The following is a 72,089-nucleotide window of genomic DNA, read 5'->3' as shown; positions in this document are numbered from 1 at the left end:
CTTCGGCACAGCCGAAGGCAGTCTCGTCCTTACTTGTTTTTGAATCACTTCACAACATAGTATAAAACAAAGTCGCTTTTTCTGTCCCTATGTCCCTTTGAATTCTTAGACCTTTAAAACTACGCAACGGATTTTGCTGCGGTTTTTTTTAATAGATAGAGCGATTGAAGAGGAAGGTTCATATGTATAATAAAATGTATAAGTGTAAAATGTATAATAAATACTCTAATTTTTGAAGTTTCTAATGTGATGTATATATGTATATAAAAGAAAGTGGTGTTAGTTACACTATTTATAACTGAAGAACTACTTTTTATCCCGTTCCGGCTGGGGTCTTGGGATTAAAACGTGGACCTGAGTAATCCTGGGATGTGCTTGCACAATATGGGTTTCAAATTGAAGATGCTTATGAATACTTTTATACGGGGTATTTTTGGTACTCCTGGGTGACTAGGGTCTAGAGATATGGGTGAAAACGTGTTTACAGAATATGGATAAAAAAAAGAAGTCTGTTGATGAGTGCTTTAGTACAGGGTAATTTTCATACCTATTTGTGATTAGGGTTTCGAGATATAGGCCAAAACGTGGATCCAGATACCCCTAGAAATGTGTGTGTAATATGGATATCAAATGAAAGCTACTGCTGAGACCTTTGAAGTTATTTCCATTGTGATATTCGATTTAGTCGCATCAACCTGGCAAAACTGATAAATATGAATGTGAAGCCGAAATAAAGACATGAATTAATAATACCTACATACCTATTTACATTCGTCCTATTCGTTTTGCCTGAAATTTGGTATATAAATTTGCCTATATTAGTATTTACGATCCTTACGACTGGGACTGGGATTAGGACTAGGACTGGGACTGAGACTAGGAGTGGGACTGGGACTCGGTATGGGACCGGAACAAAATACATACCACCCTCTGGGACTGGAAATAAGAGGGAAGGAGGCTGAGAAAGAGATAGAGTGAGACGAAGATAGATATAGGTGAAGCGAAAGAGACGCAGGGAGGTGAGAATAGAAGGATTAAGAAGAATTGAAGAGGGGGGAGGGCGGAGTTAGACAGAAAGAGCTTATTAGAATGTGTGGAGATAGACAAAATTTGGGGCAGAACAATGTTTGGCGGGTCTGCTAGTAACTGAATAAAAATTGAAATTTTATTGTTATTCCATATTTTTTAAATAATGAATAATAACTCAACTTTTTATTTAAAATTTACAAAAATAAGAATAGCTGTTTATTATCAATCAGAATGCTTTGAATAACGATAAAATGTTATTCATTATTCAAGAAATGCTTGAATAACAAATAACTTGTTATTCATCAATCAGAAAATTTAAAATGATGAATAATCTTTTCTTTTGATTTGGTTTATTTCAAAATTAATCAACCCTGCTCAATACTAATAAATTATCATCTAAAACTAAACGTGCTCGTCGACCCAGAGGAAATCCTTGAATTCATTTGGCACTCACCGGGCTATTGAAACGGAATTTTCCCAGTTAAAGCTTATTTTGACACGAAACCCTTACTCCCCGCTATAAAACATAAGTAGGGAGTGACAGCTGTGATCACTACTCCGAGTCCGATCAAAAAGTTAGGTTGGAACTATACTAACATACTATTAAAGGTTTGTTAGTTTATGGTGTTTTCTTTTCTACACGAATGTGTCGCCTTCACGCCAACCCTTCAAAAAGTTGTGTTCTGTTGTAAAATCGGCTTAGCCTCAATATAGGGCATCATTATCTTTTCTCACAACCTACCACCTACCCCTAAAAATGGCCAAACATGCCACATTACTTGCCCTCGCTGCCATTGACGATGCATAAAACAGCCCTGTTCAATTAGCTGATGAATCAAACGAAGCTGAAGCGAATGCTATATATGTATATACGTATGTGTCGCATCATGCCTCACTCAAAAGCTATATGCGATCACAGTTGACAACGAACAACCACACAACTGCATTTTTTTATAAAAATTGTTACATTGTTTGTTCTTTTCAAGTCATGCAGGGAGGCACTGAACATTTTAAGTGGCTACAATTTCAGAGGGCGAAGTGAGAATCTTAAAAATGTTTGCCGCTGAAAGTGGCGACATTTTCGTGTAGAAAAGAAATCACCATTAGTTTTGCGCAGCTCCATGCTAGAATATACACATTTTTGTTGTTGTTCTTACTTGAAACTGTTTTAAGTTAGTGAATGTTTTATAAGTAGTTCACCTGTCAATAACTATTACATATTTTGAAAAAACCATTGCTTTAAATTTATTAGCGTGAAAAATACAGCCAATTATATATTTGCATTGAACACTGTAAGTCCTATACATGGTGCAAATTTTTTTGGTTGGTACATTGGGAGTTAAAATTCACACACGAATACATACATGTATGCATATTTTTATGCCAATTGGGGGCGTGTTAGTTGATGCTGAAGCAGACAAGAACAACGCACAAGAAGTTCTTAATTTTAAAGCTTCTACTTTCATATGTAATGGAAAGGAAGTGAGTGTGCAGAGATGTAGATTGACGTGTTGTTGGTGAGCTTTCGAAACCGCATAAGGCTCGTTTGGAAAATCGCGTAGTTTATATTTTTGTGTTTTTCCGTCGTGCGTTAGGACAGTCATATATGAACTCAATCATTTTAAAACACTAACTCAACTTCTGTGCCAATGATTAATCTCACTTACGCGGTATTGCAAAAGTTGGATAGGGGGTTTTATACTTTCACCAACGATATGTAATATATGTATAATAGTATGTACAAGCATAAATGTATAATATGGTAAAACGAATGTAGCTTTCCGGTATACATATGTACATGACTATCGTTGGATTATGCATTTGTATACATATATACCTACACACATAGTTACGTGGAATGCTTTTTTTGAAAAACTTATGCTAGGAGTACTTAGTTCGTGCAGATGATAATGAAGCATTGAAATTCGAAACAAAATTAAATTAATTTCGTGCCTCACAATGTTTTCGCTATTCAGACGTGTATCTAAATAAAATAAATAATATACTGTATTGCATCTTGTTTAGACGATGAAGTAAAGTTATTCCAGCACAACCTTCGCATAACTCCCTTCAACTGTCTCCGTGTCTTTGTTTTACTGTAGAACTAGGTATTATTAATATCCAAGTCTTACCGCTTTTGTTGAAATTTGATTCATTGTCAAATTAGTGCAATGAATTTTATGAGGCACATCCTTCGCATATTCCTTTCGCTTTACTGGCTGAAAAGAAAAAAGTTAATAAAAGACGAAGGATGGCGGACGGTTCATAAAGCAAGAACAAACAATACAGTTTCTTTTATTTGTCAGTTCTCTCATTAGCCTTAACAACTCGGTTTGCTATAAACATGCATCATTAATGTGAAACTTTAGTTTCTTTATAACAATTTTTTTCTTTGTAGTTTAAATGTAAGAGTAAATACATTTAAATGTATATATGTACGTAAATAAATAAAAGTGTATGTTAACAGGAACTTAAAAAAGCAATAAATTCGATTGTTTTATTTAGTGAGCATGTCGTAATTGGATAGCGAATTCTGAACTCTTTTCATACAAATTGCCATATTTATTTTAGAAAAATTTTTCGAGTGGTCTACTTTAAATTGCTTTGAATATAATTTGGCTTGAAATTCATATTACACCGGTTTTCGTGAAAATGACAGCGCAGAACTTATTCCCAACTGTATTTCGCCCAGGAAAGGGTGCTCGAATATTTCCCATTGTATGACTTTCCATAATGTTAGTTCCAATAACTTGGCTGCGATCTTTGAGGATTTTTTCGGATCCATTTTTATACTCAGCGAGATTTGCACACAGAGTATATTAACTTTGATTGGATAATGGTTTGTTATACAGGTATAAACGAATCGAGATATATATAGACTTCCATATATCAAAATCATGTGTATCGAAAAAAAATTTGATTGAGCAATGTCCGTCCGTTCGTCCGTCCATCCGTTAACACGATAACTTGAGTAAATATTGAGATATCTTCCCCAAATTTGGTACAAGAGCTTATCTGGACCCAGAATAGATTGGTATTGAAAATGAGCGAAATCGGATGATAACCACGCCCACTCTTTATATATATAACATTTTGAAAAACACAAAAAAACTGATAATTCAGTAAATAGTATACCTAAAATGTTGAAATTTGACATGTGGACTGATATTGAGACTTGATAAAAATTTGAAATTTTTTTTTTTAAATGGGGCGTCGCACCGTCCACTTGTTACAAATATTATTAATCATAAATCAAAAATCGTTAAACCTATGGAAACAAAATTCGGCAGACAGGTTACCTTTACCATAAAGAAAGCTCCGAAGAAAAATTAACGAAATCGGTTAAGGACCACGCCCACTTTTATATAAAAGATTTTTAAAAGGGTCGCGGACGAATAAAATAAGCTATATCTTTGCAAAAAAGAGCTTTGTGTCAAGGGTATTTCATTTCCCAAGTGGACTTATAACAGCAAAGAAGAAAAACTTCAAATTTAAAAAAATGGGCGTGGCACCGCCCCTTTTATGACTAGGCAATTTTCTATGTTTCGGGAGCCATAACTCGAAGAAAAATTAACGGATCGCAATAAAATTGGGTACACAAATTTTCCCTAAAGCAGGAAATATTTCTAGAAAAAATGGACGAGATCGGTTAAAGACCACGCCTACTTTTACATAAAAGATTTTTAAAAGGGTCGTAGACGAAAATAATAAGTTATATCTTAGCGAAAAGAGCTTTGTATCAATAGAATATTACTTTCTAAATAGATTTCTAGAATAAGAAGCTATAACTTAGCAAAAAAAGTTTTGAATCAATTATATTTCACTTATCAAGTTTTATTGTAAGAGGAAATGGGCAGACATTTTTTTTAAACGGGCGTTGCCACGTGTTATGTAGAAAAGTAATTTATCTGAAATGAAATGTACAATTGAAGCTCACCCTGAGTATATAATGTTCGGTTACACCCGAACTTAGACACCTTTACTTGTTGTTATTGATACTGCGAATATGGATAGTTCTTATAATGATACTAATACACTCTTTGAAGCTTTTTCAAGGCCCTTCTGCCTTGAAATTGACACATTGAACTAACCTTGATGTTTTTTCCCCTTCCTACGTTAAGATATGTAGTTTATTTCTGGCTACGCTTTCAACCCACATAATCAACGTTTCCTCAGGGATCTTCATTGACATCGGGAAGATAGGTCCAATTACGCCTATTCACATATATGGTAACAAAAATGACGTCATATATTACCTCAACTTACTACCTTTTAAATACATTCGAGAAAATTGCGAACGACAGGGCACTGTTTTCAGTTACTGAATTAAACCAAACCAAAATGGCTTTGTTCGGGCCGTGAAAATCTCTAGTTCAGAACTGGTGCGCGTCTAGTGCGTTAAAAACCACTACTAAATCGCCCGCTATCACATTTACTTAAAATTCATTACCTGCTTCTACCTGGTGAATTAAACATGGCGATGTCCTAGGCGGTGGAAATTGTCTCCGTTGTATGCCTTTTCTAAGGTTCCCAACTATATATATATATTTCCACTTTAGAATTGCCACTATTTCTTTAGTACCGAATTAGTGTAAATATTTACAATTTAGATCTAGTTCTTTTGTTGGTACTATATCGATTGTCCCGAACCGGACAGAATTCCTTACCAGTGGGAATATCAATGGGTGAGGCTTTAAAGTGTAGGTAAATAAAGCATATTCATAGTCGAAGCTTTTTAAAGCTAGTGCAGTGATACCATATTGCGGGAAAATCCCCTTTTTGGGGAATATTTCACTGTTTTTCAATAAGTCTGACCCTAGTCCACTTCCCGCGAGGAAAATTTTCCCAAATAACAAGCTAGCCAAGTAGCAAATTTCAAACAAATCGCATCATAAATACAATTTATTACAATAGTTCCGAACCCCTGCCAACTTTCAAGCAAACCGGACCATAAATTGGATTTTTTGGAAAAGGTCTATCCGTGGTTTCAAGGATAAACATGGTAAATTAGATATCACTGTGCCAAATTTTAAGCAAATGGCACCACAAGTTATTGTTTCAGAATATGACAGCCCCTGGTCTACTGGAGAATATTGCGATCCACTTTCTGCAAAGAAAAGTATTCAAAATATTAACCTGGCCGAAGACCTATTCATGTATCTACAAATTTCTCGCAAATCGCACCTTAAACTAATTTTTTATGATAGATCGATCCCTGTGCACTTTTCGGAAGGAAATCTCTCAAATATTAACTTGGTCAAAGGGTACCCCTAATCCAAATTTGAAGCAAACCGAACCACACATTTTTAATTTTAATAGCTCATAGCGCTTTCTTTTCTGAAACAAATTGTTGCCTATATAAATGGTAAAAAGAACATGAATGGCTGCACATATGATCAACTGGTCCTCACAAGCGCGATGTCAATAATAATAAAAGTTCATTAGGAACTACCTATTGTCTTCATTTCAATTTTCTGCGCTAAAAATATGTGAGGTTATAAAAATTAATTGCTCCGAGCCCCTGGCTTGGCAGGATTACACTGCCAAATCGTCATTTTATGCAGGGTAAAAGTGCAACGCTTTTGCGTTGCGAGCAGGTAACAATTTTCACAAAAGGCTCTGCCTGGTTTTTAGAATAGAACAAACGATATTTGCAACCCTTGCACAGCTCACAAAATGCGTAACACTTTTGCCAGAAAAGAAAACGCTATCAGTTCCTGGTCCACTTACCGGAATTAGTTTCGAAGTTCACGAGTTACTCCGAAAAAATGTGATACGTAGGATTTTGATTTCATGGAAAGTCAAAGCCCTATAATTTTAAAATAATTGTATCATGCCTATTAAAATAAATAAATAAAAGACCTTTTGATTCTATCCCGACTGCCGCTTAATATACATTAGTTGATCAACTTTAAGTAGGGGTGGAAAAGGTTGAAAAAAAAGTGGGACACCTAGTAATGAGAGAGTAAGTGGGGATTGATAGCGAGAGGTGAGAGGCGTCATATCGGTAGATTAGCTTTCGAGTAAAACGTAGCTGATCTTTCTAGCACTTTTTTTTTTTTTATTAAGGATTCCGTATTTCATTAAAGTTTACTTAATATCCACATATGTTAAATTTTCCAAAGTAGACAACTACAATCCATACAAATACGTCCCGCCCTTTCATCACACTTTACTGTTTGTTTGCTTCAAGAGGCAAAGATACCGATGGCGGCGCGTGTTGACGACGAATGGTGTTCATTTGGCCCGACATAAAGTTTTTTTGGTTCATCCGCAATGCATCGGTGTATAGTTTGGTCTGTGGAATAGATGTTCAGGGACACCATAGCAAGTGCATTCGACTAGGACAAATGCAGTTGCTGCTCGTTTATTTTTTCGCTATGTGCTTCGCTTTGTCGCGGTGTGTCAGTCTGTGAACATGTTGTGTAATTTTTTTCAAAAGGTACCATTGGTTACCTCTAAAAGTATAAAAGCGGAAGGAAGAGGGGTTCAACTGAAAATGCGAATGACTGAACAGACGTAGCAAATACGTGCGTTCGACTTGTGTTTGGGCTCTTCGCTTGCCGTACGCAAATACAGCCATGATTTATGATCTGAAACAATATTGAGCGTACGAAAATTTATGGAGTGCGCCTCGTTTTGCAAATAAAAGGAAAAATTTTGTCAGCTGTGAGAGATTTTTTTTATACCTTTTCTGCATTTGGAATATTTTTGCATAACTTTCACACAATTTAGTTTATGCAATCCATGCACATGTTTGTATGCAAATGAGTCTGGATCGATCATCATACGGGTTAAATTGTTTTAAAAGACCCCCCTAATTCTGAAGCTTTTTCTTACAGTTTGCTCAAGGCTGCAAACCTACTAAAAATCGAAGTGGCTCCAACCATTTAAGCGAGACCTTTACCGGCTCTGAACTGGTTAGTCTGTATCCGAGTTTTGTTGCTATTAAAAAATTGGCCGAAAATATTGCCGTAAGTTTAATACATAAGTAGATACATAAATATCTCTTTGTTGTTGTTGTTGTTTTTGTTGTAGCGATAAGTTTGCTTCCCGAAGGCTTTGGGAGTCTTATCGATGTGATGGTCCTTTGCCGGATACAGATCCGGTACGCTCCGGTACCACAGCACCATTAAGATGCTAGCCCGATCATCTCGGGAACGATTTATGTGGCCACATTAAACCTTCAGGCCATCCCCTCCCTCCCCAACCATTCCATGAGAAGCTTAGGGTCGCCGAGCCTCGTCTGTTAGTGAAAGAGGATTCGCCGCGGATAGGTGAGGTTGACAAGGGTTGCGCTACACAGCCCATTGAATGTGGTATTTTAGTCGACTCTTACGACAGGCATACCTACCGCGGGTATATTCTGACTCCGTCACCCGGTGGGGCAAAGTAGTAGTTTTTTATACTCAGCTGAGCAGAGCTCACAGGGTATATTAATTTTGTTCGCATAACGGAAATTCATTTAGCCATGCCCGTCCATCCGTCCGTAAACACGATAACTTTATTAAATTTTGAGGTATCTTAATGAAATTTGGTATGTAAGTTTCTGGACGCTCATCTCAGATCTCTATTTAAAATTAACGAAATTGAACTATAACCACGCCCACTTTTTCGATATCGAAAATTCCGAAAAACCGAAAAAGTGCGATAATTCATTACCAAAGACGGTTAAAGCGATGGAACTTGGTAGGTGGGTTGATCTTATGACGCAGAATAGAAAACTAGTAAAATTTTGGACAATGGGCGTGGTACCGCCCACTTTTAAAAGAAGGTAATTTAAAAGGTTTTCAAGCTGTAATTTGGCAGTCGTTGAAGATAATATGATGAAATTTGGCAGGAAAGTTACTTCTATGACTATATGTGTTTTGCAAAAAAATTAGCGGAATCGGATAACGAACACGCTCACTTTTTTTTTATTTTTAAGTCAAATTTTAACAAAAAATTTAATATCTTTACAGTATATACCTAAGTCAATTATGTCAACATTCAAATCCAGTAATGATATGGTGCAGAAAAATACAAAAATAAAATAAAATTTCAAAATGGGCGTGGCTCTGCCCCTTTCATTTAATTCGTCTATAATACTTTTAATGCCATAAATCGAACAAAAATTTACCAATCCTTGTGAAATTTGGGAGGAGCATAGACTCTATGACTGTAATTGTTTCCTGTGAAAATTGGCGAAATCGTTTGAAGCCACGCCCAGTTTTTATACACAGTCGACCGTCTGTCCTTCCGCTCGGTCACTAACATGATAACTTGAGCAAAAATCGGTACCCGATAGATGTTGACCTAGGTCACCCTGGTCCACATTTTGGTCGATATCTCGGAAACGCCTTCACATATACAACTAAGGGCCACTCCCTTTTAAAACCCTCATTAGTACCTTTAATTTGATACCCATATCGTACAAACACATTATAGAGTCACCCCTGGTGCACCGTTATGGCGATATCTCAAAAAGGCTTCCACCTATAGAACTCAGGTCCACTCCCTTTTAAGTAATCAGTAACACCTTTCATTTGATACCCATATTGTAAAAAGCAACCTAGAGTCACCCCTGCTCCACCTTTATGGCGATATCCCGAAAAGGCGTCCACCTGTAGAACTAAAGAGCACTCCCTTTTACAATACTCATTACCACCTTTCATTTGATACCCATACCGTACAAACACATTCTAGAGTCACCCCTGGTGCACCTTTATGGCGATATCTCGAAAAGGCGTCCACCTATAGAACTAAGGTCCACTCCCTTTTAAATAATCAGTAACACCTTTCATTTGATGCCCATATTGTACAAACGCAACCTAGAGTCACACCTGGCCCACCTTTATGGCGATATCTCGAAAAGGCGTCCGCCTATAGAACTAAGGCCCACTATATTTTAAAATATTCATTAACACCTTTCACTTGATTCCCATATCGTACAAACACATTCTAAAGTCACCCCTGCTCACCTTTATGGCGATATCTCGAAAAGGCGTCCACCTATAGAACTAAGGTAACTCCCTTTTAAAATACTCATTAGCACCTTTCATTTGATTCCCATATCGTACAAACACATTATAGAGCCACCCCTGGTCCACCTTTATGGCTATATCTCGAAAAGGCGTCCACCTATAGAACTAAAGATCACTCCCTTTTACAGTACTCATTACCACCTTTCATTTGATACCCATACCATACAAACACATTCTAGAGTCACCCCTGGTGCACCTTTATGGCGATATCTCGAAAAGGCGTCCACCTATAGAACTAAGGCCCACTCCCTTTTAAAATACTCATTAGCACCTTTCATTTGATACCCATATTGTACAAACACATTCTAGAGTCACCCCTGGTCGACCTTTATGGCGATATCTCGAAAAGGTGTCCACCTATAGAACTAAGGGCCACTCCCTTTTAAAACCCTCATTAATACCTTTAATTTGATACCCATATCGTACAAACACATTATAGAGTCACCCTGGTCCACCTTTATGGCGATATCTCGAAAAGGCGTCCGCCTATAGAACTAAGGCCCACTCCCTTTTAAAATACTCATTAACACCTTTCATTTGATTCCGGTATCGTACAAACACATTCTAGAGTCACCCCTGGTCCACCTTTATGGCGACATTTCGAAAATACGTACAGCTATAGAACTAAGGCCCACTCCCTGTTAAAATACTCATTAACACCTTTCATATGACACCCATATCGAACAAACACATTCTAGAGTTACCCCTGGTGCACTTTATGGCGATATCTCGAAAAGGCGTCCACCTATAGAACTAAGGCCCACTCCCTTTTAAATAATCAATAACACCTTTCATTTGATACCCGTATCGTACAAATGCATTCTAGAGTCACCCCTGGTCCACCTTTATGGCGATATCTCAAAAAGGCTTCCACCTATAGAACTAAGGTCCACTCCCTTTTAAGTAATCAGTAACACCTTTCATTTGATACCCGTATCGTACAAATGCATTCTAGAGTCACCCCTGGTCGACCTTTATGGCGATATCTCGAAAAGGTGTCCACCTATAGAACTAAGGGCCACTCCCTTTTAAAACCCTCATTAATACCTTTAATTTGATACCCATATCGTACAAACACATTATAGAGTCACCCTGGTCCACCTTTATGGCGATATCTCGAAAAGGCGTCCGCCTATAGAACTAAGGCCCACTCCCTTTTAAAATACTCATTAACACCTTTCATTTGATTCCGGTATCGTACAAACACATTCTAGAGTCACCCCTGGTCCACCTTTATGGCGACATTTCGAAAAGACGTACAGCTATAGAACTAAGGCCCACTCCCTGTTAAAATACTCATTAACACCTTTCATATGACACCCATATCGAACAAACACATTCTAGAGTTACCCCTGGTGCACTTTATGGCGATATCTCGAAAAGGCGTCCACCTATAGAACTAAGGCCCACTCCCTTTTAAATAATCAATAACACCTTTCATTTGATACCCGTATCGTACAAATGCATTCTAGAGTCACCCCTGGTCGACCTTTATGGCGATATCTCGAAAAGGTGTCCACCTATAGAACTAAGGGCCACTCCCTTTTAAAACCCTCATTAATACCTTTAATTTGATACCCATATCGTACAAACACATTATAGTGTCACCCTGGTCCACCTTTATGGCGATATCTCGAAAAGGCGTCCGCCTATAGAACTAAGGCCCACTCCCTTTTAAAATACTCATTAACACCTTTCATTTGATTCCGGTATCGTACAAACACATTCTAGAGTCACCCCTGGTCCACCTTTATGGCAACATTTCGAAAAGACGTACAGCTATAGAACTAAGGCCCACTCCCTGTTAAAATACTCATTAACAGCTTTCATATGACACCCATATCGAACAAACACATTCTAGAGTTACCCCTGGTGCACTTTATGGCGATATCTCGAAAAGGCGTCCGCCTATAGAACTAAGGCCCACTATATTTTAAAATATTCATTAACATCTTTCATTTGATTCCCATATCGTACAAACACATTCAAAAGTCACCCCTGCTCACCTTTATGGCGATATCTCGAAAAGGCTTCCACCTATAGAACTAAGGTCCACTCCCTTTTAAGTAATCAGTAACACCTTTCAATTGATACCCATAATGTAAAAAGCAACCTAGAGTCACCCCTGCTCCACCTTTATGGCGATATCCCGAAAAGGCGTCCACCTGTAGAACTAAAGAGCACTCCCTTTTACAATACTCATTACCACCTTTCATTTGATACCCATACCGTACAAACACATTCTAGACTCACCCCTGGTGCACCGTTATGGCGATATCTCAAAAAGGCTTCCACCTATAGAACTATGGTCCACTCCTTTTAAATAATCAGTAACACCTTTCATTAGATACCCATATTGTAAAAACGCAACCTAGAGTCACCCCTGCTCCACCTTTATGGCGATATCCCGAAAAGGCGTCCACCTGTAGAACTAAAGAGCACTCCCTTTTACAGTACTCATTACCACCTTTCATTCGATACCCATACCATACAAACACATTCTAGAGTCACCCCTCGTGCACCTTTATGGAGATATCTCGAAAAGACGTCCACCTATAGAACTAAAGTCACTCCATTTTAAAAACACATTAGCACCTTTCATTGATACCATTATCGTACAAAGAAATTATGGAGTCACCCCTGGTCCACCTTTATGGCGATATCCCGAAAAGGCGTCCACCTATAGAACTAAGGCCCACTATCTTTTAAAACACTCATTAACACCTTTCATTGAAACCCGTATCGTACAAAGAAATTATGGAGTCACCCCTGGTCCACCTTTATGGCGATATCTCGAAAAGGCGTCCACCTATAGAACTAAGGATCACTCCCTTTTAAAATACTCATTAGCACCTTTCATTTGATACCCATATTGTACAAACACATTCTAGAGTCACCCCTGGTCACCTTTATGGCGATATCTCGAAAAGGCGTCCACCTAGAGGACTAAGGTCACTCCCTTTTAAAATACTCATTAGCACCTTTCATTTGATACCCATGAAGTACAAACACATTCTAGAGCCACCCCTGGTCCACCTTTATGGCGATATCTCGAAAAGGCGTCCGCCTATAGAACTAAAGCCCACTATCTTTTAAAATGCTCATTAACACCTATCACTTGATACCCATATCGTACAAACAAATTCTAGAGTCACCCCTGGTCCACTTTTATGGCGATATCTCGAAACGGCGTCCACCAAGAGAACTAAGGGCCACTCCCTTTTAAAATACTCATTAACACCTTTCATTTGATTCCATATCGTACAAACACATTCTAAAGTCACCCCTGGTCACCTTTATGGCGATATCTCGAAAAGGCGTCCACCTAGAGAACTAAGGTCACTCCCTTTTAAAATACTCTTTAGCACCTTTCATTTGATACCCATGTAGTACAAACACATTCTAGAGCCACCCCTGGTCCACCTTTATGGCGATATCTCGAAAAGACGTCTACCTATAGAACTAAGGATCACTCCCTTTTAAAATACTCATTAACACCTTTCATTTGATTCCGGTATCGTACAAACGCATTCTAGAGTCACCCCTGGCCACCTTTATGGCGATATCTCGAAAAGGCGTCCGCCTATAGAACTAAAGCCCACTATCTTTTAAAATACTCATTAACACCTATCACTTGATACCCATATCGTACAAACAAATTCTAGAGTCACCCCTGGTCCACCTTTATGGCGATATCTCGAAACGGCGTCCACCAAGAGAACTAAGGGCCACTCCCTTTTAAAATACTCATTAACACCTTTCATTTGATTCCATATCGTACAAACACATTCTAAAGTCACCCCTGGTCACCTTTATGGCGATATCTCGAAAAGGCGTCCACCTAGAGAACTAAGGTCACTCCCTTTTAAAATACTCATTAGCACCTTTCATTTGATACCCATGTAGTACAAATACATTCTAGAGTCACCCCTGGTGCACCTTTATGGCGTCCACCTATAGAACTAAGGCCCACTCCCTTTTAAAACACTCATTAGCACTTTTCATTTGATACCCATATCTTACAAACAAATTCTAGAGTCACCCCTGGTCCACCTTTATGGCGATATCTCGAAACGGCGTCCACCAAGAGAACTAAGGGCCACCCCCTTTTAAAATACTCATTAACACCTTTCATTTGATTCCGGTATCGTACAAACACATTCTAGAGTCACCCCTGGTCCACCTTTATGGCGATATCTCGAAAAGGCGTCCGCCTATAGAACTAAAGCCCACTATCTTTTAAAATACTCATTAACACCTATCACTTGATACCCATATCGTACAAACAAATTCTAGAGTCACCCCTGGTCCACCTTTATGGTGATATCTCGAAAAGGCGTCCACCTATAGAACTAAGGGCCACTCCCTTTTAAAATACTCATTAACACCTTTCATTTGATTCCGGTATCGTACAAACACATTCTAGAGTCACCCCTGGCCACCTTTATGGCGATATCTCGAAAAGGCGTCCACCTATAGAACTAAGGCCCACTATCTTTTAAAATACTCATTAACACCTTTCGTTTATACCAATATCGTCCAAACAAATTCTAGAGTCACCCCTGGTCCACCTTTATGGCGATATCTCGAAAAGGCGTCCGCCTATAGAACTAAAGCCCACTATCTTTTAAAATACTCATTAACACCTATCACTTTTTACCCATATCGTACAAACAAATTCTAGAGTCACCCCTGGTCCACCTTTATGGTGATATCTCGGAAAGGCGTCCACCTATAGAACTAAGGCCCACTCCCTGTTAAAATACTCATTAACACCTTTCATATGACACCCATATCGAACAAACACATTCTAGAGTTACCCCTGGTGCACTTTATGGCGATATCTCGAAAAGACGTCCACCTATAGAACTAAGGCCCACTCCCTTTTAAATAATCAATAACACCTTTCATTTGATACCCGTATCGTACAAATGCATTCTAGAGTCACCCCTGGTCCACCTTTATGGCGATATCTCGAAAAGGCGCCCACCCATAGAACTAAAGATCACTCCATTTTAAAATACCCATTACCACCTTTCATTTGATACCCACATCGTACAAAAAATTCTAGAGTCACCCCTGGTCCACCTTTATGGTGATATCTCGAAAAGGCGTCCACCTATAGAACTAAGGTCACTCCCTTTTAAAATACTCATTAGCACCTTTCATTTAATACCCATATAGTACAAACACATTCTAGAGTCACCCCTGGCCCACCTTTATGACGATATCTCGAAAAGGCGTCCACCTATAGAACTAAGGATCACTCCCTTTTAAAATAATCATTACCACCTTTCATTTGATACCCATATAGTACAAACGCATTCTAGAGTCACCCCAGGTCCACCTTTATGGCGATATCTCGAAAAGGCGTCCACCTATAGAACTAAGGCCCACTAAATTTTAAAATACTCATTAACACCTTTCATTGATACCCATATCGTACAAACAAATTCTAGAGTCACCCCTGGTCCACCTTTATGGCGATATCTCGAAAAAGTGTCCGCATATAGAACTAAGGCCCATTACCTTTTAAAATACTCATTACACCTTTCATTTGATTCCCATATCGCACAAACACATTCTAGAGTTCCCCCTGGTCCACTTTTATGGCGATATTTCGAAAAGGCGTCCTCCTATAGAACTAAGGTCCACTCCCTTTTAAAATACTCTTTAATACCTTCCATTTGATACCCATGTCATAAACGCACATTCCAGGGTTACCCTAGGTTCATTTTCCTACATGGTGATTTTCTCTTATTCAGCTCTCAGCTGAGTATGTAATGTTCGGTTACACCCGAACTTAGCCTTCCTTACTTGTTATTTTGATTTTTTGCGTGCACATTCTTTCCTCATTATTTTAAGCGCGCGTCCGACACTTCTTTACCGTACGACCATCGAAATCAAACTAAAAGAGCTGTCGTTGATTTTCACGAAGTAGCCATTGTGCTATCGCTTATCGTATACATATATGGTCGCTTACAAGCCAACCTAATAAAACCGCACTGCGTTTTTTTAGCGCACGCAAACAACCGGCATTTTTTGACCTAACCCAAAAAAGCATGCGTTGCGACAATGGAAAGCATGTGTGCAAACGTCAAATCTAAATGTCACGAAGAACAAAAATTGGAAATCGAGTTCGGTTTTCACGCAGCAAATTCAATTTGGGTTGCTCTCATACAAGTTGTATGTGCATGAGACATTTTTGACAGAAAATGACTTGCGTGCGTTTATATTAGGTTGGCTTGTTAGCAGGTGCTAAGCTCACGCCCACCCCGGATCATAAAGTTAAAGTTAAAGTGAATGTTAAAGTTAAAGCGAAAGTTAAAGTTAAAAATAAAGTTAAAGTTAAACTTAAAGTGAAAGTTAAAGTTAAAGCTAAAGCTAAAATTAAAGTTAAAGTTAAGGTTAAAGTTAAAGTTAAATTTAAAGTTAAAGTTAAAGTTAAATTTAAAGATAATGCTGATTTTTGATAGCCTTGTAAGTACTTATTATTGTAAAAAATTTAATGAGCTGATAGGCCTTAGTTAAATAAAACACAATATTTAAAGTTGTGTTTTAGTTTTACTTCGTCGATATTTCAGACTGAAATCATCTTCAGGAACATATGACTATGTTTGATCGTTAAATGTAAATTTAAGTTAAAGTTAAAGTTAAAGTTAAAATTAAAGTTAAAATTTAAGGTAAAATTAAAGTTAAAGTTAAAGTTAAAGTGAAAGTTAAACTTAAAGTGAATGTTAAAGTTAAAGTTAAAGTGAATGTTAAAGCTAAAGTTAAATTTAAAGTTAAAGTTAAAGTTAAAGTTAAAATTAAAGTTAAAGTTAAAGATTTTTGTTGTTATATCGGCCTACTGATTTTAAGATCGCGGGTTCGAATCGAGCTCAAGGCCTAACAATAATTTTTTTATCATTATTATTGTTATGATAAATTTTTTCTTAATTGAAAAAATTTTTAAATTAGAATAGAAGAAAGAAAAAACTTTAGACAACTGCCAAAGCTCGTTGTATAGATCCATTTCGGGAACTGCTAAATTCCTTCATCGGCAACGTTTAGGCGCCGCTGCTATAACCATTCAGCCACCGCTGTGATGGCTGAATGGTTATAGCAGCGGCGCCTAAACGTTGCCGATGAAGGAATTTAGAAGTTCCCGAAATGGATCTATACAACGAGCTTTGGCAGTTGTCTAAGGTTTTTTCTTTCTTCTATTCTAATTTAAAAATTTTTTCAATTAAGAAAAAATTTATCATAACAATAATAATGATAAAAAATTATTGTTAGGCCTTGAGCTCGATTCGAACCCGCGATGTTAAAGTTAAAGTTAAACTTAAAGTTAACGTTAAAGTGAAAGTTAAAGTTAAAGTGAATGTTTTTTTTTTTTTTTTTTTTTTTTTGTGTTTCGTGGAAGGAGGAAATGCTTTATGCACTGACCGGGATATTTAAGCCTCACTGCGAGACTCTCCGAGTGTAGGACTCCCTTCTTCCATGAAGGCTTACCCACTAAAACCTAACCTCCCACGGCCCGCGCAAATCCCCGTACCTGGGACCGCGTTTAGCATTACTTCGGGTACGGGTGCGCGCTACGTGAGCTCTATGGCTACTCTCACGCTAATGGGCTAGGCATCCGTCTTCTCGTTTACTGGTAAGTATATGCCTCACATATGTGCTGACCGTATCCCATCTGTCTCTTCGACAGGTCATGTTATTAATGACACTGCCCGGGGATAGGTCGCCAAGTACCTCTTCTACCCTCCTTCGCTGATGGGAGAAGTGCCTGCATTCGAAGAAGGTGTGGCGTACATCGTCTATTTCCCCACAGTACAGACAGCTCGGGCTATCAACCTTACCCATTCTGTGTAGGTAATTGCGGAAGTAACCATGTCCCGTTAGAAACTGGGTCAGGTAAAAGTCTACCTCTCCGTGCGGTCGCTTCAACCATGGATCAAGTTCAGGGATTAGTTCCCTAGTCCACTTTCCTACGATGCTGTTGCTCCACTGATCTTGCCAACGTCGGATCGATTCTTCTCGCGCCTGCATGGCAACAGCAGCTCTACTTGCTTGCGATCCGTTGTCATATATTGTTTTTCTTTCCTCAACGAGAAGATATATCGGTATGGTTCCCGCAACAACCAGGACAGCTTCAGCTGATACCGTGCGGTAAGCCGAAGATATTCGCAGCGCCCCTCTGCGTTGGACCGAGGTGACGGCGACTCGGTTCTTCCGGTATTTCATTGCGTCCGCCCAGATTTCTGCACCATATAAGAGTATAGAATCCGAGGCTGATGCAAGCAACTTCCTTGTGCATGGCTTTGGGCCACCTGTGTTTGCCATTAATCTACTCAACTGCGCTATTATGCGCGCAGCTCTTTCGCAGGTCCCTCGTATGTGATCCGAGAAGTTTAGTTTGCTGTCTAACCTCACTCCCAGATATTTCGTTGAAGCGAGTGTTTCTATTGGCTGGTCCCCAACCATCATGTTCCTGGTAGTGGGAATACGTCTCTTTGTGAGGATGACGATCTCCGTTTTGGCTGTTGCTAACTGGAGACCGTGCTCAGACATCCACCTATTTACATTACGCATGACCTGGTTTAATTTTAGCTGTGCCAGCTCGCAGCTTGGTGCTGTTATCACAGCTGCCACGTCGTCTGCAAATGCAACGAGGAAGGTGCTTTCTGGCATGTCTAATCGAAGAAGACTGTCGTAAGTTATATTCCAGAGATCGGGACCTAGTACCGAACCCTGGGCTGCTCCACCTGTTATTTTTACCTTTTTTTGACCGTGAGTACTTTCATATATTAGATACCTCTCTCTTAGGTAGTCCCTTAAAATTTCTAACAAATATTGCGGTACTTTGAAAGTGCTTTCTAGTGCCTCAAGCATGTCCTCCCACCTAGCTGAGTTAAAAGCGTTTTTGACGTCCAGCGTGACCAGCAACACTATAGGTTTTGCTCTGTGGCACGCTGTCTCGAAATCTTAAAAACTTGGAGGAAGTTTTCCAGAGAACAGCTGGCGCTGGTTTGAAACTAAGCCCCAAAAAGTGTGCGCTGTTTAAAAAGGAAGTAAATTATTTGGGTCACAAGGTAACGACAGAAGGTATCCGTACAGCGAAGGAAAATATAGAGGCAGTAAAGGATTAGCCAAGACCATAGAACTTGCATGAATTAAGAAGTTTCCTTGGGCTGTGCACATATTACCGGCGATTTGTACCAAACATTTCCAGCGTAGCCCATAGCCTCCATGAACTTACAAGAAAAAATAAAGCTTTTGAATGGAAGAAGGAGCAAAAAGTGGCTTTCCAAACATTGAAGGAGCGTTTGTGCACTGCCCGATGTTGGCATATCCGATTCCAGGAGCAACATTTATTCTAGATACAGATGCGAGTGGATGTGATATAGGAGGCGTTTTATCACAACTGGTCGATGGACAGGAGAAGGTAGTTGCATACTACAGCCGTTCGATTGGAAAACCATAGAGGAACTATTGCGTTACACGGAGAGAGCTGTTGGCATTGGTAGAGTGCATTAAACATTTTCACAAATACCTCTACGGCCAGCGATTCCGTGTCAGAACGGAACTTTTCCATTGAGCATCGGAAAGGTAGTACCCATGGGAATGCCGATGTGAATGTTAAAGTTAAAGCGAAAGTTAAAGTTAAAAATAAAGTTAAAGTTAAAGCTAAGGTTAAACTTAAAGTTGAAGTTAAAGTTAAAGTTAAAGTTAAAGTAAAAGTAAAAGTAAAAGTTAAAGTTAAAGTTAAAGTAAAGTTAAAGTTAAAGTTAAAGTTAAAGTTAAAGTTAAAGTGAATGTTAAAGTTAAAGCGAAAGCTAAAGTTAAAGTAAAAATAAAGTTAAAGTTAAAGTTAAAGTCAAAGTTAAAGTTAAAGTTAAATTTAAAGTTAAAGTTAAAGTTAAAGTCAAAGTGAAAGTTAAAGTTAAGGTTAAAGTTAAAGTAAAAGTTAAAGTTAAAGTTAAGGTTAAGGTTAAAGTTAAAGTTAATGTTAAAGTTAAAGTTAAAGTTAAAGTCAAAGTTAAAGTTAAAGTTAAAGTTAAGGTTAAAGTTAAAGCTAAAGTTAAAGTTAAAGTTAAAGTTAAAGTCAAAAATAAAGTTAAAGTTAAAGTTAAGGTTAAGGTAAAAGTTAAAGTTAAAGACAAGGTTAAAGTTAAAGTTAAATTTAAAGTTAAAGTTAAAGTTAAAGTCAAAGTTAAAGTTAAAGTTAAAGTTAAAGTTAAGGTTAAAGTTAAAGTTAAAGTTAAAGTTAAAGTTAAAGTTAAAGTTAAAGTTAAAGATAAAGTTAAAGTTAAAGTTAAAGTTAAAGTTAAGGTTAAAGTTAAAGTTAAAGTTACAGTTAAAGTTAAAGTTAAAGTTAAAGTCAAAGGTAAAGTTAAAAATAAAGTTAAAGTTAAAGTTAAAGTCAAAGGTAAAGTTAAAAATAAAGTGAAAGTTAAAGTTAAATTGAAAGTTAAATATTAACTTCTCATTTATTCAATGAAAGTAAAAAAATAGTTTTCTTATCGGTCACCACGCTTAAAAAGGTTAATTTGAATTATTATCAAAGACAAAACTTGAATTAATATCAAAGAAAACAAAATGTTGCACTAATATTATAATTGCATAAGTTGATAATATGCAATAGCTTTACCGCAGCAGTCCCCGAGTGCCACACGTCCTTTTATTGCTGTGAACGGCAGTATAGTACAAGGTAAATGCACATATGCTGCCTACATGCCTTAGTTTTTTCAGCCCATAGTAACAGAAATATTAAAGGATTAATGGTTTCGCTCATATCGCACACCTAGATCAATAGGGAGTTCAATCAAAACTGTTAAATTTTGAGGCTATGCGTACCATCAGGCATTTGAGTACCTACCGAACTAATGCCTTGAGCTGGATATGACAATGTTTCGGGCTAGTTGATCGCCCTCAATCCATTAATGTATATATGAAATTGCTGTGTATATTATTTCGATGAACAATAAATACATTTTTTATAACCAGATTTATGGGAAAACTCTGCAGACCTACGGATCGCTAATTTCTATCGGTGCCCTATATGTGTATTTTTCATTTGTATATAGAAAGTTTGTGTGATAATCAAACGTTTTTGTGATTTTTGCACAGGGCTTTCCTTTTTGAAAAAGAAAGATGGATAACAAATTTCATCACTTTATCTTTAGCGTTCTCGAAGTCGATGCAAAGCATTTTTAATAGATACGAGTGGCAGTAGCACACTGAAAGAAATTGTGCTAGTAAAATCAACAAATCGGTTCTGTTGCTCTCGACTTAACGGTGATTCGATGAAATTGATCGAATTACGGTTAACTCGACCGAGTTCTTTGTCAAACGAACAAATTAGTGTAGTAATTTCAACAGAAGAGAAATTGTCGCTCTTAAGTTAACAAAATTTTGTAAAATTGACAGGTTCCTGGTCAATCTAACTGATTTTTCTGTTAACACAACTGATCTCACTGGTCATTTCAACAGCGATCAACAGTCCATACATGAGCAAATTTCAAAGAGAATTTTACGCTCACTGCGCTCTCTACTTTGTACTTATGACGAGGGTGCCACTTAAAAAAAAACGCCAAAATAAGAAAACCACCAAATCGAAAAAACACACAAGTCGGGAAAACAACAAAAAATGCCCTGAGTTCGCACTCCGGGCAAAGCAACATCAAAAATTTAGAAATAAGGTTCTTCAATTAGAAGAAAATTTTTCTTGGCGGGGTCGCTCCTCGGCATTGTTTGGCAAGCACTCCGAGTGTATTTCTACTATGAAAAGCTCTCAGTGAAAACTCATCTGCCTTGCAGACGCTGTTCGGAGTCGGCATAAAATATGTAGGTGCCGTCCGGCCAATTTGAAGGGAAAATCAAAAGGAGCACGACGCAAATTGGAAGAGAAGTTCGGCCTTAGATCTCTTCGGAGGTTATCGCACCTTGCATGTATTTATTTATATGGCAACATAGGTACTTTCGTCCAAAACTGTCGCAACAACTTTTTTTGTTCATTTGACTACTAAAACGGTCAATTACGAATCAACGATTTGAGCGCAGTTGAATCAACATCTTGTTGCGATGGATAAAAGTTAACAGAAATTTCGGTTGTATTGACCCGTATTTCGGCTGATTTTACCAGTTTTTTTCTTTAAGTGCAGACGTTGTCATGCTCGATTTTATTTATTAATTAAAGGCGAATTTTAAATCATCCTTACAAAGTTGTTCTAATAAAATTTTAGCTTTGTTGCTTTATAACTTAAGGAAATATTTCTTAACAATTTAATTTAAATGCCAGTTTTTTCAGTGCGAGTTTAAACTGCACGTAAAAGTGACCTCAATTTAATCTTGCAACTTTGGCAAATTAGCTTTAATTTTAATTCTCGACTTCTTAAAAGCCCTAAAGGGCCGGGATAACCTCGAGTTATTTCAAACAGTTCTGAGTGTGAAAAACGTTGTTTATAGTATTGAAAAGAAAATTTACAAAAGTTAACAATGGTTAATGGCCGATGGTTACTGGGACAAATTTCTGAACTTCACTTCTTCATTAGCTAGCTTCTCGGGAGCTGAGTATTGAATTTGAAATCTCCGACATTCATACCTCGTACCAGTGTGAAGGCTGATGCCTTTATCCACTCATTCATATGAATGCCCCGCTGATTGCTTTACAATTGGTCTCTAAGTATTGCCTTTTTGTTGCTTTTCCTTTATACACCATTAGGTACATAATAATTCTATATGTTTTTACTCTAAATTGTGTGGAGTAGTTATAGGCGGGCTTTCAAGAACTTAGTAACATTCATTTCCCAAGTGGATTTATAACAATAAATACGAAAAACTTCAAATTTAAAAAAATGGGGGTGGAACCGCCCCTTTTATGACTAAGCAATTTTCTATGTTTCGGGAGCCATAACTCGAAGAAAAATTAACGGATCGTAATAAAATTGGGTCCACAAATTTTTGCTATAGCAGGAAATATTTCTAGAAAAAGGGACGAGATCGATTAAAGAACACGCCCACTTTTATATAAAAGATTTTTAACAAGTAAGGAAGCCTAAGTTCTGGTGTAAACGAACATTACATACTCAGTTGAGAGCTATGGAGACAAAGTAAGGGAAAATCACCATGTAGGAAAATGAACCTAGGGTAACCCTGGAATGTGTTTGTATGACAAGTGTATCAAATGGATGGTATTAAAGAGTATTTAAAGAGGGCCATGGTTCTATAGGAGGACGCCATTTAGGGATATCGTCATAAAGGTGGACCAGGTCTGACACTAGAATTTGTTTGTACGATATGGGTATCAAATCGAAGGTGTTTATGAGTATTTTAAAAGGGCGTGGGCCTTAGTTCTATAGGTGGACGCCTTTTCGAGATACCGCCATAAAGGTGGACCAGGGCTGACTCTAGAATGCGTTTGTACAATATGGGTATCAAACGAAGGACGTTAATGAGTATTTTAAAAGGGTGCGGGCCTTAGTTCTATAGGTGGACGCCTTTTCGAGATATTGCCATAAAGGTGGACCAGGGGTGACTATAGAATTTGTTTGTACGATATGGGTACCAAATGAAAGGTATTAAAGAGTATTTTAAAAGAGAGTGGCCCTAATTCTATAGGTGGACGCCTTTTCGAGATATCGCCATAAAGGTGGACCAGAGGTGACTCTAGAATGCGTTTGTACAATATGGGTATCAAACGAACGGTGTTAATGAGTATTTTAAAACAGAGCGGGCCTTAGTTCTGTGGGGGGACGTCTTTTCGAGATATCGCCATAAAGGTGGACCAGGGGTGACTCTAGAATTTGTTTGTACGATATGGGTATCAAATTAAAAGTGTTAATGGGTATTTTAAAAGGAAGTGGGCCTTAGTTCTATAGGTGGACGCCTTTTCGAGATATCGCCATAAAGGTGGAACAGGGGTGACTCTAGAATTTGTTTGTACAATATGTGTATCAAATGAAAGGTGTTAATGAGAATTTTAAAAGGGAGTGGGCCTTTGTTCTTTAGGTGGATGCCTTTTTGGGATATCGTTATAAAGATGGACCAGGGTTGACTCTAGAATACGTTGGTACAGTATGGGTATCAAACGAAAGGTTATAATGAGTATTTTAAAAGGGAGTGGGCCTTAGTTCTATAGGTGGACGCCTTTTCGAGATATCGCCATAAATTTAGACCAGGGGTGACTCTATAATGTGTTTGTACGATATGGGTATCAAATTAAAGGTATTAATGGGGGTTTTAAAGGAGAGTGGTGGTAGTTGTATATGTGAAGGCGTTTTCGAGATATCGACCAAAATGTGGACCAGGGTGACCCAGACCATCATGTGTCGGGTACCGCTTATTTATTTATATATGTAATACCACGAACAGTATTCCTGCCAAAATTCCAAGGGCTTTTGATCTCGCCCTGCAGAACTTTTTCATTTTCTTCTAGGTAGGTGTCACATCCTTTTTACAAAGTTTTTTTCTAAAGTTATATTTTGCGTCAATAAACCAATCCAATTACCATGTTTCATCCCTTTTTTCGTATTTGGTATTGAATTATGGCATTTTTTTAATATTTCGTAATTTTCGATATCGAAAAAGTGGACGTGGTCATAGACGGATTTCGGCCATTTTTTATACCAATACAAAGTGAGTTCAGATAATTACGTGAACTGAGTTTAGTAAGGATATAGCGATTTTTGCTCAAGTTATCGTGTTAACGGCCGAGCGGAAGGACAGACAGTGGACTGTGTATAAAAACTGGGCGTGGCTTCAACCGATTTCGCCCTTTTTCAGAAAAACCCGTTACTGTCCTAGAATCTAATCTCTTACCAAATTTCACAAGGATTGGTAAATTTTTGTTCGACCATTTTGAAAATTTCTTTTATTTTTGTATTTTGTTGCACCATATCATTACTGGAGTTGAATGTTGGCATAATTTATTTATATACTGTAAAGATATAACTTTTTTTTTTAAATTTGACTTAAACAAATTTTTTTTTTAAGTGGGCGAGGTGGTTCTCCGATTTTGCTAATTTTTATTAAGCATATATATAAAAGTAGCAGTAACGCTCCTGCCAAATTTCATCATAATATATTCAACGACTGGCAAATTACAGCTTGCAAAACTTCTAAATTACCTTCTTTTAAAAGTGGGCGGTGCGACGCCCATTGTCCAAAATTTTACAAATTTTCTATTCTGCGTCATAATTCAACTCACCTACCAAGCTTCATCGCTTTATCCGTCTTTGGTAATGAATTATCGCACTTTTTCGATTTTTCGAAATTTTCGATATCGAAAAAGTGGGCGTGGTTATAGTCCGATTTCGTTCATTTTAAATAGCGATCTGAGATTAATGCCCAGGAACCTACATACCAAATTTCATCAAGATACCTCAAAATTTACTCAAATTATCGTGTTAACGGACGGACGGACGGACGGAGATGGCTCAATCAAATTTTTTTTCGATACTGATGATTTTGATATATGGAAGTCTATATCTATATCGATTCCTTCATACCTGTACAAACAACCGTTATCCAATCATAGTTAGTATACTCTGTGAGCTCTGCTCAACTGAGTATAAAAGAGCTTTGTGTCAATAGAATTTTACTTTCTAAATTGAATTATAACATTAAATTAGAAAACACTAAAATTTATTAAAATGGATGTTGCACCGCCCCTTTTATGACAAAAAAACTCGAAGAAAAATTGACATATTGTAATGAAATTGTGTACACATATTTTTCTTTTAAACGGGCGGTGCTGTAGAAAAGTAATTTATATGAAATGAAATGTACAATAGAAGCTCACGTTGAGTATATAATGTTCGGTTACACCCGAACTTAGACACCTTTACTTGTTTATACTCAGCGTGCTTTGCACACAAAGTACATGTATTAAGGAATCGAGGTAGATATATACTTCCAAATATCAAAATCATCAGTGTCGAAAAAAATTTGATTGAGCCATGTCCGTCTGTCCGTCCGTCTGTCCGTTAACACCATAACTTGAGTAAATATTGAGACATCTTCACCAAATTTGGTACACGAGCTTACCTGGACCCAGAATAGATTGGTATTGAAAATGAGCGAAATCGGATGATAACCACGCCCAAAATGTTTGAGTCCCTGATTAACGCGTGTAAAAGGTTTAAAATCTTAGCTAAAAGTATTTCATATTGTAGGTAAATTTATAGATTTTGGAGCAAATACATTTTGACCGATAACTCAGTTATCGATTAATTTATCGATATATCACAAAATTCAAATGAAACCTGTCATCTTCCTCTATTGTTTGATGCCCATATTGTACGCATTTTTAGAGGTTTTAGGTAACCTCATTTTAACCGATTATCGTAATATGGCAGCGTGAAATAATTTTTTTTTGGTACGCCACTGTATCTATTCATGAATTTGATTTTTAATTTATATGAAATTGAAAAAAAGCTTTGCAAAGGCATTCTTTGATATTTGTTTGGAAACTAAGTGCATTTTCCTTCGTTTTTCAAAAAAAAATCCTTAAAAGTAGCTTAATTATAGCTTAAACAAGTATACCTTTTTTGTTTCTCACGCGATTTTAATGAAATAAGTTCTAGATTCCCTTATCGATATCATACAGACAAACAGACAAACAGAAACAAGTAAAAACGGGATTGTCTTCGGCTGTGCCGAAGACTTCATACCTTTCATGAATGGGGCTGAACAATAATCTTATCCCGCTCGTAATCTCCGAATAATCGGATGTATAGGATAAGAAATATATAGTGAACAGATCTACATACCTTAACGATTTTTAAGATAAATATAAAATAAAAAAACAGGTAGGTACTTTGTGTGAGGATGCAAAGTTTCACGTTTTTTGTGGTCTGCATGTAAAAACTATGACTACGAATCACGTATTTCAACAATATATGACGTAAACGTAACTATTTGATGAAATTTGATGAATTTTGAAGCTTCTAGCCGTAAAAAATGGGCAAAAATGAGAGTTTATATGAAGTATATAATATATATACCACCGATCTCTATGATTTTTTCAGACAACAATATATGCTATACACGTAAGCATTTGGTGAAATTTGAAGTTTATAGCTGTTAAGCTGTTAGCGACAAGAGGAGTGTGTGAACGCTATCGTGAGTTGAAAAGGGAAGCGAGACGCCTTTTCAGGAAGAAAAAAGCAGAAGCAGAAAGGCGTGAGTGCAAGGAGCTTGAGCTGCTAGCCACCAGGAATAACGCCCGGAAATTCTACCAAAAAATACGGCGACAGACGGAAGGTTTTAAGACCGGGGCAAACTCCTGTAGGAATGAAAACGGCGACCTTGTAACTGATGTCCAGAGAGTGCTTAGATTATGGAGGGAACACTTCTCTGCTCTCCTAAATGGTGGCAGCAATTCACCGCGCAGAGATGAGGAACCCGATCCCGCAATCGATGATGATGGAATATATGTCCCCCCGCCCGATTATGACGAAGTTAGAATAGCAATAACCAGATTGAAAAACAACAAGGCCGTGGGCGCTGATGAATTGCCTGCGGAGCTATTCAAGTTCGGCGGCGAGGAGTTGGTAAGGCGCATGCAGCAGCTTCTTAGCAAAATATGGGCGGACGAATGCATGCCCGACGGTTGGAATCTAAGTGTTCTTTGCTCAGTCCACAAGAAGGGGGATACTGCAAAATGCACCAACTATCGTGGAATCAGCCTTCTTAATATCGCATATAAGGTCCTTTCAAGTGTATTGTGCGAAAGATTGAAGCCCACCGTGAACCGGCTGATTGGACCTTATCAGTGCGGCTTCAGACCTGGTAAATCTACCATCGACCAGATTTTCACAATGCGCCAAATCTTGAAAAAAACCCGTGAAAAGAGAATCGACACACATCACCTCTTCGTCGACTTTAAAGCCGCCTTCGACAGCACGAAAAGGAGCTGCCTATATGCCGCTATGTCTGAATTTGGTTTCCCCGCAAAACTTATACGGCTGTGCAAAATGACGTTGACCAACACCATCAGCTCAGTCAGAATTGGGAAGGACCTCTCCGAGCCGTTCGAATCTAAACGAGGTTTCAGACAGGGTGACCCCCTATCGTTCGATTTCTTTAATTTGATGCTGGAGAAAATTATACTAGCTGCAGACCTTAACCGCACTGGAACAATATACTATAAAAGCGTGCAATTACTGGCATATGGTGATGACATTGATATCATCGGCCTAAACACCCGCGCTGTTAGTTCTGCTTACTCCAAGCTGGAAAAAGAAGCGGTAAAGATGGGTTTGATGGTGAATGAGGACAAAACGAAGTACCTGCTGTCATCGAGCAAAGAGTCAGCGCATATGCGCCTTGGCAACCACGCTACTGTTGGCAGCCATAATTTCTAAATAGTAAAAGACTTCGTTTATTTGGGAACCAGCATCAACGCTAGCAACAACATCAGCACTGAAATCCAGCGAAGAATCAATCTTGCCAATAAATGCTACTTTGGACTAGGTAGGCAATTGAAAAGTAAAGTCCTCTCTTGGCGAACGAAAATCATACTCTACAAGTCACTTATCGTACCCGTCCTGCTATATGGCTAGAGTAAGTGTTATACCGCTGGGTGACTAGGGTCTCGAAATATAGGCCAAAACGTGGATCCGGATACACCTAGAATGTGTTTTTACATTATGGGTATTAAATTTAAGCGTTTGGTGTGTACTTTAGTACAGGGTAACCGCGTTTGGAGATATAGGTCAAAACATGAACCCGGATACACCTAGAATGTGTTTTTACATTATGGGTATCAAATTGAAACTGTTGATGTGTGCTTTAGTACGGAGTAAGTTTTACACCGCTGGGTAACGAGGGTCTCGATATATAGGCCAAAAAATGGACCCGGATACGTCTAGAATGTGTATGTATTTTGGATATCAAATGAAAGCTGTTGGTGAGAGCTTTAAAGTAATTTTCATTGTGATATTCAATTTAGTCGCATCAACCTGGCAAAACTGATAAATATGCATTCGAAGCCGAAATTAAGACATGAATTACTAATACCCACATACCTATTTACATACGTCCTATTCGACTTGCCTGAAATTTGGTATTTAAATTTGCCTATATTAGTATTTACGATGCTTTTTTCCGGAAGTCGACCAGAGACGGACTGGGATTAGGACTAGGACTGGGACTGGGACTCGGAATGGGACTGGAACAAAACACATACCACCCTCTGAGACTGGCAATAAGGAATGAAGAAGAATGAGAAGAACTTGAGAGAAGAGAAAATATAGAAGGAGGAGGAGACTGAGAAAGAGATAGAATGAGAAGAAGGTGAAGATAGATGAAGCGAAAAAGACGTAGGGAGGAGTGAATAAAAAGATTAGGAAAAAGTGTAGAGGAGGGAAGGCAGATTTAGACGGAAAAAGCTTATTAAAATGTATGCAGATAGACCAAATTTAGAACAGAACAACGTCTGACGGGTCTGCTAGTTGCATTATACAATTGTTTTTGTAATTGATATTAGAGAAAAGTTTTCATTAGACGCATCAAAAGGCGCAGAAAAGTTTCCTTCTAATGACATTTCGGTAGCTATTCATAAGGGTTGCTGCTCCGAACTGAACTGCGTTCGGCCTACTTTTACCGCTTCTAGGGCCCATGCCAAGCGCTAATTTTCCAGGTTTGTTGCGCCGACCACTGCACCTAAGCGCTTGACAATTTACAATGCGGTACTGTAGAAGAGCTTTTTTAATTCCTGTGATCCGTTCCCTTCCCCACTCTTCTTATCTGAGTCACATGCTGCAGATGACTTGCTCCCTATGGTGGAATAACAACCATCAAAAAGAGCACACCCTGACGACAGCCTAATGCAGACATAAGAATATCGTTTAGAATATCTAATGACATCGGTATACAAACAAGTTGTAGTTTAAGGAATGTAGCATAGAGCTGAATTCCTAAACAATTGTATGCCTCATTCTGTAAGGATTTTAATCAAATTAAATAAGCCTTATATAAAGTGTAAAGTGGCTGGCTATTACTTGCATTAAAACTTGTACATATATTCACACATGCAGCATTAATATACATATTTATGTGCGAGCATATTGCTACAAAAATATTTCAAATAATTTTCACTTAATGCAAACTTAATTAAGTCACAAATTTATGTATTCACGGTGATGCTCGTGTCAATAAATATACGAATATTCAATACCTAAGGCAATAAATGGGCAGTCAAACGCGACGCAAAAGTATTGTACCGACAAGAGCACTATAAAAGACAAACATTATGTAAATATATCTACATTAGTACGTGTGTATGTGATATGTAAGTACCCAGTAGGGAATATCTCTGTGCTGCATTGTTGCACTTCTAGGTATTCGAGTGTGGTAGTGCCTCCGCAAATCTTTTTTAAATGATTTCAATGGGCAAATTTAATGTGACAATTCGAAAATTTTTCCTATTGCAGTTGCTTTTCTATGCTCCCGAACTACTTAAAAAACGTTCGAAGAGTTTAAATATAGTTATTTAATTGGTATTATTTTGCTGGTTTTGAACCAGACCAAAAATCAATATCCGAATAGCTCCTTAAATATACAGAGAGAAACTTATACGAGTTTAGATATTGAAGGCTCAATTCGAATTAGACGACAAATTTATTTGATGGATCAAACTACATATTTCTATTTTCATTGATTTAACTATTTATTTTTAACTCAAATATAAGTTTCTTTGACTTGTTTTTACCCCAGCGGGTTAGGTGGTTGGAATATACCCGCGGTAGTATGCCTGTCGTAACAGGCGACTAAAATACCAAATAGATTCAAGGGGTTATATAGCGCAATATATAGCTTCTCCAAACCCAATAGTCAACCTCACCTATCCGTGACGAATCCTGTTTCATTAACAACCGGGGCTTTGGCGACCCCAAACTCCTTATGGATTTACACTCAGAGAAAAAATCGTTCTAAGACGAAAGAAACAAGTTTAAAATTAGGAACATTCGTTGACAAAAGTCTGTTAAGTACGTTTTTTCCTAACTCTTGATGTGTGAACAATCTGTGCTCATTTCAAGCACTACTTGGGCTTGATTTGATATTTTCCGTTCTTACTCTTTCTGTATGTATTTTAAGCCAAATTTAAAAAAAAAAAGTTAATATCTTTACAGTATATAAGTAAATTATGTCAACATTCAACTCCAGTAATGATATGGTGCAACAAAATACAAAAATAAAAGAAATTTTCAAAATGGGCGTGGCTCCACTCTTTTTCGTTTAATTTGTCTAGGATACTTTTAATGTCATAAGTCGAACAAAAATTTACCAATCATTGTGAAATTTGGTAGGAGATTAGATTCTAGGACGGTGACGGTTTTTTGTGAAAAAGGGCGAAATCCGTTGAAGCCACGCCCAGTTTTTATACACAGTCGACCGTCTGTCCTTCCGCTCGGCCGTTAAAACGATAACTTGAGCAAAAATCGATATATCTTTACTAAACTCAGTTCACGTCATTATCCGAACTCACTTTGTATTGGTATAAAATATGGCCGAAATCCGCCTATGACCACACTCACTTTTTCGATATCGAAAATTACGAAAAATGAAAAAAAAATGCCATAATTCTATACCAAATACGAAAAAAGGGATAAAAAATGGTAATTTGATTGGTTTATTGACGCAAAATATAACTTTAGAAAAAAAATTGGTAAAATGGGTGTGGCACCTTCCATTTTAAGTAAAATAAAATGGTGTGATGGTAGCGTGCTCCGCCTATCACACCGTATGCCCTGGGTTCAAATCCCGGGAAAAGCAACATTAAAATTTTAGAAATAAGATTTTTCAATTAGAAGAAAATTTTTCTAAGCGGGGTCGCCCCTCGGCAGTGTCTGGCAAGCGCTCCGATTGTATTTCTGCCATGAAAAGCTCTCAGTGAAAACTCATCTGCCTTGCAGATGCCGTTCGGAGTCGGCATAAAACATGTAGGTCCCGTCCGGCCAATTTGTAGGGAAAAATCAAGAGAAGCACGACGCAAATTGGAAGAGAAGCTCGGCCTTAGATCTCTTCGAAGGTTATCGCGCCTTACATTTATTTTATTTTTTTAAAATGAAAAAGTTCTGCAGGGTGAGATCAAAAGCCCATGGAATCTTGGCAGGAATACCCGACAGATGATAGTCTGGGTCACCCAGGTCTACATTTTGGTCGATATCTCGAAAACGCCTTCACATATACAACTACCACCACTCCCTTTTAAAACCACCATTACTGCCTTTAATTTGATACCCATATCGTACAAACATATTATATATATGGTCCACCTTTATGGCGATATCTCGAAAAGGCGTCCACCTATAGAACTAAGGCCCACTCCCTTGTAAAATACTCATTAACACCTTTCATTTGATACCCATATCGTACAAACAAATTCTAGAGTCACCCCTGGTCCACCTATATGGCGATATCTCGAAAAGGCGTCCACCCATAGAACTAAGGCCCGCTCCATTTCAAAATACTCGTTAACACCTTTCGTTTGATACCCATATTGTACAAACGCATTCTAGAGTCACCCCTGGCCCACCTTTATGGCGATATCTCGAAAAGGCTTCCACCTATAGAACTAAGGCCCACTCCCTTTTAAAATACTCATTAACGCCTTTCATTTGGTACCCATATCGTACAAACAAATTCTAGAGTCACCGCTGGTCCACCTTTATGGCGATATCTCGAAAAGGCGTCCACCTATAGAACTAAGGCCCACTCCCTTTTAAAATATTCATTAACACGTTTCTTTTGATACCCATATTGTAAAAACGCATCCTAGAGTCACCCCTGGTCCACCTTTATGGCGATATCCCTAAATGGCGTCCACTTATAGAACCATGGCCCTCTTAACATACTCGTTAATACCATCCATTTGATACACATGTCATACAAACACATTCCAGGGTTACCCTAGGTTCATTTTCCTACATGGTGATTTTCCCTTACTTTGTCTCCATAGCTCTCAACTGAGTATGTAATGTTCGGTTACACCCAAACTTAGTCTTCCTTACTTGTTATATATATAGATTTTTATTTTTCACACTTCACTATAATATTAAAACGAAATGTAGATTTTCGTTGCTTTTGAAATTCGGCTTAAAAATTGCACATGGAACAACTAAAGACTTTCCTGCATTAAAAAAAATGTCATAGTACCTCTAAATCGCGCCCCCCTCCCTGCCAAAAAATAATATTGCGACTATAAACTCAGGTATAACCTATCCTATATTTCAAGTTAAATCAAACTACACACGGGGTGCAAAACAAATTCAAAATCGGTTCAGTAGTTTAGGAGTTCATTGGCCTCAAACCTATAACACGTGTATATACAAAAATTGTTTTAAAAAACTTCAGAGTTTGTCGGTGATCGAACTTGCGCCACACGATCGCAACCGCAACATCATAGCCGCTTGGCCACTACAACTTTCTTGATAGCTTGTGCCAAATGTTGTATTTAACATTGTAGTGCACATGAGTTATACCGTTTCTTTTTCTTGAACTTAATTTAAGAACATCGTTCTCATTAATAGAACATTTGTTCATATTTTAAGACAGCCGTTCTCTTTTCAAGAGAATGGTTGTCAGTTCAAAAACAAGGTTGTTGTTTTGAGAACAGGTCGTTCGTTTTTCAAGAACACAAAAGTAAGAACATGAAAAGCTTGAATTGAGTCGGTTGGTGCTGGATTTTAGAACGGCATTTTTCTCTGAGTGTAGGGAGTGGGAGGGCCGAGACGTTCGGGCTTGGTAACTGAACGTAACGGGCCTGCATCCGGCAAAGGACCATCAACATCGATAACACCTTCGGGGAGTGTCCTTTTCGCTACAACAAAAACAACAACACTCGTTTTTTTGTTTGTTTGTTTATTCTTTCTTATCTTATACATTTATACATCATTGGCAATAATATATAAGTTTACAAATATAAATAATTTAATAAAATAATAGTTAATGACGCTGAGTGTCCAAATATAAGAACAGTGATAGCGTCATTCCATTTAATAAATACAATACCATGCTGAATATTTTGGGGTGCAATACATAAATCATATAAAACAAGTAAAGGTGTCTACGTTCGGGTGTAACCGAACATTATATACTCAGCGTGAATTTCAATTGTACATTTCATTTCAGATAAATTATTTTCTACAAAACACGTAACACCGCCGGTTTAAAAAAAAATTTCTCCCAATTTCCTCTTACAATAAAACTTGATAAGTGAAATATCATTGATTTAAAACTATTTTTTGCTAAGTTATAGCTTATTATTCTAGTCTACGATCCTTTTAAAATTGCTTTTTATCTAAGTTGCCGTCGACTTTAACCGATCCCGTCCATATTTACTAGAAATATTTTCTGCTATAAGGAAAATATGTGTACACCATTCGTTAATTTTAATTAATAATCATTTCATAAAAGGGGCGGTGCCACAACCATTTTCAAAAATTTTTGTGTTTTCCAATTTAATGTTATATTTCAATTTAGAACATAAAGTTCTATTGATACAGACCTCTTTTTCGCTAAGATACAGCTTATTATTTTCATCTACGATTCTTTTAAAAATCTTTTATATAAAAGTGGGCGTGGTCTTTAACCGATCTTATCCGTTTTTTCTATAAATATTTCCTGCTATAGGGAAAATTTGTGTACCCAATTTTATTATGATCCGTTAATTTTTCTTCGAGTTATGGCTCCCGAAACAGAGAAAATTTCTTAGTCATAAAAGGGGCGGTGCCACGCTCATTTTTTAAATTTGAAGTTTTTCCTATTTATTGTTATAAATCCACTTGGGAAATGGAATACCATTGATATAAAGCTCTTTTTTGCAAATATATAGCTTTTTTTATTCGCCCACGACCCTTTTAAAAATCTTTTATTTAAAAGTGGGCGTGGTCATTAACCGATTTCATAAATTTTCTTCAAAGCATTCCTTTTAGTAAAGGCGACCTCTCTGCCGAATTTTGTTACGTCGTCGCTCCGAAATGCGTATGTTTAAGTTGAATAAATTAATAAAGTTTGTTGTTTTACGGTTTATCCAGCTCTACTACGGTTAGGGAAGTTAACATCTACTCTGATAGCCAAGCGGTTATAAAGGCCTTGAGCTCAACTACAGTGCGATCGAGGGTGGTCTGGGAGTGCCTTACCTCACTTGCGATTGCATCGAATTATTTTACAATTAAGATTATCTGGGTCCCGGGCCATATTGACATTCCGGGTAACTGTCAAGCGGATCTCTTAGCCCGAATCGGTACAACTGAACCGGATGAAGATGGCTGTAGGGATTTCGGGATTCCGCTAGCCACATGTGGATTGCTCTTCCATAGCTAGACCTCGAGTCAGCTCAGCAAACGTTGGGCGGACACTACGTCTTGCAGGGTAGCAAGATCTTTCTGGCCGAAAGTGAATGGCAGGAGGTCTGCTGAAATAATTGGGTTCACTAAGGCTCACCTATCAATGGTCATTGGGGTTTTGACAGGGCACTGTCCCATGGGTATCCATGCGGTACGTCTCAATATATTGGAAACTCCATCCTGCTGCAGCTGTATGGAGGATGATGAGGTGGAATCACCAAATCACTTTATGCTTGATTGCCCAGCTTTTGCCAGAGCTAGGCGAAAGTATTTCGGTCGTGACTCATTTGGATCTCCCGAGGAGCTATCCAAGGTTGAGATCGGGATCATTTGGAACTTTATCGTTGCTACCCAACGATTCTCTAAGTAGTTATATCTACGTCACCGTTAGTTTAGTTTACTATATGTGGTATCACAACGGACCGTCATGTTGTCCAAGTGAGCTTCCCCTATCAGGGAAGCTACCACCCAACCTAACCTAACCTAATGGTTTATCCATAAACGTACCTTTGTTTTTATTTGACTAAATAATTTTGTAGTCAATAAGGAAAAAATAATAATAATTAATAATTAATTAATCTAATAAATATTTGATAGACTACAAATTTAAGGTTCTACTATTTGATAAGTGAATAGTGCTTATTTCGATTAATTTGTTACGATCAGTTTACCGATTTTTGACTTATGATTAATAATGTAACGAATTTACTTGCAAATCCTCTTATTTGCAATCCTCTGCTAAGTTCGAATCACTAAACTGTTGAATAAATAACTCCAATATGGAATAATGGAAAAATGGCCTTTATTAAAGTACTTCACAATAACACGTATACTTTGCTACTCGCTGGCTTAATAACCAAACTGACTGATAACTCAATTGAAACTCTACTATCGGCCGCCAGATCGCGTGCTTAATCAAACTGATTGATAGCTCAACTCAAACTGAATTCTTCTTACTCGCCTGCGCCGCTTTTATAGTTTACGCTGCATACTTCTAGGCTCTTCGATTTCCAGAAGTTACTAGTTAGTTCGGCTACAAAATCGCCAGCCACAACTACGTGCACAAATTATTGCTCTCTCTTGTGACAACTCAAGTAAGATATATGCATGTGTTTGTGCATTGCCGCTCCGCTGCTCGTATACGTACATATGTGTAGACGCAATTATTTATTCGTTTATGTAGATAGATAATGATTGAATTATTGATGTGCATTCACGTCACTGGTTAGCATCGGCTTAGAGACGATAGCATCGCTCAGTGCTGCTAACATTCGTTACAATAATATTTGTAAAATTGATTTTATCACAAGTAAGCGGTGCCACGCCCATTTTAAAAAATGTTTTCAAATTTTTATCAACAGTCTCAATATCAGTCCACATGTCGAATTTCAACATTCTAGGTGTATTATTTACTATATAATCAGGTTTTTTGTGTTTTCCAAAATGTTTTATATATAAAAAGTGGGCGTGATTATCATCCAATTTCGCTCATTTTAAACAACAGTCTATTCTCGATCCAGATAAGCTCGTGTACCAAATTTGGTGAAGATATCTTAATATTTACTCAAGTTATCGTGTTAACGGACGGAAGGACGGACGGACATGGCTCAATAACATTTTTTTTTCGATCCTGATTATTTTGATATATGGAAGTCTATATCTATCTCGATTCCTTTATACTTGTACAACCAACCGTTATCCAATCAAAGTTAATATATTCTGTGTGCAAAGCACGCTGAGTGTAAAAAAGTAAGTATGCAAGATTTTCCTAGTATTTACATATATTACACATTAGTACGTAGGTATCTAAAAACATTAATAATATAAAAAACTAAATCTATATAAACTATAAAAAAAGCAATAAGAACTTAATGAAGGTAATAAGAAAATAACTTTCGATATATACAATAAGTAGTAAAACAGATTATGTGATAGACCGTAACAAGACCTCTATATCACCATGCGTTAAATCAAGAAGCCACAATTTCACCTTCTTTAGAAAAACCAGTAGTTATGATAGTTTTTATATTATTAGGAAGCTTATTAAAGATCATACAAGATAATATGGTATACAAGTTGCGGAAAAGGGTGGTTGGATCGGCAGGAACTGCAACATTTGAGTGTGAATTGCTTCTTAATCTGAGGGTGGTATATATTAAATTATTCAAATATCCACTCCTCATAAGTTCCTCCATTAAGTTCTTAACATAGAAGCTTATTTCTGATGCAGTAATTTTCATTACTTTTTATTTAATTCCCTGGCGGGTATGTAAAAGTATATGTAGGAACTTATGTATTTTTGTGAATGAGTGCATCACTTGTGTGGAATCACAACAACCCCCCATCATCAGCTAACAAATTGCAAGTACGCTTGCTTGTAAATCGTATTTTTCGAGGCACGCTTAAATAATACAGAAGCGGCAAGTATCCAATAAAGCGGCAATGTCAGTTAGGTAGATGCTAAACGAAGTAAATAAATTTCATTAGTTCATCTGGTTGTTGCTGTTGTCTTTATGGGTGTGGTTGTTGCTTTGACTTTCAATGGCGATGATCGAATTTAACGATTTGTTTTGATATTTTTACGATTATGGCATCGTTTACACGATATAAATAGAACATAAAATTCGTATAACTTAATGGCGGGTGCCTGGGTGCACGTGGGAAGACGATAGAGAGGGCTAGGATGCACTGTGACGTTATTTAAGCAGATTTTTGGATTCAAAACGATACTGCAAGTTGCTTCTGTAGAATCACGCCACCTCAATTAATCATATATATTATTTCAAATTGCTGTTTTTATGTACGGGTCCCTTTTTCGGGACCAAATCTATGTATAAAGTTTTGGTAGTAAAGATGGAGATTCGGGCTACTAGCGAGCTTTGGGCAATTTTGGTCATAGTGCTTTTGTTTAGCTATATTTTATTAAAATAATTTGTTAAAAATAAACGATTGTGAGCACACAAAAAAATCTATTTGTACTATGGCACTATTGTGAATATTTGCAGTGAACAGCTGAAACGTAACAAAACCTTTGTTATTATAAATTATTCTAGCCTTAATTAAAGTTACTAAAAAAAATATATTTTTAGGGTCTTAAGACTTTTATTGTTTTATTACTAATTTAATTATTGGTCGTAAGGCCTTAATTGCTTACTCACTATTTACAACTGACTGTTTACAACTAACTCTTTACAACTTACTATTTACAACTGACTTTTTACAACTAACTGAACTTAAAATGGTAAATTAGTTCTTAATATAACTTAATTCTACATGTGCCAGCATTATTTCGATCGGCGCGAGGCGGATTTTATTTCCAATTCAATTCCGGGTGTCGCTCACAATATTTGGGTTTTTGCTGATACGGCGTCTGGGCCTTTTCCTGTTTGCTTCAAAATTATTATTAAGTATTTTGGGCTATCGACTTGCGTATCGCTGACTAGGCTCCTTAGATTAGCGTCAGCTCGAATGTTGACTAAATTGGTGCTAACTTATATATTAAGGTATTTATGTACGCGTGTGAATAAACAATTAAGTAGGTAATAGGGATTTGAATCTCGCGTGATTTTCAGTTATTGGCAGACTTCAGTACAGGCAGCGCTACGCAAATAAAAACAAGTAAGGAAGTTTAAGTTTAACTGAACATTACATACTCAGCTGAGAGCTTTGGAGACAAAATAAAGGAAAATCACCATTTAGCAAAATGAACCTAGGGTAACCCTGGAATGTGTTTGTATGACATGGGTTTCAAATTAAAGAGTATTTTAAAAGGGAATGCGCCATAGTTCTATAGGTGGGCGGAATTTCAGGATATCGCCATAAAGGTGGACCAGGGGTGACTCTGGAATGTGTGTTGTACGATATGGGTGTCAAATGAAAGGTGCTAATGAGTATTTTAAAAGGGGGTGGACGCCTTTTCGGGATATCGCAATAAGGGTGGACCAGGGGTGACTCTAGAATGTGTTTGTACGTTATGGGTATCAAATTAAAAGTATTAATGAGGGTTTTAAAAAGGAGTAGCCCTTAGTTGTATATGTGAAGGCGTTTTCGGGATATCGACCAAAATGTGGACCAGGGTGACCCAGAACATCTTCTGTCGGATGCCGCTAATTTATTTATATATGTCATACCACGATCAGTATTCCTGCCAAGATTCCAAGGGCTTTTGATTTCGTCCTGCAGAACTTTTTCATTTTCTTCTACTTAATATGGTAGGTGTCGCACCCATTTTACAAAGTTTTTCTAAAGTTATATTTTGCGTCAATAAACCAATCCAATTACCATGTTTCATCTCTTGTTTCATATTTGGTATAGAATTATGGCATTTTTTTCATTTTCTCGTAATTTTCGATATCGAAAAAGTAGTCGGATTTCGGCCATATTTTATACCAAGATAAAGTGACTTCAGATAAGTACGTGAACTAAGTTTAGTATGATATATCGATTTGTGCGCAAGTTATTGTGTTAACGGCCGAGCGGAAGGACAGACCGTTGACTGTGTATAAAAACTGGGCGTGGCTTCAACCGATTTCGCCCATTTTCACAGAAAACAGTTATCGTCATAGAATCTATGTCCCCACCAAATTCCACAAGGATTGGTAAATTTTTGTTCGACTTATGGCATTAAAAGCATTCTAAACGATTAAATGAAAAAGGGCGGAGTTACGCCCATTTTGAAATTTTCTTTTCTCTTTGCATTTTGTTGCACCATATCATTAGTGGAGTCGAATGTTGCCATAGTTTACTTTTATACTGTAAAGATATTAAATTTTTTGTTAAAATTTGACTTAAAAAAAATATTTTTTTTAAGTGGGTGTGTTCGTCATCCGATTTCACTAATTTTTATTTAGCACACATATAGTAATAGGAGTAACGTGCTACCAAATTTCATCATGATATCTTCAACGGCTGCCAAATTACAGCTTGCAAAACTTTTAAATTACCTTCTTTTAAAAGTGGGCGGTGCCACGCCCATTGTCCAAAATTTTTCTAATTTTCTATTTTGCATCATAAAGTCAACGCACCTACCAAGTTTCATCGCTTTATCCGTCTTTGGTAATGAATTATCGGACTTTTTCGGTTTTTCGAAATTTTCGATATCGAAAAAGTGGGCGTGGTTGTATTCCGATTTCGTTCATTTTTAACAGTGATCTGAGATGAGTTCCCAGGAACCAACAAATCAAATTTCATCAAGATAGCTCAAAACGTACTCAAGTTATCGTGTTTACAGGCGGACGGACGGACGGGCATGGCTAAATGAATTTCTTTTTTCACCCAGACCATTTTGATATATAGAAGTCTATATCTATCTCGATTAGTTTATACCGTTACGTATTACCGTTATGCGGACAAAGTTAATATACTCTGTGAGCTCTGCTCAGCTGAGTATAAAAATTTACGAAATCGGTTAATGACCACGCCCACATTTATATAAAAGATTTTTAAAGGGGTCGTCAACGAATAAAATAAGCCATATCTTTGCAAATAAAGCTTTATATCAATTATATTTCTTTTCCCAAGTGGCACTGCCCCCTTTTTGACTAAGGGATTTTCTAGGTTTCGGAAGCCATATCGTAATAAAATTAGCTACATATATTTTCTTTATAGCAGGAAGTTTTTCTAGTAAAAATCGACGGGATCGATTAAAGACCACGCCTACTTTTATAAAAATAAGTTTAAAAGGGTCGTAGACTAGAATAATAAGCAATATCTTAGCGAAAAATAGTATTGTATCAATGATATTTCACTTACCAAGTTTTATTGTAAGAGGAAATTGAGGGACATTTTTTTACGTAGAAAGTTTATTTATCTTAGAAACCCTTACTTGTTTATATTTTTATAGAATGGCGTCCACCAGCAAGGCAGCAGCAAGGTCCACCCCTTTTGCAATTGCGTTCCGCGACAAACTATACGCCACAAACTGAAATGCCATTTTCTAAAAAAAAAAATCACAAATTAAACTTCAAAATAATAATAATAAGGGTATTTAAGTCAGTAAATAAATTTTAACAACCTTCTCGATAGCTTAACCACATCAAAAAATAACGATAATTGCCAATATTGTTAAAAAAGTTTGTGAATTGCGCTACAGGGCAGGGTTTAAATTTTAAATTAGTAGTGTGGTCTACCTTCCGAGCTATCACATCTGTATAACATAACATATCATAACACCCTTTATATATGTATAACAAAATATTGCAGCACTTTTCACAAGTGAAATTTTTGATTTTTATATTTTCTGAACTTACTGCTAAAAACGTTCGTATTTTTTTTTAAAGCCACGAGTATTTACAAGTTTCTTTTTTTTCAAATTTTCCAAACTTTTTGGTTTTACAGATTTACTTTTCATGTTGAAATTTTTGCTACTATGTATTTTGATGTATTTGCAATGACGCAGCAAATGCATAGCTGCCTATTTTGTCAAAGTAATATAAAAAATAGGCTACAAGAGATTACAATGCAATGATGCTAAACAATTTCCACAAAATTCATTTATTATTTTTTAATATCAATATTACAGACAAAATGTCTTTAAACGTTTTACATGAACTCTGGCACCACATTCATACGGCAATAGCCATCGGCATATTTGAAAACGTTTTAAGTTGGAAGCAAAACAATTAAAGCTATCAAGGCGGTTTGTAAATTCGTTTATAAATGTAGTTTTAAATTGTTCGAAATCAGTTAAAGCGCCTTACATATTTGTATGCATGTATGTACATGGCCTGGGACTAATTCTGCGATCCCGGGACTAAGATATGAAATTCCGTTATCCCAGGATCACAAGAATCGAAAACATTGGAGACTCTAATAAGTATACATATGTACACATCTATTTGAAAATTTAAATGCATTTGTACTCACTTTAATGAAGTGTAATTGAAAGATTTTCAAAATAATGTGAAAATTTATAGCTTTCACAGGAGGACACTTACTCACAGCACTCACATATAATTTTAATACACAATACTGTATTGTGTGTTCGCTATCCTCTCCAATTCTTCGTTCCGCTTTATTGATGTTTTGGTTGCTTGTTGTGTACGTAGAAATTGTTTTGTGACTGTCAAATGGATTTTTATTAGCAAAACCGTCGGCCGCCTGTGGACTATTAAACGCTCTCCAATACCCATGCTCAAATGCAACAGTTGTTGTTTGTTGTTGGTAATGTAAGCGCCCAATATACACATCAATCGATTTTGAGGCGAATTTGTTAAATTTGTTATTTTATCGAATGTAAATTTACGAATCCAACCGTCCGTCCATTAACACCATAGCTTGAGTCAAAATTTAAATAATTGGAAATGGGTGAAATTTCTCTATAGCGACGCTATCGATATCGAAAGTTTCCAAAAATGCGAGAACTGTAATATATCATTATCTAAGATCGATACACTGTAAGTTGGCTTTATGATAAAAAAAAATAGAAATTTGAAAAAAATTTGTAAAATAGGTGTGGCACTGCTTACATTTTAAAGAAGAAAATATTTAAGTTTCTAAGCCGTTGAAGATATCATGTTGAAACTTGGTATAGGGTCTGTTCTAGATATTATATATAACCAAAAATAGAATCAGTTAGATACCACGCCCTTTTTAAAAATAATCAATATCGAAATTTCAAAAAATGCGATAATTCATTACCAACAGTTTCTTCCTGCAGCTCTCACTTCCTTCGCCTGCTGATACTAACGAGGCCCAAACTATAAGCATGTGACGCCAGACAGCAGATTCCAGGTAGTAGACCCATCGTAAGCCTTAAGTCTTCTCTCTGTAGAGATATGACCCACTTTGTGAGTCTAATATCGTAGGCTTTGCACATGATTTTAGAAATTGTGCAGCCCCGCGCTTTTGTCCACACCTTTTCTTATTGATGGATCATATGCAACTCCTGTCTCCTTTTGATTTCTACCAAACGGTTTGGGACGTCTTTCGTCGATTCAGAGAATGTTGGACCCCCCTTTGCCAACTCATCGCCCTAATCGTTAGCTTCTATCCCTTTATGACGTGGAACCCAGTATAGAGGTATGGTTCGGCCGAGCTAAGTTTTTCCAGGGCTTTTTTGCATTTCAGAGCACATCTTGATGATTTACTGTGTGAGACTATTGCCTTAATCGCCGCCTGATTATCAATATTCAATATATGTATATATTGACGCGACTGCAGCTTAAGCACGCTTCCTCCAGATTTTCTGCTGCTTTCTTCGTTGCTATAATTTCCGCCTGAAAGACGCTGCAGTAATATGACAGACTGTAGGGTCTAATTATTTCTGGATCGACACAGTAAGCAACAAACTCGACCCCTTCGATTTATTTGGACCCATCCGTATAGACGCGTATAGTATTTTCTGCCATTTTTGCACCCCGGCTCCAACCCTCCGGCCCAATTTTGGCCCCAAAAACTCTTTCTAAGCCCAGGCATGGGAACATATATTTGCCCGATATTATATGGCGCTATACTGCTATGACCATAAGGCATATACTCAAGCTGCCTCGAGGCCTTAATTCTTGTTGCAGTTTCCAACGCGATTTTTTTGGCCATTAGATATGAAGGCCGGATGTGTGGAATGGCATGCAATGTCGCTGTCGGTTTAATTTTTAGTGGCTCCCGTAATTTATACTCTGCATACCCAATCAAGCTTTTTGGTATACGTACTTTTTTGTGTGGCTGTCCACCAACCAAGAACCCCATAGTAAAATATGTGTTCGAAAATTGCCGTAAATACCCAACGAGAGCGTTTGAGTGATAGGCTCCACGTGCATCCTAGCATCCTCTTGCATGCATATAGCGGCTTTCTTCACTCTCTCTTCCACATGGAGTTTCCACGACAACTTACTATCTAGTATAAGTGTTAAATACTTTGTGCTATATTTTTCTTGTAGGGTCACCCCTTCAAGCTTAGGCTTAGTCCAATTAAGTACATTATATTGCCTAGTAAATAATACTAGATCGGTTCGCGTTGGCTGTTAACCCGACTCCAGATGCCCAGACATATACATCCCGAAGTGCCTGATCCATCAGAAAGCTGATTGTTATTAGGCATCTGCCGCTTATGATGACTGAAATGTCATCTGAATATGCCGTGAGTTTGAGTGGTCCTCCGTCGAGCCGCCTAAGCAGTTAGTTTATAACCAGCGTCCACAGCATTGGTGATAAACCCCCACCCTGCGGCGTTCCTCTGTTTACAGATTACATTGCCTCGCATATACCCCATGGCGATGTGATCATTCTGTAGCTTAACATGGATCCGATCCAATTTGTCAAAGCTGGATGAACTTTACTCGAGTTGATTGCTCTTTTCGAGACATTATTGAATGCTACGGCAATGCCCAGAAAAACACCTAGGGCTTAATCCTGGCGTTCCAGGATTTTCTTTAAATTCAAGACCACTCTGTGCAATGCAGTATCGACTTCATTTCATTTCATTTTTATTGAGCATTTTACTTATATCTATTTATGTACAAGTTTCGCAGTATTACAAGCTAAGCAACACAAAGTTTAAACATAAAATCTTACAAGTTATAGATATCTACATGTAGATATAAGAAAAGGTAAGACATTTTATATGTTATACATAACATAGTGTCAAATGTCATCTTTATTGAATAGACAGTGGGTTGGGCTGTTAAATATTGAAGTTAAAAAATTAATTATGTGTTGAAAATAGGTATAAATAAATCTATTTATGTAACAAACGCATTTAATAGAGCTTTTGTAAAGATAAATGTAATACAAAGGAAAGCATTGAATATAAGAAAATTAGTTAATTAAAAACTGTTTATGAATTGGTCCGCAATAAAACTTCGATGTGGTTATGCGAAAGGCCCAAAAGAAAAGACTTCACGTTTTTCATGAATTGTTGTAAGGCACGAATTTCGGCAGGTAGTGCATTAAAAAGTTTTCTAGATAATATCGTATAAAACTTGCTAGATTATGTGGTTCGCGAGGAAGGTACAACTACAGCAGGATGTGAGTTTGTCCTTAGATTATAACGGAAACTTATCTCATACTATGTAGGTATCCACACCTTATAAAAAAAAATTTTTAACTTTAAAATTATAAAGATCTCTTACTGGAAGAATCCCTAGACTTCTAAAAAGCTCTCTTGAGGGATGAAATCGATTTACATTATATAATTTTCTAATAACACATTTTTGCAAAAGAGGTATATGTTAAATTTTGCTCAGGTTAGCGCCTCCCCAGCAGCTGATTCCATACATTAATTTAGAATTAAATAAAGCATAATAGACAATTTTAAAAGAAGAGTTAGAATAGCAACTTCTTAGATGATAAAAATAGCGTAAAGGAGATTGGAGATATTGTTTAAGACGGGATATATGACAGCCCCAATTCATATTCTGGTCGACAGTTACTCCTAGGAAGTTCTCAACAGTGTCAATCATGAAACAGTAGCTGCTACAAGTAGCAAGCCGATCAAACGTATCGGGCAGGAACTTCTTGCATAAGTGCTCCAGATCCAAAGTATTCGACGAGCCATAGGCTATAGCAAGATCATCTGCAAATGCAGTGACCTTTCCCACGAAAGGCATATCGAAAATTGAATTAATATATATTAGAAATAAAATTGGACCCAGCACAGAACCCTGTGGAATGTAAATTTTATTGGATTAGAATTGCGTAGAACACCGCTGATTCTAACGTGTTGTTTCCTACCAGTAAGATACAAACCACTCATGTATGAATCCTCGAAACCCGGCATAATATAATTTATTAAGTAGAATGGAATGATCCACTGTGTCAAATGCTTTGGTGATATCCACAAATAGACTCACGCAATTCTTTTTTTTTCCAATTCCCGATAGATGAAGGAACGGTATTCTGATAAAGCATCCTCGGTTGAGCGGCCAGTTCTAAACCCAAACTGAGCAGGACTAAAAAGGACTTGCTTTCCAAAAATAGCAAAAGACGGTTTTTAACATCCTACTCAAAAACCTTAGAAATAGAAGGAAGTAGAGAAATCGCCCTGTAGTTATTTTTGTATTTCTTATTACCCTTTTTAAGCAAAGGAATAATAATCGCGCATTTCCAATATTCGGGGAAGGTTCCTGAATAAACGCTTGCATTAAATAGATTCTTCAAAATGTCCAATAGATTAAGGGCTACATTTTTAAGGAACTTACTAGAAATACGGTCGTGACCACAAGAACCGGAGTTGCTTAGTTTTTTTTATTATATTCAGGATCTCAGAGCCTGAGAAAGATTCAAACAAAAAACTATTGCTCGGCTAATTGTGCCACCGCCAGACAAGACGCATTCGCATGAAGAAGCATTAGATTGCCCAACGGATACGAAAAAATCGTTAAAAATACGAGAAACAGCAGAGGGGTTGTCAAGGACATTACCGCATTCACTTAAAGAAATATTCCGCTCACCATCTTTACTATTCCTATTTATAATGCTATTAACAACTTCCGATTCTCTTTTGCAGTTTCCGCGACAATTTAATAACTTATTTTGGAAATAAGTGTCGCGTCGCAGTTTTATGTCCCTATTTACTTGCTTACAAAACTTTTTGTGACGGGAACGAAGCTCACTATTGGTTGGATGCTTCCTACATTTAACACCTAGTCTGTTTTTTAGCTTTATTTTATTGATAAGATTAGAACTTATCCATGGTTTAAGTTTGATTTTAAACTTACGCGGAACACAGGTGTAACTGGAAAGCTGTATGTAAGTCTGCAGTATGTTTAAAAATAAGGAGTATGCTTGTGAAACGTCTGCCTCCGAGTAAACATCACTCCAATCCTCTTGACGCAACTTTTCACTAAGTATTGAATAATTTATTCTCCGAACATGTGATTTGTGTTTTGTTTTCGTATGTGGAAGATAGCCTAGTTGGACACCGGTCATATTATGGTCTGTAATATTATGATCCAAGACTTACTTGCCTTTGGTGTAAGCATGTTGTGCTGAATATAATAATTCCTCGTTCATATTTGATTTTATATACACATCTTTTAATCTCTCTTGAGGTGGGTTCGTTTGACGTGACGCTAATTCAGGAGCCGTGGCTCTTATCAGGAGAAAAGGTTTCTGGGCTCAGCGCGCGCGGAGTTAGCGTTTACTACGCGCAAACAGAAGGAAGGGTGCGAGCTGAAATCATAATAAGGTAACATCTGCATTTATACATGTTGCCTAATTACACTTTTAAGGACCACGCAGTGGTGGCCGTCGAGCAGAAGAATAAGCAGGCATTTATCCTGGCATTCTGGTAAATGGCCCATGACAGAGGTTCCACCAGTGGAGTGCAAGAGGCTAGTACAGGACGAAGGTTGCAGAGGGCGGTTGGTCATACGAGGACGAGATACGAATGAGAGAGGCGAATCTCTATATTTTGTTACATCCTGGAAACCAATTTGCAAACAGTTAATAAGGGAAGTGTTCCTACATATTGTAACGTACTTTGGAAAGTCCGCTTATTTGCAACCTTCGGCTAACGTTCGAATCGCTAAACTGTTGAATAAATCACTCCAATATTCAGTATTGCAAACTGTCCTTTATTAGCCTACTTTGGGAGCAGTACAATTAAACTTCACAATTATACGTCACTTCGTAACTAAAAGCGTGTTTAAATCCATTGTACAGGTTTACAAGTATGATATGTGTGAGAAGGAAACAATTCCTTTCTTTTTCTAACACATTGCCGTTTGACACTTCGGTCAGCGTCAAACTAGCGTGGAACCCAGTGGAACTTGCGTGGAACATGAGTTTGACACTGAACGAAGTGTCAAAATTATAGGGGTTTGCTCTCGTCGAAAGCGATGCAGGGAATCAAAAAAAGGAGCGGAATATCAGATATGGGTTGCTGTGATTGTAAACTTTTTGAACGAATTTAGTATCACAACGTAAATTGCACCTATATGGGTCCTACAGAAAATTATACAAAGTCTTCGATTGAGGTATCTGAAGACGCGTAGTTATGCCCGCATTAAGAATACAAACACGGTTGCTAAGTTTTTCTACCCGTTCAAAAGTTCTCCGCTAAAAACAGTTTTAAACCGTGGTCGACTGCCACAACTCGTTCAAAAATGTCGAAAGAGGTATTAAAAGACGCGTTTTAATCTGATGCCAATAATCCAAAGGCGGATTTTTGAAACCGTGGCCAAAACGCGTTTATTAATGCCTCCCTTGACAGTTTTGGTCGTGTTTTAGCAATCGTCCCCGGTAATAAAGTATCACAATTTGATAACTAAAATTGTCCGCAACATATGGATTTTAAAGAGAGATGTAATTAAGTGCTCATTTGAAAATAAAAAATAAAAATAAAATAAAAAAATTTTAAGCACTTCCTTTAAATAAATGGACAAAAATCAGCGAAAAATGTCTCCTTATATAAGTACATATTCTTGCTAAACTTTAATTTTTAAATTTTGACATAAAAATTGCAAAAATATTTATGAGAAGTAAACATACTCATGGACCGGCCAGTTCAACCTACCTAAACATATAAACGTGGAGCGCACATTAGGAAAAGAGATATTATTAGTCAATCAATCGCGCTCCACTTTATATTTTTACTTCTCATAAATATCTTTGCAATTTCTATGTCAAAATTTAAAAATCAAAGTTTAGCAAGAATATGTCTTTATATAGGATCTACCACGTTATCCCCAAAATCAAAATCCCCAAAAAAATCCCCAAATCAAAATCCCCAAAATCAAAATCCCCAAAACCAAAATCCCCAAAATCAAAGTCCCCAAGCTCATAATCCCCAACACAAAATCCCCATTTTATTTGTGAAATAAATTCAAATTAGGTTTAAAACCGCCGCGACCAAAAAAGGCTAATAATCCATACCAACTCTCTGCATAGGCGGCCTTCGGCCGCGCTTATAAAAATAACCCTGGGCTACGCCATGCCAAGTCCAGGTGTGTGGTATAACCGTGGCTACCGCCACGGTGATGTCCTTCTGCGTAGTTCACGCTTCTGTTAGCTTGTTCGAATTAGAGCGACTAGCAGTCCTATATATGGATAAATAAAAATATGTATTGCCAAAACGTGAATATATAGTTATAGATACATAAATATGAATGAAAGAGGAAAGAGATATTGCTATTTTTTACACGGTCATGATGTTTATCATAACACTGGGATTTTGTGTTTGGGGATTTTGATTTTGGGGATTTTGAATTTTGGAGTTATGTGTTAGGGTATTTTTTTTTCTTTAGGGCTTTGTGTTTGGGTATTTTTTTTTGGGGGATTTGGTGGTACTCCCCTTTATAAAAGGAGAAATTTTTCGCTGATTTTTGTCCAATTATATAAAGGAGTGCTTAAAATTTTTTTATTTTATTTTTATTTTCTCCTCTTGTTCCTTTTTGACGGTGTCTTAACCTATCTGTGAAGTTTCATGTTTGTAGCTCAATAAGAAGTTACTTAAAAATCGATCTCAAAACTCCAAATTTCCAAATTCTTATCTAAATATTTCGATCCGTGTGCCATCTAACCGAATTTTTTCTCCTTTTCTTACATTTTCTCGGCGTCTTATCCTATCTGTGAAGTTTTACATTTGTAGCTCAATGAGAATTTACATAACAACCAATCCCAAAATTCCCTCCGTTTCGTACGATTTTTTCTAGCTCAATGAGAAGTTACTTAAAAATCGATTGCAAGCTTTGTGTGTAAAGCGGACAAACATTCAACCGACCTAATATAAAGGAAGTAGTAAGGGTATTTCTTTGTAATTTTACAATTAAATTTTTAAGCAGTTTTCTTTAGCACATACCACCTACACATTTTTGTACCTATGAAGTACAATAGTGCCAAATTGCATCCAAAAAAAAAAAAAAAACGAACCAGAGCAAGCAGTTTGATCATGTGAGCGTGGATGTGTATGTGCGTGCTGCTACATATCCTACTTGTTAAAATCAAACTGATTCCTTATTACTCAGCTTGCGCTGCTTTTATACTCTCTGTTGCTTCGTCCGCATATTTCTCCACCACGCTTCACCTTCTAGAACTCTTGTGTCTCCTGCTTGGTAATTAGTTATATGCGTGTGTATGTGTGAGTAAAAATTTCGGCTGATGATTACATCTGTGTGTGTGAGATAGCTCTTCATCGCCTTCTACATAAGTGTTGCTAGCTTTAATGTGTACATGTACATAAGAAAGACTGCTTCATGTTTTTGTTGTTGCGTGATTATTTACTAACAACTTAGTGATTCTAAGATTCGCCACAATATGTTGGTCCAACATCCAGCAATGTTGCTTTAAACGTGATATATCAAGGTATGATTTGAATCAGTCGGTGAAGTAAATGGAAAAAGACAAAAGATGTACTCTCTCTGAAGAGGGTAAAATTTTTACCCGCTTTGAAAAATGCATAGGTGAAGAAAAATAGATAGTTTTCTACGAAGGTCATTACAGAAACTAATTTTTTATACTCAACGTGCTTTGCACACAGAGTATATTAACTTTGATTGGATAACGGTTGGTTGTACATGTATAAAGGAATCGAGATAGATACAGACTTCCTTATATCAAAATCATCAATATCGAAAAAAAAATTTATTGAGCCATGTCCGTCCGTCCGTCCGTCAGTTAACATGATAACTTGAGTAAATATTGAGATATCTTCACCAAATTGGTACACGAGCTTATATGTTCCCAGAATAGATTGGTATTAAAATGAGGGAAATTGAATGATATTCACGCCCACTTTTTATACTCAGCTGAGGAGAGCTCACAGAGAATATTAACTTTGTTCGCATAACGGTAATCCGTAACGGCATAAACTAATCGAGATTGATATAGACTTCTGTATATCAAAATTATCTGGGCGAAAAAAGAAATTCATTTAGCCATGTCCGTCCGTCCGTCCGTCCGTCTGTCCGTTCGACCTTAAATACGATAACTTGAGTAAATTTTGAGGTATCTTCATGAAATTTAGTATGTAGGTTCCCGGGCGCTCATCTCAGATCGCTATTTAAAATGAACGAAATCGGAGTACAACCACGCCCTCTTTTTCGATATCGAAAATTTCGAAAAACAGAAAATGTGCGATAATTAATTACCAAAGAAGGATAAAGCGATGAAACTTGGTAGGTGCGTTGACCTTATGACGCAAAATAGAAAATTTGTAAATTTTTGGACAATGGGCTTGGCACCGCCCACTTTTAGAAGAAGGTAATTTTAAAGTTTTGCAAGCTGTAATTTGGCAGTCGTTGAAGATATCATGATGAAATTTGGTAGGCACGTTACTCCTATTACTATATGTGTGCTAAATAAAAATTTGCAAAGTCGGATGACGAACACGCAGACTTTTAAAAAAAAATTTTTTTTAAGTCAAATTTTAACAAAAAATTTAATATCTTTACAGTATATAAGTAAATTATGTCAACATTCAACTCCAGTAATGATATGGTGCAACAAAATACAAAAATAAAAGAAAATTTCAAAATGGGCGTAACTCCGCCCTTTTTAATTTAATTCGTCTAGAATACTTTTAATGCCATAAGTCGAACAAAAATTTACCAATCCTTGTGAAATTTGTTAGGGACATAGATTCTATGACAATAACTGTTTTCTGTGAAAAAGGGCGAAATCGGTTGAAGCCACGCCCAGTTTTTATACACAGTCGACCGTCTGTCCTTCCGCTCGGCCCTTAACGTGATAAATTGAGCAAAAATCGATATATCTTTACTAAACTTAGTCCACGTGCTTATCTGAACTTAAGTTATCTTGGTAAAAAAAATGACCGAAATCCGACCACTTTTTCGATATCGAAAATTACGAGAAAATGAAAAAAATGCTATAATTCTATACCAAATATGAAAAAAGAGATGAAACATGGTAATTGGATTGGTTTTTTGACGCAAAATATAACTTTAGAAAAAGGTTTGTAAAATGAGTGTCACACCTACGTAGAAGAAAATGAAAAAGTTCTGCAGGGCGAAATCAAAAGCCCTTGGAATCTTGGCAGGAATACTGTTCGTGGTATTACATATATAAATAAATTAGCGGTACCCGACAGGTGATGTTCTGGGTCACCCTGGTCCACATTTTGGTCGATATCTCGAAAACGCCTTCACATATACAACTAAGGACCACTCCATTTGAAATCATCATTAATACCTTTAATGTGATACCCATATCGTACGGACTCATTCTAGAGTCACCCCTGGTCCACCTTTATGGCGATATCTCGAAATGGCGTCCACCTATAGAACTAAGGCCCACTCCCTTTAAAAATACTCATTAACACCTTTCATTTGATACCCATATCGTTCAAGCACACATTCTAGGGTCACCCCTGGTCCACCTTTATGGCGATATCTCGAAAAGGCGTCCACTTATAGAACTAAGGCCCACTCCCTTTTAAAATACCCATTAACACCTTCCATTTGAAACCCATGTCATATAAACACATTCCAGGCTTAACCTAGGTTCATTTTGCTAAATGGTGATTTTCCCTTATATTTTCTCGAAAGCTCTCAGCTGAGTATGTAATGTTCGGTTACACCCGAACTTAGCCTTCCTTACTTGTTATATATATAACGTTTTGGAAAACACAAAAAACCTGATTTTTTAGTAAATAATACACCTAGAATGTTGAAATTTGACGTGTGTACTGATACTGAGACTCTTGATAAAAATTTGAAAAAATTTTTAAAATGGGTTTGGCACCGTCCACTTGTGATAAAATCAATTTTACAAATATTATTAATCATAAACCAAAAATCGTTAAACTTATCGTAACAAAATTCGGCAGAGAGTTTGGCTTTACTATAAGGAACGCTTTAAAAGAAAAATTAACGAAATGGTTAAGGATCACGCCCACTTTTATATAAAAGATTTTTAAAAGGGTCGTGGACGAATAAAATAAGCTGTATCTTTGTAAAAAAGAGCTTTATATCAATGGTATTTCATTTCCCAAGAGGATTTATAACAATAAATAGGAAAACCTCAAATTTTTAAATAGGCGTGGCTCCGCCCCTGTTATCACTAAGCAATTTTCTATCTTTCGCGAGCCATAACTCGAAGAAAAATTAATATACCGTAATAAAATTGTGTACACATATTTTCCTTATAGCAGAAAATATTTCTAGAAAAACTGGACGGGATCGGTTAAAGACCACGACAACTTAGATATGAAACAAGTTTAAAAGGGTCGTAGACTCGAATAATAAGCTATAACTTAGCAAACAATAGTTTTGAATCAATGATCAAGTTTTACTGTAAGAGGAAATGGGGAGACATTTTTTTTAAACGGGCGGTGCCAGGTGTTATGTAGAAAAGTAATTTATCTGAAATAAAATGTACAATTGGAGCTCACGCTGAGTATATAATGTTCGGTTACACCCGAACTTATACACGTTTACTTCTTTTCTGCATAACACTGATACCTAACGCCAATGCAAAAGAGGAAACTAAGGACCAGTGCGAGTTTACATTACTGCTAGCATTGAATGAAAATGAAAGCGCAACTTGGAGTTTTCACGGACATAATAGGCAGAGGTATTATCTTCGGCCACCGTGGTGTGATGGTAGCGTGCTCCGCCAACCACACCGTATGCCCCGGGTTCAACCCACGGGCAAAGCAACATCAAAATTTTAGAAATAAGGTTTTTCAATGAGAAGAAAATTTTTCTAGGCTGGGTCGCCCCTCGGCAGTGTCTGGCAAGCGCTCCGACTTTATTTCTGCCATGAAAAGCTCTCAGTGAAAACTCGTCTGCCCTGCAGATGCCGTTTGGAGTCGGCATAAAACATGTCCGGCCAATTTGTAGGGAAAATCAAGAGCACGACGCAAATTGGAAGAGAAGCTCGGCCTTAAATCTCTTCGGAGGTTATCGCGCCTTACATTTATTTATTTTTTATTTATTATCCATATATACATTACATATATACGTCCGTTATTTAGTTAAACTTTACTGCCATTTACGGCACTTAAGTGAGTTTTGTGTTCGACTACTGATGCCGGCATGATGAAAAATTTTACAGGTCCACTTGGGAGTGATCGTAATACTCTCAAATGTGCTTCCATCCCTAAAACTCCGTACAAAATTCTAGCTACCCTGTTAATAAGTTGTTGGAAGTAGAACATATGCCCTTCTCATATGCTATACAAACTTTATCAGAATGATAGATAAGCAGTCTTCTAGTTCTGCCGGATTTAAATATTTCACATGATATATATATATATAAAATACAAATTATGTAAGTTATCTGCCGTCTCGTGGGAGATGTAAAAAAATTAAAGGTGCGGAGGGACTCACTGTCCTCCGATACTTGTGAAATGAAACAAGGTACGATTTCAGATTTTCGTCACAACTTCTTTATTCGTGCCACTTGCACGCTAATTAACTACTGCCCTAAACATACGTTGAAACTTACTTAAATAACTTCTTAGCTTAACTAAAATGTTAACATTGCAGTTCCCATGCTTTACCCAGAACTTGCGCGTGTAGACAGGAATTGCTTGGCGTGCCATTCCCATAACTAATGTAAGGTGAGCTGTTCGATGGTTGCGCGTGTGCCGCGTCAGCGACTTTATCTTATTGAACTAAATAAGTCACATGCTTAGCAACGTGATCGTAGGGTGTGCCGTATTATGGTACCTATGCGTGTTACTCCTCCCCTTTAAAGATCTGCGTCTCATAGATCAAATGTCGAAAAGCGTGAGGGGGAGAAATTTTGTAAGGAGTGATTGTGACCTTCTGGTGATGATTTAGTACTGACGCTTGTGACTGGCAGGCTAGGATCTGAACGATAAAATTCAGGTGCAAATTTGCCTTAAGGGATCCTTTTTATGCTAATGTTTCCCGTCCAATGTGTAGGAATTTGAACCGGTGGAAGGTCTAGTTTCTTTGTGTAACATCTCCACAGCGTTCCGGCAATAAGGGCTATTGCGCAAATCGAGATAGCCTATGTAACGATAGAAAAATTGATTTTTTCATTGACATAGCCTAGATACTTAACGTTCTCCATTGTGATGTCGTGGATGTACTCCAAGTTGACTTTCATGGTATGGTTTTTTATGTTAGAAAGTACGGCTGGGAGGGCGTGTGCGGTAACAGCTTCATTACTGGAAAATTCCTGATCGCCTATCTTGATTGTCTCGTTGTTGAATTGAATTACGTATGTGCCATTAATAGTATTTGTGGCATTTTTGCTCCTTATTATGCCCAGGTAGTTTGAAATGAAAATGGTGTTTTCGTTTACCAGCTCTATAAGGGATCCGTTTCGTCTAATAATTTGACAGCTAACAGCCCCACCTTTTCGTGTCGTGGCAGGCAGGCGAGTCGTGGCAGGCAGCTGTTTTCTTACAGAGCAATCAAGTACTCGGAGCTGCATACTGTGGAAGAGCCGATAACCATGCAATATTTCGTCAACCCGTATGTCTCCTCTTGATTAACCAGCATTCTATCGAACGGTAGGGCCACTTGTTTACCAGCGTATATTCCAGCGCGGGTAACCAGAAGATTGTATTTACTGGCCGTCACTTTCGGCATCGATAGGACGTAGAGTAGGAACAAAAAATTAGGAAAATTAAAAAGGTGAAAATTTTTGGTTTTTTTTTTTCTTTTTTCATTGTTAACAATTTTTTCGTTTTTTTTCTTTTCCTTGGATTAATATTTTGATTTTATTTTTATTTTTATTTGCTTATTTGTTTTTGTTAAAAGAATTTTTGTTTTATTTTTGCTTAGCGGATTAGGCGCATAACCTTAAGTTTGTTTTAATTTTTTTTTTTTTTCTTTCATCTACGGATTAGGCGCAGAGAATTAAATAAATATTTGCTTAGCGGATTAGGCGCATAAGCTCAAATTTTCATTTTTTCTCCTGGACCAGAGGTGTTAACATTTCTCGAACCAGCTATAGGGACATCGCCAGAATCCCGTTTGGAAGTAGTGTAGCAATTTGTCAAATTCGATGGCACTACGAGCCTACTAAGGCACGATTTGTCCCACTTACAAGCCCGCTCTTGTTAGATAAACTCCCTCTTGGTGCCAGATCTTTTATAGTTTCTTTTCATGTTTTTTTATGTTTGTTAGTTTTATTGTGTGGGGGTAGTTTGTCCCCTTCTTTTTACATTTTTAATGTGGAGTTTATGAATTTTTTTCCCACTAAGTGTGGTGACTGAAACTTTATTTTCTTTTGAAACGATTTCTTTCTTGTATAGAGGTTTTTGCTTCCCCTTTATTTGCATATCCTTCACGTATATGACGTCATTTTCGCCATAACGCTCCGGTAGCATCCTTTTTTTATTGTGTGTTTTTATCTGAGCCATTTGCTTTTCCCTCAATAGTGCTTTAATTTGGATATTCAGTTTTTTGCTCTGGTCAAGGAGTTCTTGAAAGTTGGAGGCTTGTGAGCGATTAAAAAAATGTCTGTTGGTCTTTTGTTCGTTACCGAGTGGACTGAATTATTATAGCGATCTACTGCTATGATAACAAGTTCCTTGGTCCTGAGGGCTTAATTCTCCGCCTTTAAGCATCTAAAAATTTCAAGTAACGTAGAGTGAAATCTCTCGATTTGGCCGTTCACCTCACTCCTCTGAGTTGGGGTGCGGTAAAGCTGAATTCCTAGAGATTCTAACAAGCTTTGTATAACAGGGCTAATCAATCCGCGTTCGTTATCAGTGACTAAAATTCTAGGGGTGGTGAAATAGTGCAGAAGTTTCACTATTTTTGTCCTAAGATGCAGGCTTCCTTTGTTTCTGATGCGAAAAAGCTTTGCGAATTTAGAAAATTTATCGATGCAACTCAAAAAATGTTTCCCCCTGAATTTCGAATATATCTAAGTGAAGGATCTCGCATGGTCGCGATGGGATTGGTGTAGCCTTTAATTCTGGCCTACGGGGGTGCCTGTCGTACTTACTGAGTTTATACGTCTCACAAGCCAGTACATATTTCCTAATTTGCGGTTCTTCGTAGATTTGAAGTCTGCCCCCGAACACAATTTGGTTTCTGAAAACATTTAGTGGTACTTCCACAAAGGGGATCAGGTCTGTGTTATCCTGTTCTGCGCTATGGACTGTGTCGGAATCTGATCCCATGGTTGCATTCTGACTACCGACCTCGGATGTGGGCGGCATTGAATCCGTCAGTTGGTTTACTTGGGTTTTTAGACGAGAAAGGACATCAGCCACGACGTTAGATTTTCCGGGTTTGTAGATGAGTTGATAATTGAACTCTTCGATCCGGGCTTTCCATCGCTTCAGCTTAGCATTGTACTTGCGATTGCTGAGGGAGAAAGTTAGTGGTTGGTGGTCGGTGAATATACGTATTTTCTTGGCACCATACAAGTAATTTCGCAGATTGTCTAACGCCCAAACGATGGCGAGCATCTCTTTTTCGTTTGTAGCGTACCCTTCCTCTGTGGTTGTTAAGCTTCTTGATATAAACGCAATTGGCTTGTCTTTACCATCATAGTCCTGCGACAATACCGCGCCAATAGCGTAGTCTGAGGCGTCTGTTATTAAGTTAAAGGTTTTTTCGAAGTTGGGAAGTGTTAAGACTTCTGAGGGTGTCAACATTTCCTTGAGGTCATCGAATGCCCTAAGGGCGTCCCTATTTAGTGATATTGGCACTTTTTTGGACTGCGTAGCCTTAACTTGTGCGTGTTCGCCCCTTGTGAGGTTAGTGAGCGGTTTCGCAATTTTGGCGTAGTCCCGAATAAATTTCCTATAGTAAGAAGTTAAACCTAAACAACTTTTGAGCTCTTTTAGATTTGAGGGTGGCTAAAGATTTCTTATCGAATTTATTTTCTTAGGATCTGGCAGGATTCCTTCGGAGGTTATAATATAACCCAGAAATTCAACGCTTCTTTTTAAAAACTGTGTTTTTTATACTCAGTTGAGCAGAGCTCACAGAGTATATTAACTTTGATTGGATAACGGTTGGTTGTACAGGTATAAAGGAATCGAGATAGATATAGACTTCCATATATCAAAATCATCAGTATCGAAAAAAAATTCGATTGAGCCATGTCCGTCCGTCCGTCCGTCTGTCCGTTAACACGATAACTTGAGTAAATTTCGAGGTACCTTGATGAAACTTGGTATGTAGGTTCCTGGACACTCATCTCAGATCGCTATTTAAAATGAACGATATCGGACAATAACCACGCCCACTTTTTCGATATCGAAAATTTCGAAAAATCGAAAAAGTGCGATAATTCATTACCAAATACGGATTAAGCGATGAAACTTGGTAGGTATGTTGAACTTATGACGCAGAATAGAAAACTAGTAAAATTTTGGACAATGGGCGTGGCACCGCCCACTTTTAAAAGAAGGTAATTTAGAAGTTTTGCAAGCTGTAATTTGGCAGTCGTTGAAGATATCATGATGAAATTTGGCAGGAACGTTACTCTTATTACTATATGTCCGCTTAATAAAAATTACCAAAATCGGAGAACGACCACGCCTACTTTTAAAAGAAAAGTTAATATCTTTACAGTATATAAGTAAATTATGTCAACATTCAACTCCAGTAATGATATGTTGCAACAAAATACAAAAATAAAAGACAATTTCAAAATGGGCGTGGCTCCGCCCTTTTTCATTTAATTTGTCTAGGATAATTTTAATGCCATAATTCGAAAAAAAATTTACCAATCCTTGTGAAATTTGGTAGAGGCTTAGATTCTAGGAGGGTAACTGTTTTCTGTGAAAAAGGGCGAAATCGGTTGAAGCCACGCCCAGTTTTTATACACAGTCGACCGTCTGTCCTTCCGCTCGGCCGTTAACACGATAACTTGAGCAAAAATCGATATATCTTTACTAAACTCAGTTCACGTAATTATCTGAACTCACTTTGTATTGGTGTAAAAAATGGCCGAAATCCGTCTATGAACTCGCCCACTTTTTCGATATCGAAAATTACGAAAAATGAAAAAAATGCCATAATTATATACCAAATACGAAAAAAGGGATGAAACATGGTAATTGTATTGGTCTATTGACGCCAAATATAACTCTAGAAAAAAACTTGGTAAAATGGGTGTGACACCTACCATATTAAGTACAAGAAAATGAAAAAGTTTTGCAGGGCGAAATCAAAGGCCCTTGTAATCTTGGAAGGAATACTGTTCGTGGTATTACATATATAAATAAACTAGCGGTACCCGACAGATGATGTTCTGGATCACCCTGGTCCACATTTTGGTCGATATCCCTAAAACGCCTTCACATATACAACTAAGGGCCACTCCCTTTTAAAACCCTCATTAATACCTTTAATTTGATACCCATATCGTACAAACACATTCCAGAGTCACCCCTGGTCCACCTTTAAGCCGATATCTCGAAAAGGCGTCCACCTATAGAACTAAGGCCCATGCAATTTTAAAATATTCATTAGCACCTTTCATTTGATACCCATATTGTACAAACGCATTCTAGAGTCACCCCTGGTCCATGTTTATGGCGATATCCCGAAAAGGCGTCCACCCATACAACTAAGGCCCACTCCCTTTTAAAATACTCATTAACACCTTTCATTTGATACCCATATCGTACAAACAAATTCTAGAGTCACCCCTGGTCCACTTTTATGGCGATATCTCGAAAAGGTGTCCACCTATAGAACTAAGGCCCATGCCCTTTTAAAATACTCATTAAAACCTTTCGTTTGATACCCATATCGTACAAACAAATTGTAGAGTCACCCCTGATCCACCTTTATGGCGATATCTTGAAAAGGCGTCCACCTATAGAACTAAGGCCCACGCCCTTTTCAAATACTCATTAACACCTTTCATTTGATACCCATATCGTACAAACAAATTCTAGAGTCACCCCTGGTCCACTTTTATGGCGATATCTCGAAAAGGCATCCACCTGTAGAACTAAGGCCCACTCCCTTTTAAAATACTCATTAACACCTTTCATTTGATACCCATATCGTACAAACAAATTCTAGAGTCACCCCTGGTCCACTTTTATGGCGATATCTCTAAAAGGCATCCACCTGTAGAACTAAGGCCCACTCCCTTTTAAAATACTCATTAACACCTTTCATTTGATACCCATATCGTACAAACAAATTGTAGAGTCACCCCTGATCCACCTTTATGGCGATATCTTGAAAAGGCGTCCACCTATAGAACTAAGGCCCACGCCCTTTTCAAATACTCATTAACACCTTTCATTTGATACCCATATCGTACAAACAAATTCTAGAGTCACCCCTGGTCCACCTTTAAGCCGATATCTCGAAAAGGCGTCCACCTATAGGACTAAGGCCCATGCAATTTTAAAATATTCATTAGCACCTTTCATTTGATACCCATATTGTACAAACGCATTCTAGAGTCAACCCTGGTTCACTTTTATAACAATATTCCGAAAAGGCGTCCACCTATAGAACTAAGGCCCGCTCCCTTTTAAAATACTCATTAACACCTTTCATTTGATACTCATATCGTACAAACCTCTAGAATTTGTTTGTACGATCCATCTTTATGGTGATATCTCGAAAAGGCGTCCATCTATAGAACTTAGGCCCACACCCTTATAAAATACTCATTAATGCCCTTCATTTGATACTCATATCGTACAAACAAATTCTAGAGTCACCCCTGGTCCACCTTTATGGTGATATCTCGAAAAGGCGTCCACCTATAGAACTAAGACCCACGCCCTTTTAAAATACTCATTAGCACCTTTCATTTGATACCCATATCGTACAAACAGATTCTAGAGTCACCCCTGGTCCACCTTTATGGCGATATCTCGAAAAGGCGTCCACCTATAGAACTAAGGCCCATGCCCTTTTAAAATACTCATTAAAACCTTTCGTTTGATACCCGTATTGTACAAACGCATTCTAGAGTCAACCCTGGTTCACTTTTATAACGATATTCCGAAAAGGCGTCCACCTATAGAACTAAGGCCCACTCCCTTTTAAAATACTCATTAACACCTTTCATTTGATACTCATATCGTACAAACAAATTCTAGAGTCACCCCTGGTCCATCTTTATGGCGATATCTCGAAAAGGCATCCATCTATAGAACTTAGGCCCACACCATTTTAAAATACTCATTAATACCTTTCATTTGATACCCATATTGTACAAACAAATTCTAGAGTCGGGCCTGGTCCACCTTTATGGCGATATCCCTAAATGGCGTCCATCTATAGAACTATGGCCCACTTCCTTTAAAATACTCTTTAATACCTTCCATTTGATACACATGTCATACAAACACATGCCAGGGTTACCCTAGGTTCTTTTTACAACATGGTGATTTTCCCTTACTTTGTCTCCACAGCTCTCAACTGAGTATGTAATGTTCGGTTACACCCGAACTTATCCTTCCTTACTTGTTTGATGTTAACTTTGAGTCCCGCGTCTAGTAGTCTAAAAAGAATTGTTTCGATGTCCTCCAAATGGGTGGCCTCGTCCTTGCTGAAGATAATTATATCATCGATATATACAAAACAAATTCGACCTATAAGTTCTTTGAGGACATCGTCTATCATTCTTTGGAAGATAGAGGGCGCATTCTTTAGCCCGAAAGGAAGTCGCAGGAATTCATATTTTCCATTCATGGTGGAAAATGCCGTTTTAGGGATGTCACACTTTTTCATTGGGATTTGATGGAATCCTGGCGTTAAATCCAGTGTGGTAAAATATTTGGCTTCGCCAAGGCTGGCAATAGTCCCGTTGATGTCCGGGATGGGTTATGTATCGGGAATCGTTACGGCGTTTAACATTTTAAAATCAATGACCATCCGGTATTTCTTTTCTTCATCCGAGCCAGATATCTTTGGGACAATCCATAGGGGGGAGTTATAGGGACTCTTTGACGGACGGATGATGCCTTGTGAAAGCAGTTCCTGAATTTGTCTTTCGACCTCTTCACGCATATTGACGGGGTGGGGATAGCTTTTGGTGTAAATGGGGTTTTCGGTTACTGTTTTTATCTTAGCCTGGAGGTTGGTTTGTTTCCGTGGATTGGTCGACTGGACCGAATAAAGTTTCGTACTTTTCTAGTATCCCATATAGCTTGATTTTCGTACGTTCGGTGACATAGTTGTCTAGGGGGATGTCTATATTAATGGAGTTAACCTGTTGTGCAGTCTTTCGTTTAAGAGGCAGAAGGATGTCTGGTTTAAGGATGAGGGTATTGAGCTCCCTATCTAACACCGCTTTAATTTCTGAGAGATTATCATCCCCTATTATCCCGTCAAATGATTCTAGACCGGGAAGGACAAAGAATGTAGTCGGCAGACCCCTACCAACAATCTGAAAAAAGTTTCCGCAGACTTTCTTGCCGATTTTGATTCTTCCCCCCGCCGATATTACGTGGAATGGGTTTTCCACTGGAGTAGTGTTTAAAGCTACGCGCTCGCTAATGTAATTCTTGTTTGCGCCGGTGTCAACTAAGAACTCTAATATACCTTGACCCTGAGTGACGTACTCTAAATATGTTACGCCGGAACCGAGGCTTCCATTGTAAAATTTAGTTGGTCAACTGTTGAATCTTTTTGTTCACTGGAGGCATCTTCTCCCTCCTCTTCGTCTACGGACACTAGATGAAAAATTTTTGTTTCTTGTTTGTTTCGTTGTTTGAAAATTTTGTTGGAAACTGACTTTTCCTTGGCCCGTCGTGCCAAGAGAAACTGGAATTTCCTGTCTGGCGGGTTTGAGAGGATGCACCGGCATCCACTCTTAAAGCCGTGGGGGGTCACTGTTGTTTCGCCAGCTTTGCGCAGATTGGTGGCTATTCCTGGTTTGCCTTGACCTGGCGTATGGGGAGTTGAATCCCCTCTGGTTCTGATGTCGGTCTACAAAGCTCCTATTGGAGTGGGTTGCATTATTGCACCTTGAATGGTTCGGCGCTGGATTCTGCGGTGTGCCGGAGTAGTCTGTTCTGCCGCGAGGAAAATATCGCTGTGATCAAGTTTGGTACGAATCGCCGAACATTCGGCCACTTCTGTTTAATGCCTGTGGGGGGGGGGGGGGGGGGGGGGGGGGGGTAAACAGCGAGGCATGACGAATATGCCACAGGTAAGGATTTTGGCTTCTGCATAAGAAGCAAGGTCGGCAAGTCGCCGTTTAGCCCCCTAATGAAGACATCCAAGGCTCTTCGTCTATGTGCCTCGGCCAATGCTTTCACCGTTTCTGTGTGCACATATTTATCAGTGCTTATCGTATTTATCATGAGTGACAATTGCTTGTTTATTTGGGCATAGAATTCGGACAACTTTTGCCGCCCCTGGGTCATGAGGGTGAGTTGCTGATCAAGGGTTTCGATATCCCTAACGTCCGCATAATGCAAGGAGAGAACCTCCTTGATTTTCTTCCAGTCCGAATCTAGAATATTGTGAGACACCAAGGCGGCATCTGCCGCTCCCCTAATCTTGCATCTTATGTGCCTTAAAATTGCCCTATATATTGGCTTTTGCCGAACGGGCTTATAATCACTTAAAACTTGTTCTACACTATGGATCCAGGAGGTATAGTGCTCCCGAGATCCATCAAACACTTGAAGTTCTTTCACGCAATCTGGTAACCTTGCTATTTCTTTGAGATCCTCCTCCGTCTGAGGAGTCACAAGAGGCTCTTCTACTGGTGTTGCCTCGCTATCGACGGATTGCCGACGAACCTCTTCTACCCTACTTTCTAGTCTCTCTAGGGTTTGGCTAAGTCCTTGTATGGACTCGTCAGCGTTTGCCGATTCTACGCTTTTGAGGCGTACCTCGAATTTCCTCAGCTGAGCGAGGATGGCGTTCACGGCGCCATTCATTTCAGTCAGCGACTTCTTCATTCCGTCGGCGATCATGATTAGGTATGCTGAAAAGATAAGAACTGTAAGATAAGAACTGAAGATATACGTGTGACCTACACAATCCAATGTCTCATTTGAGGATTCTTTTCGCGTTTAGATTGGAGAATTTTCAATTTTCTCTCTTTCTTTTTCACTTTTCCCTGTTAGATTGGGGAATTTTCAATTTTCTCTATTTTTCTCGCACTTACTTTTCACTGTTAGATTGGAGAATTTTCAATTTTCTCTCTTTTTCGTGCACTTTTCACTTAACACACGCGACGCGAACCCTGTACTCCGAAGCTCGGGCGCCAGTTATCTCCCGTCTCGTGGAAGATGTAAAAAAATTAAAGGTGCGGAGGAACTCACTGTCCTCCGATACTTGTGAAATGAAACAAGGAACGATTTCAGATTAACGTCACAACTTCTTTATTCGTGCCACTTGCACGCTAATTAACTACTGCCCTAAACATACGTTGCAACTTACTTAAATAACTTCTTAGCTTAACTAAAATGTTAACATTGCAGTTCCCATGCTTTACCCAGAACTGCTCGCGCCTGTAGACAGGAATTGCTTGGCGTGCCATTCCCATAACTAATGTAAGGTGACCTGATCGATGGTTGGGCGTGTGCCGCGTCAGCGACTTTATCTTATTGAACTAAATAAGTCACATGCTTAGCAACGTGATCGTAGGGCCTGCCGTATTATGATACCTATGCGTGTAACTTGTATGTATGTATGTATGTAGGTGTAGATCGAGTTGCGTCCTAAACGGATCGACCGATCACAACCAAATTTGCACAACCCACTAGAAACCTTACAAGGATGGTCATAGGCTAAAAATAATATCTATATATAAAAGGGGCGTGACACCTCCCATGCAAAATGAATATTTGGTACTACATAGCTCCGAAGGTATTCATACTAGAATATTGAAATTCAGTAAGGAGTTATATAAGATCAATCCCTAACACCCCTCAGAAAATGTGGGGTGGGGATGAAGGGGTCGTGGCACCTCCCATTTAAATGGAATTTATCATACTGCATATCTCTGGATGTAGTAATGGTGGGATAATAAAAATTGGTAAGGAGCTATATGAGGTTAAGTCCTAACACCTCCAGTAAAAGGTGAAAATGGGGAAAAGGGGGCGTGGAACCTTCCTTACAAATGGGATTTTTGAGAACTATGGCTGCCGTACAAACTTAGATTATTATAACAGCTAAAGTTTGACTACAGAGTTGTTTGGCTGTTATTCCTTTTGGATGTTTAGTAATCTGCCGCCGTTGAAATTGTTGACAAACAAACAGTCTATCTACATCGTCTATATCTATATAAAGTTCAAAATTTCGAAAACAACAAAGTGTTCATACCAAGTATTCCATTAATACCGACAGATATACCTTTCAATTTTAATCGCCTCCAATTTCCAATTAGGTTAGCTTTCGCAATGTCTATCAATAAAGCTCAAGGACAGTCATTAGCTGTAGTAGAAGTCACAAAAACATTTTAAAAGCAATATTTCAGCACTCCGATGTTTGTGAGGCCTGTGTGCACAAGTAATTTAGAACAATTACACGTAGGGGAATATACAATTTATCAATTTGAGAACCAAAAATATTAGACCTTTAGCTCGAAAACAATTCCAACAATTATTTGAGATACATTATAGAACTAACGTTCAAGGTTTAAGAACAAGTTTAGTTATGTAATGCTTCTTAACTCGACTTTATTTTACAAGGTTTATTGCAAAACCTGAAAAATGAAATAAACAATTGTCGCTGGATCATAAATTATGTGAGGCATCAACCAAATAAACTTAATGGAAACAGTAGAAGGCAGATAAAACGCTTCTAATATATGAAAGATCTAATGAACGAGTTAGCACACCAATTAGTAATAAGAAGAAGAATGGAGCTGAGCAATTATCTTATTCTATTTAAAATATAGAGAACAGATGTACATACTTAAGCGACATATTCGATAAATATAATATAAACAAGTAAGGAAGGCGAAGTTCGGGTGAAACCGAACATTACATACTCAGCTGAGAGCTTTGGAGACAAAATAAGGGAAAATCACCATGTAGGAAAATGAACCTAGGGTAACCCTGGAATGTGTTTGTATGACATGAGTTTCAAATGGAAGGTATTAATGAGTGTTTTAAAAGGGAGTGGGCCTTAGTTCTATAGGTGGACGCCTTTTCGAGATATCGCCATAGAGGTGGACCAGGGGTGACTCTAGAATGTGTTTGTACGATATGGGTATCAAATGAAAGGTGTTAATGAGTGTTTTAAAAGGGAGTGGGCCTTAGTTCTATAGGTGGCCGCCTTTTCGACATATCGACATAAACGTAGACCAGGGTTGACTCAAGAATGTGTTTGTATGACATGGGTTCCAAATGGAAGGTGTTAAAATTTTAAAAGGGAGTGGGTTCTATATGTGGACGCCTTTTCGAGATATCGCCATAAAGGTGGAACAGGGGTGACTCTAGAATGCGTTTGTACGATATGGGTATCAAATGAAAGGTGTTAATGAGTATTTTAAAAGGGAGAGGGCCTTAGTTTTATAGGTAGACGCCTTTTCGAGATATCGCCATAAAGGTGGACCAGGAGTGATTCTAGAATGTGTTCGTACGATATGGGTATGAAATGAAAGGCGTTAATAAGTATTTTAAAAGGGAGTGGGCCTTAGTTCTATAGGTGGTCGCCTTTTCGAGATATCGACATAAAAGTAGACCAGGGGTGACTCTAGAATTTGTTTGTACGATATGGGTACCAAATGAAAGGTGTTAATGAGCATTTCAAAAGGGAGTGGGCCTTAGTTCTATAGGTGGTCGCCTTTTCGAGATATCGACATAAAAGTAGACCAGGGGTGACTCTAGAACGTAGTTGTATGACATGGGTTTCATATGGAAGGTGTTAATGAGAATTGTAAAAGGGAGTGGACCTTAGATCTATAGGTGGACGCCTTTTCGAGATATCGCCATAAAGGTGGACCAGGAGTGACTCTACAATTTGTTTGTACGATATGGGTATCAAATTAAAGGTGTTAATTAATATTTTAAAAGGGAGTGGGCCTTAATTCTATAAGTGGACGCCTTTTCGGGATTTCGCCATAAAGGTGGACCAGGGATGACTCTGGAATGTGTTTGTACGAAATGGGTATTAAATGAAAGGTGTTAATGAGTATTTTAAAAGGGAGTGAGCCTTAATTCCATAGGTGGACGCCTTTTCGAGGTATCGCCATAGAGGTGGACCAGGGGTGACTCTAGAATGCGTTTGTGCGATATGGGTATCAAATGAAAGGTGTTAATGTCTATTTTAAAAGGGACTGGGCCTTAGTTCTATAGGTGGACGCCTTGTCGGGATATCGCCATAAACGTGGACCAGGGATGACTCTGGAATTTGTTTGTACAATGTGTATCAAATGAAAGGCTTTAATGAGTATTTTAAAAAGGAGTAGGCCTTAGTTCTATTGGTGGTCGCCTTTCCGAGATATCGACATTAAAGTAGACCAGGGTTGACTCTAGAATTTCTTTTTGCGATAAGGGTATCAAATGAAAGGTGTTAATGAGTATTTTAAAAGGGAGTGGGCCTTAGTTCTATAGGTGGTGGTCGCCTTTTCGAGATATCGACATAAAAGTAGACCAGGGGTGACACTAGAATGCGTTTGTACGATATGGGTATCAAATTAAAGGTATTAATGAGTATTTTAAAAGGGAGTGGGACCAGGGGTGACTCTAGAATTTGTCTGTACGATGTGGGTATCAAATGAAAGGTGTTAATAAGTATTTTAAAAAGGAGTAGGCCTTAGTTATATAGGTGGTCGCCTTTTCGAGATATCGACATTAAAGTAGACCAGGGGTGACTCTAGAATTTGTTTGTACGATAAGGGTATCAAATGAAAGGTGTTAATGAGTATTTTAAAAGGGAGTGGGCCTTAGTTCTATAGGTGGTCGCCTTTTCGATATATCGACATAAAAGTAGACCAGAGGTGACTATAACGTGTTTGTACGATATGGGTGTCAAATAAAAGGTACTAATGAGGGTTTTAAAAGGGAGTGGCCCTTAATTGTATATGTGAAGGAGCTTTCGAGATATCGACCAAAATGTATACCAGGTTGACCCAGAACATCATCTGTCGGGTACCACTAATTTATTTTTATATATAATAAACCATACTGTTCTCGGCAAGATTCCAAGGGCTTTTGATTTCGCCCTGCAGAACTTTTTCATTTTCTTCTACGTAGGTGTGACACGCATTTTACAAAGTTTTTTCCAAAGTTATGTTTTGCGTCAATAAACCAATCCAATTACCATGTTTCATCCCTTTTTTCGTATTTGGTATAGAATTTTGGCATTTTTCCATTTTTCGAAATTTTCGATATCGAAAAAGTGGGCGTGGTAATAGTCGGATTTCAGCCATTTTTCATACTAAGGTAAAGTGAGTTCAGATAAGCACATGAACTGAGTTTAGTAAAGATATATCGATTTTTGCTCAAGTTATCGTGTTAACGGCCGAGCGCAAGGACAGACGGTCGACTGTGTATAAAAACTGGGCGGGGCTTCAACCGATTTCGCCCAGTTTCATAGAAAACAGTTAACGTCATAAAATCTATGCCCCTACCAAATTTCATAAGGGTTGGTAAATTTTTGTTCGACTTATGGCATTAAGAGCCACGCCCAATTTGAAATTTTCTTTTATTTTTGTATTTTGTTACACCATTTCATTACTGGAGTTGAATGTTGACATAATTTACTTATATACTGTAAAGATATTAAATTTTTTGTTAAAATTTGACTTTTAAAAATTTTTTTTCCAAAAAGTGAGCGTGTTCGTAATCCGATTTTGTTAATTTTTATTTAACACACATTTAGTAATAGGAGTAACGTGCCTGCCAAACTTCATCATGATATCTTTAACGACTGCCAAATTACAGCTTGCAAAACTTTAAAATTACCTTCTTTTAAAAGTGGGCGGTGCCACGCCCGTTGTCCAAAATTTTACTAATTTTCTATTCTGCGTCATAAGGTCAACCACCTACCAAGTTTCATCGCTTTAGCCGTATGTGGTAATGAATTATCGCACTTTTTCTGTTTTTCGAAATTTCGTTCATTTTAAATAGCGAGGGAACCTACATACCAAATTTCATCAAGAAACCTCAAAATTTACTCAAGTTATCGTGTTTACGGACAGACGGACCGAAGGACGGACATGGCTAAAAGAATTTTTTTTTTCGCCCAGATCATTTTGATATATAGAAGCCTATATCTATTTCGATTAGTTTATGCCGTTACGGATTAACGTTATGCGAACAAAATTAATATACTCTGTGAGCTCTGCTAAGCTGAGTATAAAAATATATCGGTACTTTGTGTGAGGATACAAAGTTTCACATTTCTTGTGGTCTGCATGATAAAGCTATGACCATGAATCACTGCTCTGTGACACATATATAAGTATTTGATGAAATTTGAAGCTCCTAGGCGTTAAAATAGAAATTGCGGTTTATTTACGGCCGCTCTCTATGATTTTTTCAGACAACAATATATGTGACCCGGCCTATGAAAAGGTGGCTTATGACTCAAAAAAAATAATGCAAAAGAAAAACTACTAAGAAACTGCAGAAATGCATTGTTTATCTTTAACATCTGTTTCTTTTTTGAGTCATAAGCCACCGTTTCATTGGCCGGGTCACACATACTATACATGTACATACATATGAAAGCATTGAAATCGGGGAGAAATACAAAAAGTTTCTTATCCGAGCAATCGTTTGAATGGCATATATACTATATATGCGACCGATCTATAAAATTTTTTCAGACAACAATGAATGCCCTATACGTAAGCATTTAGTGAAATTTGAAACCTCTAGATGTTAGAATCGGGCAGAAATTACGAAAAGGTTCTTATCTGAACAATCGGTTGGGGGATATATTCTTTATATATGACCGATCTCATCCAGTTTTCCAGACAACAATGTGTGCAATATACGAAAGCCTAAATATACGCGCTCACCAAATTTTATGAAGATATCTCAAAGATTGGGGGACTAGTTTTCAAATAGACAGACGGACAGACAGACTGACGAACATGGCTAAATCAACTCAGCTATTCTTCCTGATCATTTCGGTATACCTTTTGGTGGGTCTATCTCTTATCCTTTAAGGACTTACAATTTTGGGATCCGTGACAAATTTCATCATTTTCATGAAAGGTATAATCATCTCGTCATAACAGTCATGATCGCAAATTGGAATTTTTGCGTTACCAGTTTCTGTATTGTTTTTAGCCCTGAACTTTTTTCTGCAGCAAAAGTACAATATATGGTATATCGCATTGCAGAAATCTGTTTTTCACGATTGATTGTAAATTTTTAAATATCTGGCAAAAAATAAGGATTTTTTTGGGATAGCAAAAAATCTCTGACAATATGCTTTTTACCCGGCCCCAAACAAACTCCGGGCATAGGTAATTGCCTCTCCCTCTTCTCTCAACAACATGGAGTTTTTTTTAAGGAGATGTAAACAAAGTGTACGCGTACAAACTCGTGATTGTCTGATACAAACAAGTTCATTATGCCGCTATAAATTTTGCTTTATAACAAAATGTTCCGTTTTTTTTCAAATATTATTATTTTCTCTGAAATTACACCTGACTCGCATATCTAAGAGTGATGGTGTACTGGAGCTGTCTCGTACAAAAGCATGTTTGTTTACTATTATATATATATATATATATATATCCAAGCATCAGCAACTCCATGAGGTTGCCACGAGGGCAGCCTACCCAGGAGAAGGTGGCAGCCGTCCGATGAGTAATCAGAAAACATGGATCATATATTTGTTCTTCCAGATCCGATAGATGAAAATAGGTAGGATCCGAAAATATTCCTCCCTTAATTGCTTTTTCGTCTATCTCGCCTTGACTTTCAGTAGAAACAGAGGGGTGTATTTTATATTCACTTTTTTAACAACTGTGACAATCGACCAGTCGGACAGAGGCGCATTTTTTACTAAGGTTCTAGTCATTCCGGGGTCATTCATTTTAATGTTAAAACTGTTAAGAACTCCTAAGCGTTTGTGACAATGTATATCGGTCGCGTGTGAACCATATTTTGTATGGTCTGCGACTTCCTTACAATTGTGTTGCAATTGCGACGCCGCTGAGGCGGTAACCATCCTTTCCGCTGTCGTCTGCCATCCAGTCTTCTGCACACTAATAAATTATGATGCCTCATGCATATGAAAAATATTTCCTAAAATTTTTACGGACACTTTTTTTTTGTATTTTTTAACTTAACAATTACTCGGCATGGGAATATGATTCTTTTACCAGATAGCTCTTGTGTGTTTATTTTATTTTTATTAGGTCATATGTAAAATTTACTCGCACTTCCATGCCTACATTTGCAAACAATTTTTTTTATGTTTGTTTATGTTTTTGCTAGTATTATTATTGATATTACCCAACCAAAAATGGTGTACTTAAGTGATGATGACGTATGAGAAATATAGCGGTAGGGTTGCATGCCCGGTTATTAACTATTATAAACTCTAGTTAACGTTATCAGAATGAATTGTAATAAGCATTATTTTACACATCCTATTTATATTTCACCTAAGTATAGAAGTGAAAGATATTTCGTATAAAAACATTTAATAAGATTTGTAATACCTCCAAGGAAATTTAAGACTAAGCATCTTTTGCAATTTGTGCCGTGCTGTTTCTTTTTTTCTTGCAAATAGGAGGACCTACATGTATACTCGTATATTTTCTGCTGACTCCGCAAGGTATATGAGTTTTTGCTGGAAAGCTGTTTATGGCAGCAATATACACGAATTTTTTGCCAAACCACAGCTGATTTGGAAAAAATTTGTTAAAATATCTTGATGTGACCACGTTGGACGCAAATTTCCTGTGATATTAGAGACAAATCATCATACTATATACGGAGGTGATT

Source organism: Eurosta solidaginis, chromosome 1, assembly GCF_040869045.1.
Source record: "Eurosta solidaginis isolate ZX-2024a chromosome 1, ASM4086904v1, whole genome shotgun sequence".
Lineage (NCBI taxonomy): Eukaryota > Metazoa > Arthropoda > Insecta > Diptera > Tephritidae > Eurosta > Eurosta solidaginis.
The sequence above is the reverse complement of the archived record's forward strand: the minus strand, read 5'-3'. Positions refer to the sequence as shown.